Raw genomic sequence first — 72,089 nt, forward strand, 5'->3', positions numbered from 1 at the left:
AAGCTGATATTACCATCAGTTTTTGGACTGGTCCATCTCTCCATAGAGGATTCTCAGCATGGCCTTCATTTTTTATAAAGACTCCCTGAAAAACATTTATACAAAGATGTTGGTCAGGCTCCCTGTTCACCGTATACTTTTTGGGCAGTTGGACAGAGCAACTGCTATCCACTAAGTACTTTTGAAAATAAAGAAATCTCTGAGAATCTCCCATGAGGAGATGGGCTAGTCCAAAACCTGCCAGTTCTGTCAGATTTCTGCTGCTTACTGTAAGTGACAGCAAAGAAGGAGAAAATTAATGCATGGCTCATTTTACTCTGAGAGAAATGCACTTCTTATTTGTACATTTACATATATTTTACATTTTAAGATTTTCATGACAGAGGTCCTCTACTAAAGACAGGAGGAAAGCTTTGTGAGCTGATGCCAAGGATAGAAGAAAGCAGTAATGTTCCCCATGTTCCTCTCATTTCAGCTTGTAAAGTGACCAGTGGAAAAAAAAACATAATTCAGGTTCAAAAATAACTTTTTGTGCTGCTGCCACAAACACCATATCTCCATGCACAGCCAGAAACTTCTGTGCTGGAAGAGAAGGACGTGTCCAAATACTAAATTGCCAAGTCACTGAATTGAAGTCTGAAGAAGGCTGCACAGCCGAAAGCTTACTTTTTTTCTTTTAAGTTAGCAAATAAATGGTATCATCCTGATTCAAAACAGGAGACTGAGTCCTCTCACAGCTGCAGACAGGCCTGTTTATGTGAGCTGAGCTGTGCCAGTTCCTGTCTCCACCCTCCTCTACGTGACATTCCAGAGGACTTTCACTTTCAGTTACGTCTCTTGTTCCATGTATGGTGATCGCTTACTGCAACATGGCTGGTGAGTGCAGCTACAAACAAAAATTCCTGTGTTCTATCGTGGTATTGTGTGTGCCTGTGCAAGTTATTTATGTTTTGTGTGTATGTGCAAGTTATGTACAGTAGGTCCTGTGCATGTGTGCATTCTACGTATGTTGTTTGTGTTTGTTCTTGCATGTTCTGTGTATATTAGGGATGTTGAATGAGATGCAAAACATTCAGAGTTTAATGCAAAAGTTTATGCATCGAAAAAAGCACTAATAATTTAATAGCGTAGCACTACGCCTGCAGGAGCTGCTGTTATATGTAGGGTTCAGCCCAGGGGTGTAACTAGAGCAGTGCCAGCGATTGTAGGGGGGGGGGGGGGGGGCTCAGAGCTGTGAGGGGCTCCAACTACTAACCTTCCCTTCAGAGCTGGATCATTCACAAGGTAAACCTAGGCAGTTGCCTAGGGCCTGAAGAGATTCTAGGGACCTGGTCAGTGGCGTAGCTAAGGAGCTGTGGGCCCCGATGCAACTTTTACAATGGGACCCCTAAGCATTCTATACAGAACAATTGATACAGTGCACCAAAACCTGCCAATGGCAACTACAGTGTCAGAGGTGCAAGAAGGGGATGGGGAGCAGTTCCACTATTCAAAGTGTCTATAGAAGTGATTATTATGAGCACAGGACCAATAGAGAGCTTATACTGCAGTTGAGGGAGGGCCCCTCTGACCCAAGGGCCCTGATGCAGTCGCAACCTCTGCACCTTCTATTGCTACGCAACTGGACCTGGTGGATGCTAGCCCCACCAATTCTTTCTACAAAAGCCAAGTGACCACCAGCGTTGGGCAAAAACTGCTGCTGTGCATAGAGCCCCATTTCATCTTAATCAATTTCTTCCTCCCTTACTCTGATGCAGGGGATCATCAGGTGTTTTTATGGGTGTGAAGATCATGAGGGACATACTTATTTGATGATTAATGAGAGGCTAATAATTCTAGTTTGGATGCAAAGTTTAAAGGATCACTATCATAAAAAATTGCAAAATTTAAAATACATAAACACATAAAGTAGTCTTAAACCAGTGTTTGGGCCTGTACCAGTATATGAAAAAAAAACAACAAAAAAACAAAACCCCTCGTACCCGCACTATTGCCGCTGTTCCTCCTGGGCACTGGAGCTGAGGATGTTTTGCCACTAAGTATCATTTTATGAATTCCTGATGTACCATTTCAAGTCAATCATATTTTCATAAATCAATGATCAAACTATTTTCCTGATCATGGAACATCACCATCTAGAGTGACAATACCAAACCACCTTCAAAGAATAGCAATGAGCAAAAAATGTGACTAAGGCCTAGTTCGCATTATAAATCGCCAGCGCAGTCGGAAGTGCTGAGTGCTTTGCTTTTTCCTGCGTTTTTAGAGCGATTTTTGATTTAGTAAAGTGCTTTTGTAAGCACTTTTATGTGGCGATGATAATTTTTTTATGCAGTCAGGAAGTGAACTCTTTGACCTGGAACTGAATCTCTTTAATGTTGCTTTTTTCCCCAGGGAATCGCTTTTCCCAGGGCTTTTTCAAGCGCTTAGCGATTTTCCTATACCTTGCATTAAAGCACAAACGCTCAGGAAATGGTGCAGGACCCATGTTTGCTATTGGAAAGGAAGCTCACCGTTCATGTGAGAACACTCACATGTAAAATCATTGCTCAGTCGCTTTTAAATCGCTTTTTAAAATCACCAACGCTTTTAAAAAGCTCCAAGGGCTCATAGGGCTTGATTCACTAAGACAAATAGCATGCCTTATCCGAGTTAACACGTCTTATGAGAGATAACACGACTTATAAAAGTTAACACACCTTTTCAGAGTAGCATAATGAGCGCTATGAACCCGCAGGGGCTCAGAGTAGGACGAGTGGAGCTCTTGTCATTGCCAATTAGCAGATATAAGTTTGTATCACTCGCTATGCTACTCTGATAAGGCATTTTAACTTTGATAAGGTGTGTTCACTCGGATAAGGCATATTATCTCTGATAAGGTGTGTTAACTCGGATAAGGCATGCTATTTGTCTTAGTGAATCAAGCCCATAGTGTGAACAAGCCCTGAATGTTTATTTTGACATAACAGGAACCACAGTTAGTAGAGGAAGAAGCTGAATTTGGGATGGAGTAGTCAGATTTGGGGACTGATGGAGTGAGGATCATTGCAGTGCTAGCTCCAGTGAGTCCAGTCATTGTGCATTTCTCCTTTTCGTGCATCTCCAATCACTCCTTTATGTAAGGTGTACCTCTGACTGTGTCTCTCCTCATCTTTACTTTGCAGGGAGAATTCTGTTTGGCACAAACCCCGCTGACCTACTTAAAGCCCTGGAAAGGGATGCAGAGAGCAGTAAGTATCACCGACCCTGCTGTAAAGTCCTAAATTAAGATGGGCGTCCGGATATGTGAGTGACGGGTGGAGCCACCAGTAGAATATCAGCACTATTAGTGGTTTGCTACTATTGGGTGGTGGATATTACCGATTGTAAAATATCTGAAATTTTACAGATATTCTACCATGACTTTTTCTGGCTTTGCTCTGACACTAACCCTCCACTACCTACTCCTAACTTACCTCTACCTACTCCTAACACTAAACTACCCCTACCTACTCCTAAATCTAACCTACAGCTCCCTGCTCCTAACGCTAACCTACCCCTACCTACAACTAACAATAACCTCCTCCACCTACTCATAATACTAACCTACCCCTACCTACTCCTGACACTAAACTACCCCTACCTACTCCTAATATTAACGTACTCCTAATACTATCCTACCCCTACCTACTCCTAAATCTAACCTACACCTCCTGACTGCTAACACTAACCTATTCCTAATAATAACTTACTCATACCTACTCCTAAATCTAACCTACACCTCCCGACTGCTAACACTAACCTATTCCTAATAATAACCTACCCCTACCTACTCCTAAATCTAACCTACACCTCCCTGCTCGTAACACTAACCTACCCCTATCTACTCCTAACAATAACCTCCTCCACATAAAACAGAGAAACCGAGAGCCCAATATAGTGTAGTATGTATTGGATCAGGGAGAATTAGTGTGGAGTAAGTATTATACTTACAAACATGGGTTACCGTTTAGGCAACCATTATATAGGCAGGTGGGGAGTTTAGACCTGTCCCCACTCAGGATTAAGATGTCGCTCTCTGAAGAAGGAAAGGAGGATTTGTCACCCTTCCAACCACCAAGGGTGGATATCTTGACATGTAGATGTACAGAGGCGCCAAAAGGATAAAATATGCTAAAATGTTTAAAATATTCGGGTGGCGGCGGTGGACCGGCCACTCAGAAATAGACTCGATGCTGTCGCTTAAGATAAAGACAATTTATTCACATACTCCATGAACAGAACCGCAACGCGTTTCACGGGTATATTCCCGCTTCCTCAGGCAATAAACAGATAGGAGTACACTGTACAGTCTCAAGGTCACGAATAGCGCCTCTGAGGCGCTATTCGTGACCTTGAGACTGTACTGTGTACTCCTATCTGTTTATTGCCTGAGGAAGCGGGAATATACCCGTGAACGCGTTGCGGTTCTGTTCATGGAGTATGTGAATAAATTGTCTTTATCTTAAGCGACAGCATCGAGTCTATTTCTGAGTGGCCGGTCCACCGCCGCCACCCGAATATTTTAAACATTTTAGCATATTTTATCCTTTTGGCGCCTCTGTACATCTACTCCTCCACATACTCATAATACTAACCTACCCCTACCTACTCCTAAATCTAACCTACACCTCCCTACTCCTAACGCTAAGCTACCCCTACCTACTCCTAAAAATAAACTCCTCCTCATACTCATAATACTAACCTACCCCTACCTACTCCTAAATCTAACCTATTCCTATCACTAACCTACTCAATGCTAATCTACTTCTAATACTAACCTGCCACCTACCTACACCTAACAGTAACCTCCCCCACATATTTGGAATAGTAACCTACCTCTACCTACTTCTTACACTAACCTACTCCTATCTACTCCTAACACTAACCTACAACTACCTACTCTTAACACTAACCTACTCCTAATGCTAACTTACCCCTACCTACTCCTAACACTAGCCTATCCCTACCTACTTTTCACACTAATCTACTCCTAATACTAAACTACCACCTACCTACACCTAGAAGTGACATCCGGCACATACTCATAATACTAACCTACCTCTACCTACTCCTAATACTAACCTACACCTACCTACTCCTAAACCTAACCTACACCTACCTACTCTTAACACTAACCTACCCCCTTCCTACTCCTAATACTAACCTACTCCGTCCTACCAACTCTAATTTTTCCATTACACACTTTCTGCTACAACCCTATTACTTTTCCGGTACTGAGTGTGCTGCAGCTGCTGTTAACTGATTGTAGCCGCTATAATCGTTGTGCTGTAGCAGCTAATTTGACACTATCCACTAAAACTGCTTTGCTCTTTCGGTACCAAATGTGCTGTAGCTGCTCTTTATTGCTGTAGCTTTCACTATATTATCACCGAATGTGCTGTATCTATTTATTGCTATAAAGCTTGCTGTAGCTGCACATTTTTCAGTGCGCCCCAAATTATGTAATGGTTGCTGCTAAGTAGCCAAAACTGTCTGCTTCCCCCAGTCAGAGGTGGTCTCAGACTTCAGTCTATGGATCCCTGGTTGCAGCCTCACTCATCCTAGCTTGTACGAGGGATGAGAGGCGGCCAATGTGTGTAGACCATTAAAATCAATATTAAAAGAAATGAGGTAAAGTTGGCCTACCCACACATGGAGGTCTGGGGAGCTTTTGGCACCAGTGCAAGTTTTACAAGCATTCTATGCATAACAAAACATAAAGCGGTACAAAATTTGGCAAGGCCAACTGTCACACGCTCCCTAGTGACTAGACCGCTCAATGCCTTCCAAGCTATTTGTAATGATCTGCTCTGCTGTCTGCACAGGCAGGCAGCTTTTTGACCATTTTTCAGGTCTGTATGCTGCAGGTCCCTGGAAAGGAGACCTGTTTTCACTCTGCAAGTTTCAGACTTGCTGTTCTGGTGAGGGATTTGCATTCACTTATCTGGTTATTGATAGCTCTGCCTCTCTTGAAGGCTTGCAGTATAAATGCCATGTCCTCCCAGAATTCCCTGCTGGTCATAAAGGTTTGATTCTGCTGGACTTACCTTGAGTTTCAGCCCCTCTGCTAATTGTTTGCTAAATATTGTCTTAGAGTAGTTTTTCCTTGTGAGTGCACTTAGCATTCTTTCTAGTGCAGTCAGGTTGTTTATTATCTGTATTGCCTAGTTCTGTCTTTTCTTATCTGTTGCACTTTCTCCAAAGGCGGCTGATAGTGAATCGTTCTGTCTGTTTGGATCGCATTCGCCCTAGCGGTAGAGGCGGTGGATCCTTCTGTACTCTGTCTTGGAGTGTAAGCCAGAGCAGCGGTTGCTACTGGTTGCTCCATCTGTCTGTCTGTTTGGATCGCATTCGCCCTAGCGGTAGAGGCGGTGGATCCTTCGATACTCTGTCTTGGAGTGTAAGCCAGAGCAGCGGTTGCTACTGGTTGCTCCATCTGTCTGTCTGTCTGGATCGCATTTGCCCTAGCGGTAGAGGCGGTGGATCCTTCTGACCTATGTTCCTGGAGTGTGGGCCAGAGCTTTTTGTCTGGTGTGAACGCTTGCTGTTGTCTGGTGTTAGGCAACTGATTAGCAAGCGTTCTCGCCATCTGTTTGTCTTTTTGTTCTGTGTTCAATAGTTAGTTATGGTTGGTACGCTTTGTCGCTGTTGCGCTTAATGCGCGGTGACCGTGCCTAGAACGCGCTTTGTCGCTATTGCTCACTCTCACTCTGTCTCTGTGCTCACTCTCTTTCGAGTGGCTATCTTGCCCTGTATTGCTTCACTTCGTGCAATCTCCATCTGGCATCTGTGGTTGTACAGAGACAGCGTTCCTCTGTACTCCACAGCTCCATCTGCCGGTTGGAATTCCTCTCTACCGGTGCATTTGCACCAAAGCTAGGTTCCCTTATCCAAGCGCTTGGGGAGGGTTTCCGCAGTGTCAACGCACATGTTGTGCACTGACCATGGAGATAATTCCACAACTGTTACACTATTTCAACACCTAGACTATCCAACCTTTAGGATGCAATCAATGCACTGAAACCACTGGAATTTGGCAGCAGACAGGTTAGGAGGAAGCGTGTGAGCTACAGTAATACAAAACTACACAATATTTGAGATATCTGCCACCACTCTCATGTACCGACTGAGAGAAACCATCTGACTATCTAGACCTGCAAATAAAAATTGTTAAAGCACTTTACTCTGGCTATAACAATACAATACTTCGGGGTAGTGAATTTTCAGAAAGGCTCGGATTCTTTCTGGTTGGCTGAAAAGCAGGTTGCAGCTGAGTCAAAAAATGACTTAAAGAGAAACAGTGACCAAGAATTGAACTTCATCCCAATCAGTAGCCGATACCCCCTTGTACATGAGAAATCTATTCCTTTTCACAAATGTTCATCAGGGGGCTCTGTATGGCTGATATTGTGGTGAAACCCCTCCCACAAGAAACTCTGAGGACCATGGGACTAGAGATGTCCTGAACGGTTGGCCGGTGAATGGTTCCCGGCGAACTTCGGTGGTTCGCGTTCGCCTGCCAGAGTCGAACTTTTCCGGAAGTTCGATTCGCCCCATAATGCTCTATTGAGCAAAACTTTGTCCCTCTACATCACAGTCAGCAGGCACATTGTTGCCAATCAGACTGCACTCACTGCTGCAGGCCCCCCCCCCCCCCTCTTATACAAGGCAAGGTCCTTGTGCCATTTGTCTCACTCGTCTGCCTACACTAATTAGTTAAGGGACAGCTGCTACACACACTCTGCTAGGGAGAGTTTAATTAGCCCCCTCCACCCTATTCCCTCCTCCCTCCTACCAGAGGGAGGAGGGTCTCATCTGCCAGGGAATTACAGTATTTCAAAAGCCAGCTTACATGTGGCTGGGAATTGAACCCAGGTCTCAGTGTATGGTAGGTAACTAACATATCCATTATACCACCAACACTACTAGCTGAAGCTAGCCTAGCATGTACCATTTCTGCTCAATCCAAAAGAAAAAATAGACAAGACAAATAACATTTATATCCCACTTTTCTCCTGGCAGACTCAAAGCGCCAGAGCTGCAGCCACTAGGGCACGCTCTATAGGCAGTAGCAGTGTTAGGAAGACTTGCCTAAGGCCTTCTACTGAATAGGTTCTGGCTTACTGAACAGACAGAGCCGAGTTTCGAACCCTGGTCTCCTGTGTCAGAGGCAGAGCCCTTAACCATTACACCATCCAGCCACTGCTTAAGGACATGTAGTCAGGCATGGCCATGCCTTTTGTGTTCAACAGTTGTCCAAAGAGAACCCCAGATAGCCAGGCACTGTACCACCAACACTACATGCTGAAGCCAGCCTAGCATGTACCATTTATGCTCAATCCATTTATGCTCAAAAATACAAGAGAGAGAGAGAGAGAGAGATTAATCTACCTGGCTATCTAGGGTTCTCTTTGGACAACTGTTGAACACAAAAGGCAAGGCCATGCCTGGCTACATGTCCTTAAGCAGTGGCTGGAAGGTGTAATGGTTAAGGGCTCTGCCTCTGACACAGGAGACCAGGGTTCGAATCTCGGCTCTGTCTGTTCAGTAAGCCAGCACCTATTCAGTAGAAGGCCTTAGGCAAGTCTTCCTAACACTGCTTCTGCCTATAGAGTGTGCCCTAGTGGCTGCAGCTCTGGTGCTTTGAGTCTGTCAGGAGAAAAGTGGGATATAAATGTTATTTGTCAGATGAGACCCTCCTCCCTCCGGTAGGAGGGAATAGGGAGGAGGAGGAGGGTGGTCCTCCAGGTGTTAGAACCCTTGAAACATGTTTTCTATCATTTTTCCAGCCAGTAGAATTTTTTCTAAATTTTGAAGTTCGCCTCCCCATTGAAGTCTATTGCGGTTTGCGAACATTTTCGCGAACCGAACTTTCCGCAGGGGGTTCGCAAACAGAGCTTGCGAACCAAAAGTCGAAGGTTCGCGACATCACTACATGGGACTCCTGCCAGTTTCCTGTCTGTGAACCTTGATGCATTGTGGCAGCTACATCATCTGCCAGCAGTAAAAATGTCACCATGTGATAAATGTCAGAATGTAAATCAGGGATTTAAAAGATTTTACAATGGGCAAACACTGACTAAATCATTTATACATAATTATTGTAAAAATGGAGCACTTTTTTTATTACATTATTTTCACTGGAGTTCCTCTTTAAGGTCTTCTTTTTATTATAAATGAAATATAAATAATTAATATATACAAAAAAACTATTAAAAGTAACAATTATAGAGAAGAGTAGGCCAGTGTAAACAAAAAAAAAAGGGAAAAAATAAACAAACGGATACTTAAAGTTCGGAAGAAATATGTCCTGTGTGGAAACTCCAAGTACATTGAGTGTTCCGGCCCACGTTTTCCGCACACAAATAAAAATAACAAATTCATAACCCCCTGTCACAGACCGCGAGCCGGTCTGCGGGTGGGGTAAATCGATCAGCGTCAGAAATCCTCTTACACGGTCATTTGTTCATCACGAAGGGTAACCCGCATTCGCAATTTGATGAACTGACTCGCGAAGGGAGCGTTCTGATACCAACCGAATCACTCCACACACATATACAATTCAAAGATCTGCCACCAAGCGAGTTACACAGCCCGCTACTGTAATTTTACTAGGACTTCGAGAACGCTATATTAACCCTTAGCAGTATGCAAGAATCTGGGGCAGATCGTTATGTCTGGGCCGGGTTCTCGCATACGGGTTATAAATGTATACTTCTATTAAACACAGGGTAGCGAGTTCAGGAGAATAGGTACGATTGTGTATGTTCAGCAACAGGTCATAACCGCTAAACGATTTTTAAACGTTTAATAACACAAATGCATTACATACAGTTATATACACCTATTAACATATAAAACACAGAGCTTAAAAATAAAAGGAATAAAACAGAAAGTTCTTACTTAGTTAGCTGAGCAGTCCATTGAAGCATGAAGAAAATAGTCCAGTTTAAACGTAGGCATTCAGCTTAAAAGTCCTTTGTACACAACATGCGCCCGGTTCTTCCGTGAGCACATGTCTGGACTTCCCTAGTCGATGTAAATTGAAGAACTGGGTGGAGTTCCTTGCAAACGCTTTTTACTGACCAGAGTTTTGGGGCGGTCACTACCTGGAAAGTAGGTGTGTTGGAGGCAGGGTTACCTCCTGGCAAGTCAGGTTACCACCCACAGACTTGGAGCAAGGAATGTACCAATTATTAATAATTTGTGTAATTCCGCCCCAGATGGGTGCATCGCAGCTCCGAGACCATATTCATAAGCAGCATGCGACTCTGTATTAAATGGGACTATACACGCCTAGTCTAACGAATTTGCTCTACGCATGCCGGATAAAGCGGTTTCTCAATTGATTCCTGATAGCTAGAGAATGATAATTCATGTGAATTATAGACCTGTTTCCTAGGTATCAGGAAATGTAATTTTGGTCTTGCTGTGACAAACCTATTTTGAATTATTAATAAGTTAACGTTCCCTTTGTGTGAAGCTATACGCTTGGAGGGAAATTTGAAGTTCAACCAGTTTGAGCTGGTTTGGTGGAACATGAGCTATGTGACCAAATGCTGCTCCCCAGGTGGTCTGGCTACTTGTGAAATTCTTTCCTGACACAGGATGTGGGGGGAAGGTTACTGTTCTCAGTAAGAGAGAGGGAAATTGACATCTATTGTGCATTCACCCGGGACTGACAGGGACTGCGCACGACTATGCGAAAATCGATGGCGACTACGCGCACGACTTCCGTAATGTTCGTCACATCTCCCTCCTACCAGCCGGACGCACAGAGTGGGTCTGCATGACCCGCTCTACGCGGCGCTTAGCTACTGACCGGGTTCTCGACTTCTTATCTGACTGCCCGTTAGACAACTCACCAGAAGCGTAAGGCCTCATGGTCCGGTGTGTCCCAGTGTCCGCTTTGCGGACGGTGCGATGCACACCAACAGGCTTACCTCTAAAGGCCTGGCTGGGTTTGCATAGCGCTTCCTGTAAGGGAGAGAGTCGTTGGCTGACATCCGGGTCACTTCCTGACTCTCGGGTGTCAGCCTGCGAATCTGGAAGCAGCGTAGCATACCCCTGCTCTAACTGACTACACCTTGGCACAACATTTTGGTCAGCACAACCTAGGTGAACATTAGAGCACAATTTTAAAAACGAATTTGCCTTCACCTGGGTGGCGAGGCTTGCCCCTTCTCCAGGAAGGATAGAGGGTGGACCTGTGGGCAGTTTTGCACTGGGTTGCTTCTGCAAGGGGAAGACATGCAAGGGTGAGACAGGGAAGGAACGGCCTGTCTCCACCAGCTGTTTGTTAACAGCAGACAATGGTGGAGCACTCTGGCTGTCATAGCAGGAGGGGAGGTCTAGGCCCCCAGCTGCCTGCTCTGACACCTGGCCTGCTTCCACTGCCCTGGACGGATATGACCCAGGCAAAACAAGACTGTTACCTCTTAGATTAGAGACTGTCACATTTAAACATACATCATTTTTAGCACTGTGAGATTCAGCATGAAAGCTATTAGCAACATCTGGTACAACATTAAAATCACAGTTACGTTCATTTTTCACATGTACACAGGTATCTGGAACAACAGTGACAGGTTTAGAGTCAGACAAACCGTGACTAGACAGCTGTCCATTAGAAACAGGTACCGCTTCCTTCCCTCCTTCCCTAGGAGGGCTAGGTACCATTACCCTGGCTGCCTCCCTCTGTCCCACCCCAAGCTTGTACAGTACCTGAGTGGGTCCAGACTGGCAATCCGGGGTGTTGATCACAGGTTCATAAAAGGATCGTAGGGTGCCAAGATCGGTGCCCAACAGCACAGGCACTGGGATGTCATCTGTCACCCCCACAACTTTTGACTGGCGGCCCCTTCCCCAATCGAGAACAACACGAGCTTTGGCGATGCGTGCGTGTGTGCCACCAACTCCCAAAAGTGTGACACGCTCATTAGGCAGGAAATTCTCCCTGGCTACAAGATGAGAGCGAACCAAGGTAAGCTCTGCGCCTGTGTCGCGGAAACCAACAGCGATCTGGTCGTTAACTTCCACGACTTGATGATTTCCGGAAAGTCGAGGATTTGCTGCTCCCATGACGAGGTAGGCGTGTGCAGTAGAGGATGCGCTAGCCACTTCTGCGCTAGGCTCTGGAGACGGCGTCCTCACCTCGGGGCAGGCAGACTTGAGGTGTCCTCGCTGTCCACAGTGGTAACACTTCGGAACATATGTGGCATCAGGCGGATGAGTAGCAGGTGCAGCATCCGGCCTCTGTGGCTGTGGGACCCGATTCCCACGGTTAGCAGGGGGAGGAGAGCTGGGTTGTATAGGTCTCCCCCCTCTCCAGCTCTGGGCTGGAGGTTTGCGGCTGTCCGGCACACGGGTGGCCACAAAAGTGTCTGCAAGTTCTGCGGCAGCTTTGGCGGATTCAGGCTTCCGCTCCAAGACAAACTGCCGGACATCTGGAGTGCAGCAGTTCAGCAACTGCTCCTGCACGATGAGGTCCTCCAGACCTTGGTGAGAGTCTTTTTTGAGGCCCCGTGACCACTGCCTGAACACAGTCAGCAGGCGACTCTCCAGGTCGGTGTAAGAGTCGGTGGGGCCTTTCTGCAGGGAGCGAAACTTTTTGCGATAGACCTCTGGGGTCAACTGGTATTTGGCGATAATTGCAGCTTTTATCGCCTCATAGTCATTGTCCTTGTCAGCGGGTAAGTCCACAAACGCCTCAAGCGCTTTGTCCCGCAAGTTGGGTGTCAGATATCTCGCCCACTGCTCCTGGGGCAGATGATGCTGACGACAAGTCTTTTCAAATGAGTGTAAATAAGTGTCCGGGTCGGTTCCCTTCTCCATTTCTGGGAATTTAAACTTTGGAGTCCCAAACGGGCCTGCTGTGGGCCAGGGTTCCGGAGCACTTTGTGAGGGATTTTGGCCTTGCGTTCGCAGGTTGGCCATTTCAAGGTCATGTCTGCGTGCGGCTGCTCTCTCCTCTCTTTCCGCTTCTCTCTCAGCAAGCCACCGGCGCTCTGCACGGTCCGCTTCCCGTTCCGCCTGGCGTTCTGCGCGGTCAGCATTCTCTCTGACAATCTGCATGTACAGCTCAGGATTTGTCTCCAACAGCCTTTGTAATCCAGGTTGCATTCCAGCATCAGGAACACAGAAAGGGTTTGCATGGACGGGCTCCTGCCGGCCACCATGCTCCTCAGCAGTTACAGCGACCGGTTCAGACGCGGTACCATTTTCCTCTGGGTCTGGAAGTGGGTTGCTTTGCTCCAACCGCTCACTTTCCTCTGCCCCAGTTACAGCACCGTCTGAACCAGGAGTGTGCTCTCCCAGCATCTGCTCCGGCTGGGTATTCAGTCGCAACAAGTCCTCAATCAATTGCGCTTTCTTTTTTCTATAAGTCACAATGCCTTTTTCTTCACACAAGTTCACTAGGTCTGCCACTGCCATTTTCTTGTATCTTGCTGCAGCCATTTTTGCCAAATAAAAGATAGGATAGGAAAAGAGATTGGGGGGAACTCTGTGCTACACGTTTAGTCTATATAAATGGTAATGCACCGGTTATCAACCACAGATTTTTGATCTGTTCTGGCAGGTTAATCAAATAACGTTGCCGTTGATGTTCTGAACATACACAAATCCCAAAAAGCTGCCACCAAATGTCACAGACCGCGAGCCGGTCTGCGGGTGGGGTAAATCGATCAGCGTCAGAAATCCTCTTACACGGTCATTTGTTCATCACGAAGGGTAACCCGCATTCGCAATTTGATGAACTGACTCGCGAAGGGAGCGTTCTGATACCAACCGAATCACTCCACACACATATACAATTCAAAGATCTGCCACCAAGCGAGTTACACAGCCCGCTACTGTAATTTTACTAGGACTTCGAGAACGCTATATTAACCCTTAGCAGTATGCAAGAATCTGGGGCAGATCGTTATGTCTGGGCCGGGTTCTCGCATACGGGTTATAAATGTATACTTCTATTAAACACAGGGTAGCGAGTTCAGGAGAATAGGTACGATTGTGTATGTTCAGCAACAGGTCATAACCGCTAAACGATTTTTAAACGTTTAATAACACAAATGCATTACATACAGTTATATACACCTATTAACATATAAAACACAGAGCTTAAAAATAAAAGGAATAAAACAGAAAGTTCTTACTTAGTTAGCTGAGCAGTCCATTGAAGCATGAAGAAAATAGTCCAGTTTAAACGTAGGCATTCAGCTTAAAAGTCCTTTGTACACAACATGCGCCCGGTTCTTCCGTGAGCACATGTCTGGACTTCCCTAGTCGATGTAAATTGAAGAACTGGGTGGAGTTCCTTGCAAACGCTTTTTACTGACCAGAGTTTTGGGGCGGTCACTACCTGGAAAGTAGGTGTGTTGGAGGCAGGGTTACCTCCTGGCAAGTCAGGTTACCACCCACAGACTTGGAGCAAGGAATGTACCAATTATTAATAATTTGTGTAATTCCGCCCCAGATGGGTGCATCGCAGCTCCGAGACCATATTCATAAGCAGCATGCGACTCTGTATTAAATGGGACTATACACGCCTAGTCTAACGAATTTGCTCTACGCATGCTGGATAAAGCGGTTTCTCAATTGATTCCTGATAGCTAGAGAATGATAATTCATGTGAATTATAGACCTGTTTCCTAGGTATCAGGAAATGTAATTTTGGTCTTGCTGTGACAAACCTATTTTGAATTATTAATAAGTTAACGTTCCCTTTGTGTGAAGCTATACGCTTGGAGGGAAATTTGAAGTTCAACCAGTTTGAGCTGGTTTGGTGGAACATGAGCTATGTGACCAAATGCTGCTCCCCAGGTGGTCTGGCTACTTGTGAAATTCTTTCCTGACACAGGATGTGGGGGGAAGGTTACTGTTCTCAGTAAGAGAGAGGGAAATTGACATCTATTGTGCATTTACCCGGGACTGACAGGGACTGCGCACGACTATGCGAAAATCGATGGCGACTACGCGCACGACTTCCGTAATGTTCGTCACACCCCCCAAAAATATACATCGAATATGGTACCGAAAGAGCACATGGGTACTGTAAGATGTTCTGGTACTGAGAAGTGGAATAACGTGGTTTCTGGGTATGTCAGTGGCATACATTTGATATTAGAATACTCAGCGGATCCTGACCAACAACATTATATCATTTCCATGCCTTACATATGTACGGTATCTTTGAAACAGGCAATAATGATACAATACATTTATTCCGAATACACTTCGAGTGGCTCCAGTAAGCCTGCTGTCCTGCTGTGAAGAACTTGCTTTTGGCCCTGTTACCAATGGTGATGGCATTTTCACACCCAACTGTTATCTGCCAATGAAGGGAAACCCTTTGTACCCATTAATTAAACACACACATTGGCTTCCCTGGAAAACAAATGTAATCACGTGAATAGGGTCTTTTACCTGCTAGAATAGCCAGGTTTTCAGAGACACAGATGTCAGCAAAACACAAGCAAACTCAAGTGATTAGCATTCTGCTATAACTACACATACATTTGGAATTGTACCATTAATCATAATCGGTGCAGAAAACCAATTGCGATTGCGGTTTCTTCACGGCTCATCCATGACACCTACCACAGTATGAGAGGAAAAAGCAGATGGGGGAACAGCTTGTTATTGATTACCGCTATTCAAAGCATTTGTAGAAGTGATCCTAACCAGCACAGCACCATTGAAGAGCTGATGCTATGGTAAAAGAAGAGCCCCTACTGGGCCCCTCTGGTCCAAGGGCCCCACTGTGGTAACAACCTCTGCATCCCCTATTGCTAGGCCACTGGGTCTAGGCCTGTATAAGCTGGAAACGTTTATTGCATATTTTTGTGCAATAAACTTTTCCTGCTTATACAGGCGTGTTTTGGCAATACTGTGACACTGGGGCTAATGCACAAAACTTTCCTGTTGAATGATTTCACCTTACTTATTAACTCACAATTTATCTCTCCGTAAATGACTTAACTCATGACGTATCTCTCCTTACCTAACTTAACTCATGGTTTATCTCTCCTTTACTAACTTAACTCACAATTTATCTCTCCTTGGGCTTGATTCACAAAAGGGTGCCAACTTAGTTAGCACGCCTAAAAGCCCCTTAGCACGCCTAAAGCCCCTTAGGGCGCCTTAAGTTTTGCACGCTAAGTTTGCGCACGCAAAGTTTAGCGCTGCGCAGTGCGCGCGAAACGTCACACCCGATGCAAACAAAACGTTGCACCGGGTGCGCCTAAAAAGTCGCACCCGGTGCGCCAGAAACATATTGGTCGCACCCTGTGCAACATTTTGCGCTAAATGCTTAGCACCTTAGTTAGCACGCCCAAAGCTTTTAGGCGTGCTAACATGGCTACAATTACTAGGTAATGCCTAATGATGTTGATCCAGGGATTTTATCTGATTGCCGTCTGGAGTCGGGAAGGAATTTTTTCCCTTTTGGGGCTAATTGGACCATGCCTTGTAAGGGTTTTCACCGTCCTCTGGATCAACAGGGATATGTGAGGGAGCAGGCTGGTGCTGTACTTTGTACTGTTTAAACTCGATGGACGTATGTCTTTTTTCAACCCAAATAACTATGTAACTATGAGTTAGCACCCTTTTGTGAATCGAGCCTCTTATCTGTTTATATCATGAATTATCTCTCCTTATTTATTTGCATTTGCTCTCCTTACAGTTAAGGTAAAAAATTAAGTACGCTTTGTGAATCAACCCTAATGTCCTCTTTTGTTTCGCCCACTCATCCACTCACTGCCTGTTGTCCCTCCTCCTCTTTTCATAAAACAGCACAGGTGACTATAAAGTGGTCATATCCAGACCTGCCAACCTAATGATTGGTTAACCTCCCTGGCGGTAAGCCCGTGCTGAGCACGGGCTATGCCGCCGGGAGCCACCGCTTAGGCCCCGCTGGGCCGATTTGCATAATTTTTTTTTGCTGCATGCAGCTAGCACTTTGCCAGCTGCGTGCAGTGCCCGATCGCCGCCGCTACCCGCCGATCCGCCGCTATACGCGTCGTTGCAGCCGCCCCCCCCCCCCCCAGACCCCGTGCGCTGCCTGGCCAATCAGTGCCAGGCAGCGCCGTGGGGTGGATCGGAGTCCCCTTTGACGTCACGACGTTGGTGACGTCATCCCACCCCGTCGCCATGGCGACGGGGGAAGCCCTCCAAGAGATCCCGTTCTTTGAACGGGATCTCTTGATCTCCGATCGCCGGTGGCGATCGGTGGGGCTGAGGGGATGCCGCAGAGCAGCGGCTATCATGTAGCGAGACCTCGTCTCGCTACATGAAAAAAAAATTATTTTTAAAAAAAAACGTATTTTCTGCCCCCTGGCGGATTTTGACAAACCGCCAGGAGGGTTAAAGTGTACCAGAGATGAAAGACATCTCAGGTACCATACTTACCTGGGACTTCCTTAAGCCTCCTTGAGGTTGTTTAGTCCTTCGCTGTGACTCCTGTTCCCCACAACCCGAAAGCCTTGCTGAGTCGTGCTTCGTTACGCATGTGTGACTTGGACCTGCGCGCATCTCGGAGCATTCTGTGATTGCACAGTACTACTGCATAGGCACAGAACGCTCAAAGGGTTGGGAGCGCGTTAGGAGACAGTGCTTGCCCGCAAATGCATGATAAAGCATGACTCAGCCAGGCTACCTGGTCATGCTGCGGGGGACAGGAGCCACCTGGAGAGATGGCAAGGGACTAAACAGCCTCAAGGGTGCTTAAAGGACACCCTAATACAATAAATGATTGTATCTATCTTCCTTTATATGACTTCCTTTATTCCTTTATATGACTTTTTAAGATATTTCACTGTTTTATTTTATGTTTAAATCTACATTTTAAGTTTTAACTGTTTTATTGTTTTTGCTCAATGAGGCATTCGTTGAAGTATGCCAGAGCTAAAATCTATGAATTACTGACCCTTTTTATCTCTTTCCTGCTCTCAGAAGCCACTTTCTTCTAGGAAAGTGTTTTATAGTTGGAATTTCTTAACAGCGCGGGTCACACTGTAGTCACTTCCTGTCTGAGTCAGGACTGAGTCAGCCACTTACAAACCTGATATTTAACTCTTTCAGGCAGGGAAAGAAAAAAAAAGGAACACAACCTAATTATTTGTGTGCTAGGCACTGTACATACCCCTATCTATCTCATCATGTCACATGTCACCTTGGGTACCCTTTAAGGAAACCCCAGGTAAGTACAGAACCGGAGATGTCTTTCATCTCAGGTTCACTTGAACAAATACAGAAATAGAGTATAAAGCTTAAAACAGTGAGCACATGTGACACACTCACATCAAGTAGCTGAATGAATAGACCAAATGAAGAGGCAAGAGAAAGTAAAAGTGAAAGAAAGTTAGTCAACATTTACAGGAAAGCATAAGAAACTTATCAGTTGAAAATACAGCATTATCCATTAACTTACAGCAGATTAAATTGCTGATACGGACTGAGGAATTTTAAAGTAAACCTGTCATGTGATGAATATGAACATCTTTATTCCCTTTTAAAATACTGCAGTTGCCTGGCTGCTCACATTTTGGCTTCACTAATGAGTCACGCCTTGAACAAACAGGCAGCCAATGGAGTCAGATCTAAGTTAGGTCACCTGATCTGCACACTGGTTATGGGTCTGTGACTCAGACAGTATTAGAAAAGGATCAGCAGCATGACGCAGTAGCGTCACTAGGGGGGTGCGGTGGGTGCGGACCGCACCAGGTGTCACTAGCAGAGGGGGGGGGAGGGGGTGACAGCAAGCTCCAGGCTAAGGGAGAGTGGAGTGAGCTATGTCAATATAGACCAGGCTAGTGCCTGCTGTACTTCTCCCTCCCGCTCTTCTCCCTTCTGGCTGCTCCTTGTTGAGCTGATAACAGAGTTCAGAGGCCACCAGGACCACATGGTGATCATTTTAACACCCCCCCCCCCCTATAACAAGCAACGTTACTACATAGTGAAGTTGGAGATTCATGGCGTAAGAGGGGGTGACACCATGAGTTTCCGCACCGGGTGACACCAAACCTAGTGACGCCTCTGGCATGACGGTCAGGCAATTTTTTTTAAGCGAATAAAGATGGCGGCCTCCATATTCTTCTCAGTTCAGTTTGGTTTAAGTTAGCATAGCAAAAATAAAAGGACTCATGAATCCAGCAAATACACATTAACACCTAGAGTAAAGATCAGAGGCATATCTGGGTAATATAGAGCTTATGGCAAACACTGAAATTGCGCCCCACCGCCCAGTCAGAGCCCCCTTCTTCTCTAAAAAACCTTTCCTGCATACATGTGTTAGAGTTGCCTGTGTTTTTTGGCTCGGGATATTGCTGAAGTTACATTTTTGGAAATATCTCTTCTTATTCCCTCTCTGTCCTCTTTTCTAACACTAAGCAAAGTGCGCTCTACATACATAAATTAAGTAGCCATGTTTCCCAAATAACAGAATTCATCTGATCTGAATGATGGGGAGACACGGGAGCAGGCATGGCGCCCATGTTGCTGTGGCGCCCATGGCATGAGCCATGCCTGTACCCCTCTAGATACGCCTCTGGTAAAGATAGACTGACAGTTCTACATATGCATAGAAATGAATATGAGCACTCACAGACAAAAGTTCAATCTCTTCCTGCGCTCCCTGTATGTCCAAAGAGGGACACAAATCTGGATGGTAAAAAAGATGGCAAATGAACCTAATACTTGGCAAGAGGCCCTTAAAGAGGAACTTTAGTGAAAAGAAATAAATCAATACATTGCAAAATGAGAAGTTAGAAAATAGAAAAGAGATCAAGAAATGATTGATATTCGGCATGTAATTCCAGCAGGATGCAGTAAGTATATTCCAGCGGTAGGAATGCTGTATATATTTGAGATATAAGATGCACCCATCTTTTCCTCACACTTTTGGGGAAGAAAAGGTATGTCTTACATTCTGAAAAATACAGTAGATTATAGATCGTGCCATTAACTTCCTCTGTTGATTAATTAACTAATTCTCTTAACACAAAATCCTTGTCCTGTTACCTCCTCCTAACATTTCCTTCCCCACTGTTAACCAGTAATGCCTAACCCCACCCTTGCTATAACCCTTTACTAAATTCCTAACCTCAACCTGCATCCCAGAGCTGGAATTATAGGAGCGCTGGAATCAGCTAGGCTGCAACCGTCACAATGAAATGCTTCAAGATATTTCATGACATACATGTTGTCAATTGACACCATTTGTAATGTTTTTCAACTGGTTACAAGTTTGCGAGAGATTTCAGGATACTTAGGAATGGACAAATATATAATTAGTGAGTAGCTGTGTATAATTACTGTATACATTGGTGTTTCTGAATTTTTTAGGCAGGAGGCACTTTGTGGATGAACATTCAGATACTCTGATGGATGAGATAGAAGAGGTGGAACCCATCCTGAAGGATCTTCTGGAAGAGGATCTCCTGTCAGATGAGGAATACAATAAAATACAGAAGAAGCGGTCACCCCAGGAGAAGATGAGACAGCTCTACTTCTGTGCTCTAATGTGGGATAATGAGGACAAGGATGTTCTCCTCGACATTCTGAAAAAACATAACGGATCGCTCATCGCAAGACTGCAGGGTGGAGTTTATAATCCAGAAGCACCATGTAAGTCTCTCCATCCCTTTACTTCTAACAACTTTAGCTTCTGCCCACGTCGGTCATGTGCAGATTAGGGATGCTAATCCGGATTCCGCGGAATTTAAGTTTCGGCATTTCCCATTGTGACATGGAATGTCCGCAGAAATCCGATTTATCGCTACTCTGTAATTTTAGCCCAATCACAGAACTCCGAAGCATTGGACCAATCAGAGAATGCAGAATTTAGCAAAAATTGAATTACCGTGGTAACTTTAGACCAATCACAAGACCGATTTTCTGTTTTTCTGATTTTTTTTTTTTGTAATTTTTTGCATTCTCTGATGCAAAAAATGACAAACAAAATACTTCTCAGACATCAGAAATCAGAATTCCGATGAAATCCAATTTACAACACAGCATAAGAAGAGGAAGCCTCTACCGCCGGCTGCTACAAAAGATTAGGTATGCAGTTGCTGGCGAAATTGAGTGAAAATGGATCCGATCAATCATTGACCAGATCCGTTTTCACTTTACATTTTTAATGTGAACCGGGCCACAGACAGAGCCATCCGGGTCCGATAAAGCGGAGACCGGATCCGCTCACTGGATTTTTTTGATCTTCCATTTTTTCGATTTTTCCAGGAGTAAGCGTAACTGGTAACCGTAATTATGCATGTTAGCGCAATTAACACGTAATTGTGAATGTGACCGGTTTTATGCATGCGAATGCATTTTTTGCATTGAATATTTAAATAATAGCCACGCATCCACAGTATACTGGTGAATTGATATAATTTTTTATTTAAACTGAATGTAAATTATGCGTAATTGCGTAATTACAGGCGTAATTAAAATTCACAAACGTAGTATGCTGTACATAATGTAATGGCAATTACGCATTTGAAAAATTACACAAAATATTGTGTAGCTGAAATTGACCCATTACGAGCCCCGCTATAGGTAGCGCCTGAGTTATATAGCTACAATGCTATAGTCCGTAGCAAGGGTAATTCTCGGTAAATTACTTCTCCTTCTGAGTTCTGAGTTGCTATGACTTGGAGGGGGAATAGTATTTAATGCCACCGGGGAGTTTAGAAGCAGCAGAGAGAGCCATCATTAGACTCGCCCTGCACCCAACTCACCGGGGGCATATTTATATGTATGTTATTTCCCCAACAAGATGTACATGGTACAGTCATCAGCAATGTGTGCGCATAAAACAAATGGTGATGTACACAGAACAAAGGGGACTTGATCATCCAGAGATAAAGTAAAGTGTTGGAACATAAGACTTTGGCTTTGAAGCAGATGGCTGGATTTTTATACTCCTGGCTCCCCCCCTACCCCACACTAAAATGCAACATACTTTTAAAGTTGTCTTTAAAACTTCCAGGATGAAGTCTTTGATAGGGATGGCCCAGCCTAGGAGAATTCATGGAGAAGCATGTGATCAGTCTGATCAGCTGATAGATTTTTAAGCCTCAGCTGATCAAACTGATCACATGCTTCTCCATGAGTTCTCCTAGGCTTGACCATTCCTAGTCTTTGAGTCCCTTCTTGCCCAGGTCATCAGGAGGTAGGCCATAGCATCTCTGCACCTGCTGCCACTAACTACTTGTCTCGGTCTTCTCTGGAGAAGGGACACCTGATATATTACACCCCCTTTTCTTTATTGTTTGCTTTGGTGGCTGTCCATTATCTACCACTACAAAGTTGCATAAGCTACTGCATAATATGTAGAGAAGTAGCAAAGAATGCATTCACCAACGCAAAATACAGCCCATACTGAGCTGTGAAACATTGTTCTGTTGTAGTGCTAGTCGATGAAGGTCTCCCGCTTGGGCCAAGAACATTGGACAGACCTTTTTCTTCGAACTCAGATGAGAAGGACTGTGACCTCTGCGGGAAGGTAACACTTATTTCTGTTTTGTCCAGCTTTTATAACTGTATTTTTTGCCTTAGTTGAATTCTTCATCCTGCTCTTATTCTGCGACTCAAAGAGACAGAACAAGCTGAAGTCAAACTACTAGAAGTTCTGACCTAATTGCAGGAGAGAAGGTCAAGGCCTAATAAAATTTTACAATGACTTACTCTGACATGTTCCATAAAGCTGTAAAAGTTGGCAGGTAGTAATGGGTGTTTCATTTTGAGGAAACATGTAAATGAAAACTCATTTAGACTGATAAAGCCTCTAGTAGCTAGTTAAATAATTAAGCTACTGAACTTGCCCAGTTTCTCAGGGGACTTTCTATAGGATCAGTGCAAGGACCACATGACCCGACTGAGGATTAACATGGTCCTTGTGCTGATCCTATAGCCAGTCCCCTGAGGGTGGTCTATCCTGGCCTGGTTTTGTTGAGATGTGTCAGATATCCCGATTACTTGTATACTCATTTACAATAATACTGAGATTTATTTTGTATTATTAAGGCTTTCACAACCCAAAACAAGCCAGCTTTTTTGCCTAAAGAAATATACAATTTTTCCTTATTCTTAAGCTTTTGTGGTCCTCATTCACCTATTATTACTGAATGGATGTATTTATCACTATTGAAGACTTTCTGTGAACTTTTTGGTATTTTTGTACATTAAAATTATAAGGACCACTTTTTGGTTTTCGGAGTACTATCTCTCTTGGTTATATATCCTTTTTTCAAGCTTCTACCCAGGTACTACATGACAAATTTAATATGTGAGTTCCATATTACTTCAAACACTTTTTTTAGTCTAATACCCCAATTGAGGAGACCATTTAAAATAAACATGTATGTTTTAAAAAAGCAAAAGTTAGAAACTTACCTTTGTAGAAGGAAGTCTCTGGATCCTCCTCCCACATCCTACCCACGACCACCGATCCTGCACCAATCCAGCTCATGCTCCTGTCCATGAATGAGCGTGGCCACACTGCGCAGGCCTAGGACTTGGCTTAGCAAAAAAATAAGACAAGCCCGTTGGCTCCATGCTACTGCACAGTGCAGCAGGGCTCAGATGGAAGCTTGACCAAGCACACTCTTCGAGAAGGGCTTGTTGAAGAGGCTCCAGGGGATCCCAGTGCTGGATGAGTGGAGACGAGCGAGGTCAGGGATGCTGATAGAATATCCAGAGGCCTCCCTCTACTGATGTAATTACCCATCTGGGGCACCTTTTCCCTTCACAATCATTTTACCTATGATTGAATTTAAAATAAATAGGTGTATAACTTTTATATTGAACTAATACATATGTTTGGAATTCACACATCCGGTCTTTGGTTTGTATCATATTCTGACACCTTTACATTTTTTTAAGAACTATGATCCTGCCGACGTCCTGGTGGTTCCATATATGACTGGAAACATGTTCAGGTAAAAGCAGCAGTGTATCATGTGGGGATGCTGTTTATTTTTACGTGTTGTTAAGTTATGTGTCACGTTATATTTTATTCTATAATACTTAGTATAGTAATCCCACTTTGTGTAATGGTTACCACTGATAAGCCAGAGAGTACAAAATGTAGTTTCACCTATGGCAAAACTCAACCACAGCATTGGTGGAAGTGAGCCACAGCAAAGAGTGTTTAACCACCCTGGCGTTCTATTAAGATCGCCAGGGCGGCTGCGGGAGGGTTTTTTTTAAATTAAAAAAAACTATTTCATGCAGCCAACTGAAAGTTGGCTGCATGAAAGCCCACTAGAGGGCGCTCCGGAGGCGTTCTTCCGATCGCCTCCGGCGCCCAAAATAAACAAGGAAGGCCGCAATGAGCGGCCTTCCTTGTTTTGCTTACATCGTCGCCATAGCGACGAGCGGAGTGACGTCATGGACGTCAGGCGACGTCCTGACGTCAGCCGCCTCCGATCCAGCCCTTAGCGCTGGCCAGAACTTTTTGTTCCGGCTACGCTGGGCTCAGGCGGCTGGGGGGACCCTCTTTCGCCGCTGCTCGCGGCGGATCGCCGCAGAGCGGCAGCGATCAGGCAGCACACGCCGGCTGGCAAAGTGCCGGCTGCGTGTTCTGCTCTTTATTTGATGAAAATCGGCCCAGCAGGGCCTGAGCGGCAGCCTCCGGCGGTGATGGACGAGCTGAGCTCGTCCATACCGCCCGGCTGGTTAAGGGACTCCGAGCAGTAACTATGATCAAAATCTGAACTTACCTGGGGCTTTCTCCAGCCCACCGTAGGTCGGGAGGTCCCTCGGCGTCCTTCTGGCTCTTCTCCCAGGCCCTACTCAGAAATGGCTCCCGGCAACACTGGGCCTGAGTGTCAGGCTCCTTCTTCATCAAAGATGACGTCAGTCATCACCACGCCCGCCGCCTCGCGTCATCACGGCGGCTGGCGTGACAGGACGGGGTATGCGCGATTAAACTGAGACCAGTGACGCCGGGAGCCATTTCTGAGCAGGGCCTGGGAGAAGAGCCAGAAGGACGACGAGGGACCTCCCGACATACGGTGGGCTGGAGAAAGCCCCAGGTAAGGTCAGATTTTGATTGTAGTTACTGCTCAGAGTCCCTTTAACTGATGAATACATCCGTATGAAATGCGTTGGACGGAGCTATGGGATGTAAGTGGTTGGCAGTGGCATGGTTGGCATGCTGGAGGTCTGCTCTCTGACATGCTTTTTATGTTACATTTTAACATTTTATTTATTTTTTAATAAAAAAAGATTGTACACTATGGACAGCTCTTTAGTTTATTAGAATACCTTGAGCTGAAAAGGATAAGAAGAAGGATTGGTCACGTCAGATCCTGATGAGGTGTGGGAAAATCCATAAGCGCTGCTGCTGTCATATAACCTGGACAGCAGAGGAGAAGGGAGGGTGAGAAGCCATTTTTTTAATGTGTGAAGCGAAGACAAAGTAGAAGACCTTACTAGTAATGGTGGTATATAACACACATTGAACTGTCTGTGGCAGCATAGCAAGAGGGGGAGCAGATGGAGGCTTGCCGTTTGGAGGTGGTGATGGTCCTTGGATAAACAACACATCTGAATATTTTTGAGCACATGGTGCATATTTATAATTATCATACAGTATCAAACTATTTTTTTTTCTTTTAGTTTCTTTCTTCATTGATTTGAGGTCCTGAGGATAAACTGCATGGGAAGGACATTTGGATCCTAATTTAGGAACACCTGTGAGGGTGCAAGCTCTAATTGTTGAACTTTGGAGAATGTTAACTCACCTATGTTGCCACTTGGCAATGCACTACACACTGCTATCCATCTTCCTGACACTTCCTGTTTTTATATTGGAGCTTCCAGTTGTGAAGGTAGAAGGGATGTTCCAGAAAGATGGAGAGCAGCGTGCAGCGAATCAGCGAGAGGTGGTGACACAGGTGAGTTAACACGCTCTGCTGCTCTCTGGCTCATCTGTAATGGTTACAGGCACAAAACAGTGATACATTTTCAGTAAGGTCAGATGTGGGCCATAGAGGATGGTATTCTCATGGCTTGCCATTTTCATATCTTTTTTTATTCAAATTAAAAGCATAAAAACTTAAAGTAAACCTGCGATGAAGAACACCTCAAGTTTTATACTTACTAGGGGCTTCCTTTAACCCCCTGTAGTCCAACTGGTCGCTCAGATTCTCTTTCTTTTGTTTACTTGCAGTCTGGCCTGATAAATTCTTCAAATGGCCTAGTCACAGGCCACTGTGCATGCCTGGTCTTGGCCACACACTCCCTGCTGATCACAAGATGGCTGGGCGCATTCTGCACATGCGCAGTTCACACAAAGGGCTCGGCTCACTAAACCGTGATAACTCATATCACGGCCGCGCTAGCGTGTTTGTGCGCATTTTAGCATGCAATCGCGAATTTTCGTGTGAAACGGCTGTGGATTTGAACACGAAAATTCACGATTGCGTGCAAACGCAAAAACGCGTGTGAAAACGGCCGTTTAGTGAATCAAGCCCCAAGACTGTAACTGTGTTTGCCCAGAAGACTACTGGCTATGTGTGATCAGAAGGTCGGCACAGCCAGGTTTGTGTATGCACAGTGGCCCTTGGGCCTCACATCGGCGCTACAGAGAGGACCAGACAGAATCCGAGGTAGCAGACACACCACATCTCAGGTTTCCTTTAAATAATTAAAGGATACCCAAAGTGACATGTGACGTGATGAGATAGACATGTGTATGTACAGTGCCTAGCACACAAATAACTAGGCTGTGTTACTTTTTTTTCTTTCTCTGTCTAAAAGAATTGAATATCAGGTATGTAAGTGGCTGACTCAGTCCTGACTCAGACAGGAAGTGACTACAGTGTGACCTGCACTGATAAGAAATTCCAACTGTAAAACACTTTCCTAGCAGAAAATGGCTTCTGAGAGCAAGAACAAGATAAAAGGGAGAATTTCTTATCAGTGAGGGTGACACTGTAGTCACTTCCTGTCTGAGTCAGGACTGAGTCAGCCACTTACATACCTGAACTCTTTAACTCTTTCAGGCAGAAAAAGAAAAAAGGAACACAGCATAGTTATTTGTGTGCCAGGCACTGTACACACGCATGTCTATCTCATCATGTCACATGTCAGTTCATGTATCCTTTAAAGCTAAAATACAAGTCATGACTTTGTACTAACATTTTTCAAACTTGAAATGGCTGTTAAAGTGATATGAAACTCAGCATTTCTTCTTTGCTCTTAAAGATTATTTACACCATAAAACCTGTTACTGTACCAAAAACAAAAAATGGGAGCAGAAAAGCTTTCAAACAGCTTCACACAACGCTTTATTTTTTAGTGGGCAGCTTCTAGCTGCATCCAAAGATGTGATAGCTTATCTTTTGTTAACTAATTGTACTTCACAAAGGAATGTAAACATTAGCAGTGTGCTGGAACTGAGCTGCCTCACATACTGTAGTAATAGAGAGGCAGCTAAGAAATGATCACTAGGTAGATCTTAATATATAACTACAGCAGCTATGCAATACAATGCAATTGCAGCTTTCAGAGCAGATAAACTGCACTTTAGGAACTTGTAATTTGTAAACAGACAATATCACTTGAATGCTATGACAGAGTTACAGACCACTTTAACCATTTATGCAGCCTGGACGTCATCTTCACGTGCACACAGCTGCTGCAGTACTGCTGCGCGCCTCTGCGCGCTCCCGCGCGTGATCGTGCCCGTGCAGCCCCCCGTTTGCCTGGAGATTAATGAATGGGAACATGGTTCCCATTCATCAATCTAAGTCCCCAGCAGAAAAACCGACGGCTTCTAATCAGAGGCCGTGGTCTTTCTGACGGAAAAAAAAGTTTCCCATCCCCCTAGTGCTTCCTGGAAGGGAGCTCTCTTTCCACTACATCCATGGAAATAAATAATTAAAACATCAGATTCATTAGAGAATATATTCCAACAAGTAAACTCATTATTAGTTGTTATTTATATAGCACCGTCATCTTCCGCAGCGCTGTACAGTATATATTGTCACTTGACTGTCCATCAGAGGGGCTCACAATCTAGTCCCTACCAGAGCCATATGTCTATATATGTATTGTGTAGTGTATGTATCACAGTACAGGGCCAATTTAGGGGGAAGCTAATTAAGTTATTTGTATTGTTTTTGGGATATGTGAGGAAAACAGAGTATCCGAAGGAAACCCCACACAGACACAGGGAGAACGCACAAACTCCTTACATATGTTGACCTGTCTGGGATGCAAACCAGGTACCCAGTGCTGCAAGGTGAGAGCGCTCACCACTACACCACCATGCTGCCCGGTATTATAGTACAAATGTGGATGGATGCAAATTGAAGCTTTGATTGTCTCAGGGACAGTGTAAATAAGCTAATAGTGAGGGTTACACTATTACCAGTAGCACAGCAAAGGCCCAGTGCAAAATGTTATACTGGACCTCCTCAAGTCAAATATTTTATAAATAACATTTTTTTATGAAACACGAAGGACCAATTTCCACTGAGCCCAAATCCGGGTCGAATCTGCAGCGTTCCCCCACATACGAACGGGGCTGGGAAATGCTGACTATCTCTTCAATGGAGTGATGTACAGATCACATTGCAGTGCGAATCTGATTTCTGTGGCACAGAGCCGGTTCACTATAGCCATTCATGGCAAAACTTAGTGATTTGGGCTGAAGCTATGCAGCAGAACAGGGCGAATTAGGCTGCAGCTCCCAGTGGAGATAAACCCTAAAACCTGCCAAGCACAGCCACAGTGTCAGAGGGGTGTAAAGAATGGGAGGGGAACCATTTGTTAATGATTACCACTATTTAACGCATATTTAGAGGTGATCATTATCAGCATAGCGCTAATGAAGAGCTTATACAACAGTTGAAGGAGGGCACCTGGTTGACCCCTCTTACCCATAAACCCTGGTGCGTCTGCAAACTCTGCACCCTCTATTGCTATGTCACTGACTGTTACACTGCTGTCCCACTTCCCCATCTGTAGAGCAACTGGTCTTCCTGTATGTCTGGTGAACTCATGTGACATACAGGAAGACTGAGGAGACAGAGAGATACAGAGCAGGAGGATCGGAGGGCTGCAGGTAGAGAAGAGAGTTGTTACACACACGCCACTCTGATGATCTGCTGGTCTACAATGTATACAGCGGCAGCACAGCTCTGGGGGCAGCAGAACGGGAACAGAGCATTGCTATCGCAGCTGGGGCCAATATGGCAGAGCCACTATTTCTGCCCCAGACTGTGCGGTGTTTCGTGAAATCACCCCCGCTCAGCTGACACCCCTCTCATAAAAAATACACATCTGGCTTCATTTAAGTGGCAGAGGTTTTATTTGGAGTTTGGCTAGCTCGAAGCACATGCACTGCCGGTGCTATCTCACAGAGTAGCCAAACTCCAGCACTGCTGCTTCCTAACCCTCGATGTTAGCCTGAGGTTGGCTTTATTATTCAGTCAATCAATGAATCAATCAGGCTACGCACCCAAACTACCTGCTTTGCTCTACTACCGGGTCAAAGTGTGATGCAGGGCTTCTATTTTTAACTTAATAATTGTGTGTGTTTGCATGAAATCACCTGCATATTGACCTTGGCTGGGTTATTTCCAATTTTTCCTAATTTCCCCATTCAGATTGGAGCTGCGATCTGCTGGACTTTTCCGTTGCACAGAGACAGGCATTAAATTCCAGGTGACGCAACCAACGGTTATTGAATACAAAGTCGAACATTGGAATGATTACATAAAGTATATACAGAGTAAAGGACCAGAAGTCTTGGGACCTCTGTTTAGTATTAAGACTCCTAAACCAAATACAGTGTCTGCTGTGTACTTACCTCATTACCTGTGCTTGAAAGGTAAGTCTCAAAGATGAAGGGATCTATATCAATGCCGTCAGTGGCATAAACTAAAGCAGCTGAACATAAAATGAATTAGAAGTAGGTTGTTGACGGGACTAGAGATTATATCCCGAATGAGCAACTGAAAGTAACATTTATGCTGGAAGCTGGATGAAGGAGGGACTAACTCACAAAAAATAGCAGTACAACTATATGGCCCACAAACAGCTCCACACATAATTATATGAATGTATATCACAATATTTATTAGCATATATCAAAAAAGGGACACTATTAATGTTAAAAAGATTTAAAGTACGTCCATTCCAATGGATGATAAATAACCACCTATACCATATATAATATCTGTATCAATATATAGAGGGTATGATAGCACTGAAGATAATTCATCAGAGGTTCTCTTCTCCAGGGCCGGGACGAAGCAGAGGCAGGACAGGCACCAGCCTCTGGGCGCAGTGCCGTGAGGGCGCATTCCTCTCTGCATGCACGCCTGCCCTCCACCTCCCCGCTTTCCTCACATGGCCAGCTGCCCATCTACTCTCTGCTTTTATCACATGCCCGGCTGCCTGCCTCCTTTCCGCTCTCCTCACATGCCCAGCTGCCGAACTCCTCTCCTCACATGCCAGTCTGGAACAGGGCAAGAAACGGCTGCTCGCCTGGCAGTTACATGAGTCCCTCCCTGTACCTTGTAGCACCTCACATTTTTGTCACACGAAAAACTTCCTGTACCCGCCCCCCTCTGTGTCATCATAAGTGGCCAGCGCTGTTTATCAAAGAGATGACAGCTGAAGGGGGTTCCGGGTAAAGGTGCCCTGTAGAGCAGCATGAGTTATGGATGCAGACTGGCTGCATTCAGTAGCAGAGCCCCGCCTGCGTTATGCTAGCAGCACGCTAATTAAATGCTGCCTCCCCCATCCCAGTGCTGGTCGTAATGGAGAAAGCTACGCTTACGGATCATTACGCGTAATTTTACGCTATTACGCATTACGAAATTACGCTTACGGCATAGACATACAATTTCGGTACATGTCTATAATTACGCATAGCACTTACGCAATTACGCGTAAGTATACCGTAATTCAGGTTGTTACGTTATAGGCTTACACGTAAAATCCTACTAGCAATTAATGCGTAAGGTCATGCTGCCAAGCGGAAAAGTTGACGCATGGATCAATGTTAGGTAGCCGCCGACTTTAAGGGTTAATAGCAAAGCCCCCTTAAGTGCTAAGAGCCTCAAATTTGGAGAATATATTAAGGAGATCAGAAGGAATAAGAGGAAAAAATTTTTTTTCAAAAAGACCTTATAGTTTTTGAGAAAATCGATGTTAAAGTTTCAAAGGAAAAATATATACATTTAAAAACCCGCCGACTTTAACGGTTAATAGCAAAGCCTGCTTAAAATTTAGGAACACCAAATTCACAGGGTATATTAAGGGGATCAGTGGGAATAAGAGGAAAATTTTTTTTTTCAAAAAGACCTTATAGTTTTTGAGAAAATCGATTTTTAAGTTTCAAGGGCGAAAATGTCTTTTAAGGGCCCTTTTCCACTAGCAATCGCAATCACAAATCACAAACGCCAGTGATTGCGATTGCGATTTTTCATTAATTCTGTTATGCGATTGCGATTTGCGATTTTCTTTTGCATTGCATTATCATTGTAAAAATCGCTCCAGCAAGCGATTGCGATTTGCGATTAGCGATTTCCAAATCGAATCACTGTAGTGGAAAATACTTCTCATGCTTTCTATGATAAAGTAACAACCCTAGCGATTTAAAAATCACTAGCGATTTGCGATTTTGCGATTCAGCAATCACAATCGCTCTAGTGGAAAAGGGCCCTAAATGCGGAAAATGTCAGTTTTTTTTGCACAGGTAACAATAGTGTTTTATTTTCATAGATTCCCCCAAGTGGGAAGAGTTTTACTTACTTCGTTCTGAGTGTGGGAAATATAAAAAAAAAAACGACGTGGGTCCCCCCTCCCAGACCTCTTTAACCCCTTGTCCCCCATGCAGACTGGGATAGCCAGAATGCGGAGCACCGGCCGCGTGGGGCTCCGCACCCTGACTATACCAGCCCGCATGGTCCATGGATTGGGGGGTCTCGGAAGGGGAGGGGCAGCCAAGCTTTCCCCTCCCCCTCCGAGCCCTTGTCCAATCCAAGGACAAGGGGCTCTTCTCCACCTCCGATGGGCGGTGGAGGTGGAGGCCGCGATTTCCTGGGGAGGGGTTCATGGTGGCATCTGGGAGTCCCCTTTAAAAAGGGGTCCCCCAGATGCCCACCCCCCTCCCAGGAGAAATGAGTATAGAGGTACTTGTAGTACCCCTTACCCATTTCCTTTAAGAGTTAAAAGTAAATAAACACACAAACACATAGAAAAAGTATTTTAATTGAACAAAAAACATAACCACGAAAAAAGTCCTTTAATATTCTTAATTAACCATTAATACTTACCTGTCCCTTTAAAAGCCAGTTCCCACGCAATATCCTCGGAAATATACTAATCAGTTACAATGTAACAAAGTTATTACAATGTAACAACTTTGTTACTTTGTAACACCACCGCACCCGACGTCACTCGCCGCTCACCCGCCGGCCGCCGCATACACGCTAGTCCCCGCCGGCTCCCGCCGTCCACTCCGCCCACACCTGTCACTCATATACATGCTGGCACCCATGGGTGCCAGCATGTATATAGGTGACATGTGGGAGAGGCGGGGAGGGCAGCGGAGCCGGCGGGGACTTAGCGTCCCTTCACCCGACAGAGCTCTGAGCTATATTAGCTCAGAGCTCTCGAAAGCATCTTTGTATTTGGGCTCCAAGGAGCCCCATTGGTCCTTAGCAGACCAATGGGGTTCCTTCAAATCAGAAGGAACCCCATTGGTCTGCTAAAGACCAATGGGGCTCCTTGGAGCCCAAATACAAAGATGCTTAGAGAGCTCTGAGCTATAGCTCAGAGCTCTGTCGGGTCCTGCAGCACAGACGCGGCGGCGGCGGTGAGTGACGTCGGGTGCGGCGTAGTTACAATGTAACAAAGTTGTTACATTGTAATAACTTTGTTACATTGTAACTTATTAGTATATTTCCGAGGATATTGCGTGGGAACTGGCTTTTAAAGGGACAGGTAAGTATTAATGGTTAATTAAGAATATTAAAGGACTTTTTTCGTGGTTATGTTTTTTGTTCAATTAAAATACTTTTTCTGTGTGTTTGTGTGTTTATTTACTTTTAACTCTTAAAGGAAATGGGTAAGGGGTACTACAAGTACCTCTATACTCATTTCTCCTGGGAGGGGGGTGGGCATCTGGGGGACCCCTTTTTAAAGGGGACTCCCAGATGCCACCATGAACCCCTCCCCAGGAAATCGCGGCCTCCACCTCCACCGCCCATCGGAGGTGGAGAAGAGCCCCTTGTCCTTGGATTGGACAAGGGCTCGGAGGGGGAGGGGAAAGCTTGGCTGCCCCTCCCCTTCTGAGACCCCCCAATCCATGGACCATGCGGGCTGGTATAGTCAGGGTGCGGAGCCCCACGCGGCCGGTGCTCCGCATTCTGGCTATCCCAGTCTGCATGGGGGACAAGGGGTTAAAGAGGTCTGGGAGGGGGGACCCACGTCGTTTTTTTTTTATATTTCCCACACTCAGAACGAAGTAAGTAAATCTCTTCCCACTAGTGGAATCTATGAAAATAAAACACTATTGTTACCTGTGCAAAAAAAACTGACATTTTCCGCATTTAAAAGACATTTTCGCCCTTGAAACTTAAAAATCGATTTTCTCAAAAACTATAAGGTCTTTTTGAAAAAAAAATTTTTCCTCTTATTCCCACTGATCCCCTTAATATACCCTGTGAATTTGGTGTTCCTAAATTTTAAGCAGGCTTTGCTATTAACCGTTAAAGTCGGCGGGTTTTTAAATGTATATATTTTTCCTTTGAAACTTTAACATCGATTTTCTCAAAAACTATAAGGTCTTTTTGAAAAAAAAAATTTTTCCTCTTATTCTTTCTGATCTCCTTAATATATTCTCCAAATTTGAGGCTCTTAGCACTTAAGGGGGCTTTGCTATTAACCCTTAAAGTCGGCGGCTTTTTTATATTATACGGGAGCCAGGGCCGGCCCGCCCATGAGGCGGGGTGAGGCGGGTTCCTCAGGCGGCAGAATGTGGAGGGGCGGCACCAGGCATAAAGAGGAAGTGACTGCGCCTGGTTTTTGCCGCCTTTCTGGAGAGACTGGAATGGACTGGAGGAGTGTGCTGGTAACGCCGCCTGGCCCGCCTGCTAGCCTCAATTTGCCTGAGCTGCAGACTCTGCAGTGAGGTCTCCCTGGCTGCACACCGAATCGTGAGTGACCCGGTGCACAGTGACGCCAGCCCTGCCACGTGACTTGCCGCCCACCCACCATGCCGGACTCCGACTCAAGCGGCAGGGGCGGCCCGCACCGGGTGTCTTCATGGTAGGAGTCCTGTGTTGCTGCCGCTGCCCTGTGTGTTGCCACTGCACGTTTGGGGATTTTACACACGCTGCCCGCTACTCCCCGCTCCAACCCCCCCCCCCCCCCGCCGCCGTCCCTGCTCCGCCCCCCCCCCCCCCCCGCGGCCGTCCCCGCTCCGCCCCAAACCCCCCCCCCCCACCCCCGCGGCCGTCCCCGCTCACCCCCCACCCGCAGCCGTCCCCGCTGTCAGGCAGGAGCAGCCCAGCTTCAGACCTCCGACCAGCCGGCGACCACTATGCGGGCGCTAGGACCTAGCGGACACCGCACTGATATGCAGAAGTGACGTCACTTCCGCATATACAGCGTGGTGTTCACCGAGATCGGTGCGCCCGCTCTAACTGGTCGCCGGCTGATACTGAGGTCTGAAGCTGGGCTGCTGGTGAGTGAAGGGCACCTGTCGCTATCTAACCTGGGGGGGGCACTATCTAACCTGGGGGGGTTGCTGTCACTATCTAACCTGGGGGGGGGTCGCTGTCACTATCTAACCTGGGGGGGTCGCTGTCACTATCTAACCTGGGGGGGTCGCTGTCACTATCTAACCTGGGGGGGTCGCTGTCACTATCTAACCTGGGGGTCCCTGTCACTATCTAACCTGGGGGTCCCTGTCACTATCTAACCTGGGGGTCGCTGTCACTATCTAACCTGGGTTGGGGTCACTATCTAACCTGGGAGGGTCGCTGTCACTATCTAACCTGGGGGGGTCGCTGTCACTATCTAACCTGGGGGGGTCGCTGTCACTATCTAACCTGGGAGGGTCGCTGTCACTATCAAACCTGGGGGGGTCGCTGTCACTATCTAACCTGGGGGGGTCGCTGTCACTATCTAACCTGTGGGGTCGCTGTCACTATCTAACCTGGGGGGGTTGCTGTCACTATCTAACCTGGGGGGGTTGCTGTCACTATCTAACCTGGGGGGGTTGCTGTCACTATCTAACCTGGGGGGGTCGCTGTCACTATCTAACCTGGGGGGGTCGCTGTCACTATCTAACCTGGGGGGGTCGCTGTCACTATCTAACCTGGGGGGGGTCGCTGTCACTATCTAACCTGGGGGGGTCGCTGTCACTATCTAACCTGGGGGTCCCTGTCACTATCTAACCTGGGGGTCCCTGTCACTATCTAACCTGGGGGTCGCTGTCACTATCTAACCTGGGGGTCGCTGTCACTATCTAACCTGGGGGTCGCTGTCACTATCTAACCTGGGGGTCGCTGTCACTATCTAACCTGGGGGTCGCTGTCACTATCTAACCTGGGGGTCGCTGTCACTATCTAACCTGGGGGTCGCTGTCACTATCTAACCTGGGGGTCGCTGTCACTATCTAACCTGGGTTGGGGTCACTATCTAACCTGGGAGGGTCGCTGTCACTATCTAACCTGTGGGGTCGCTGTCACTATCTAACCTGGGGGGGTCGCTGTCACTATCTAACCTGGGGGGGTCGCTGTCACTATCTAACCTGGGGGGGTCGCTGTCACTATCAAACCTGGGGGGGTCGCTGTCACTATCTAACCTGGGGGGGTCGCTGTCACTATCTAACCTGTGGGGTCGCTGTCACTATCTAACCTGTGGGGTCGCTGTCACTATCTAACCTGGGGGGGGTCGCTGTCACTATCTAACCTGGGGGGGTCGCTGTCACTATCTAACCTGGGGGGGTCGCTGTCACTATCTAACCTGGGGGGGTCGCTGTCACTATCTAACCTGGGGGGGTCGCTGTCACTATCTAACCTGGGGGGGTCGCTGTCACTATCTAACCTGGGGGTCGCTGTCACTATCTAACCTGGGGGTCGCTGTCACTATCTAACCTGGGGGTCGCTGTCACTATCTAACCTGGGGGTCGCTGTCACTATCTAACCTGGGGGTCGCTGTCACTATCTAACCTGGGGTTCGCTGTCACTATCTAACCTGGGGGTCCCTGTCACTATCTAACCTGGGGGTCGCTGTCACTATCTAACCTGGGGGTCCCTGTCACTATCTAACCTGGGGGTCCCTGTCACTATCTAACCTGGGGGTCCCTGTCACTATCTAACCTGGGGGTCCCTGTCACTATCTAACCGGGGGGTCGCTGTCACTATCTAACCTGGGGGCACCTGTCACTACCTAAACTGGGGGGCTCCTGTCACTACCTAAACTGGGGGGCTCCTGTCACTACCTAAACTGGGGGGCTCCTGGCACTACCTAAACTAGGGGGCACCTCTCACTACCTAAACTATCTTGGCCAGCCAGCCCAACATAACCACCAGCCAACCAGCCCAGAATCACTGGCAAAAAGGCCACAGCATCACCACCAGTCAGGCCAGCATTTACTTCAACCAGCCAGCCCAGCCACAGCATCACCGCCAGCCAGCCCAGCCACAGCATCACCACCAGTCAGGCCACAGCATCACTGCCAGGCCTTTCAGCCCACACATCCCCAATCCAGACAAAAATAGTATTGCCAGCCAGGTACAGCAGCCAGCAGAGAATTCAGAAGCCAGGTGAGAGGTGTGTCTACCATATTAAGGGGGCATTCTGCCCATTTATGTGAAATGCTGTCTATTTATGTGCCTCATGACTGCTGAATTTGTCTTGTTGGGGGACTCATGGTTACTGGATTTGTCTTGTTGGTGGCCTCATGATTGCTGAATTTGTCTTGCTGGGGGCCTCAAGATTGCTGAATTTGTCTTGTTGGGGGCCTCGTGATTTGTTGGGGGCCTCAAGATTGCTGAATTTGTCTTGCTGGGGGCCTCAAGATTGCTGAATTTGTCTTGTTGGGGGCCTCATAATTTGTTGGGGGCCTCAAGATTGCTGAATTTGTCTTGTTGGGGCCCTCATGATTGCTAACTGTGAGACTATGGGAAAAGCTGAATCATCATCATGAGACAATAGCATTAAACCTACTTTTTTTTAGCTTTTTAAAACAGAAAATATAACTGGGGGGTTCTAAAAAAAATATATATTTTTCAGGAGTAGGATGGATGAAACTATTTATCTTCAGTTTATTTTCAACTTGGATTTTCCATAATGTTCATGTATGAGTTAAAATGTTTGTATTTAGTTTAAATTGCTGTAGGCACTTTGCAATAGATAAGTGACTTTTCGCCACCACTGTCCTAATCTAATGTCCCACCATTGCTAAGTTCATGTAAACTTGTCTCCACCCGTGACCACACCCACATTTTGGTCTATGACCACACACATTTTTTGCGCAACGTAGCCCCAATTACGGGGGAGAGAGGGGGGGGGTGACTGTGGATAATCAGCACCGGGTGCCAAATACCCTAGGTACGCCACTGCTGCCGACTACTAGGCCTCTGAGACTGCAACTGTACGCTGCCTCTGCCTGCTTGATGGTGGGCGGCAGGCGTAATCCGGGACCGGAAGTGACTGGAGTCACGCTGCCTGCCGCCCGCTGCTCGCCATGATAGTAGTCACGGTCACTGAGTGCCGCCGTGACCGTGACAATGATGAGCCCGCTGTTGCCCCCCGGCATTGACCTCCAGCGCGAGATGGAGGAGCAAGCTCGCCGCCTGCAGCTGCCCTCTGCCCGCCAGCGTAAGATGGATGCTGGATCGTGCCTGACGCCTGCCCTCCGCCATCGTCGCCGCCGGACCCCGCCATCCTCAGTGGGTCACTTTGCTGCCCCAGGCTCTGGCTCTGCTCTCTGCGGTCGGGTCAAATTCCTTTTTTGTATTCTCTGTCATGTCATAAAGTATGTATGTATGTATGTATGTATGTAGCAGACTGACTGGTATGTATGTATGTATGTGGCAGACTGACTGGTATGTATGTATGTATGTGGCAGACTGACTGGTATGTATGTATGTAGCAGACTGACTGGTATGTATGTATGTGGCAGACTGACTGGTATGTATGTATGTAGCAGACTGACTGGTATGTATGTATGTATGTGGCAGACTGACTGGTATGTATGTATGTATGTGGCAGACTGACTGGTATGTATGTATGTATGTATGTATGTGGCAGACTGACTGGTATGTATGTATGTATGTGGCAGACTGACATGTATGTATGTATGTGGCAGACTGACTGGTATGTATGTATGTATGTGGCAGACTGACTGGTATGTATGTGTATGTGGCAGACTGAATGGTATGTATGTATATATGTATGTGGCAGACTGACTGGTATGTATGTATATATTTATGTGGCAGACTGGCTGGTATGTATGTATGTGGCAGACTGACTGGTATGTATGTATGTATGTATGTGGCAGACGGACTGGTATGTATGTGGCAGACTGACTGGTATGTATGTATGTATGTATGTGGCAGACTGACTGGTATGTATGTATGTATGTGGCAGACTGACTGGTATGTATGTATGTATGTATGTATGTATGTGGCAGACTGACAAGTATGTATGTGGCAGACTGACTGGTATGTATGTATGTATGTGGCAGACTGACTGGTATGTATGTATGTATGTATGTATGTGGCAGACTGACTGGTATGTATGTATGTGGCAGACTGACTGGTATGTATGTATGTATGTATGTATGTATGTATGTGGCAGACTGACTGGTATGTATGTATGTATGTATGTATGTGGCAGACTGACTGGTATGTATGTATGTATGTATGTGGCAGACTGACTGGTATGTATGTATGTATGTATGTATGTATGTATGTATGTGGCAGACTGACTGGTATGTATGTATGTGGCAGACTGACTGGTATGTATGTATGTATGTGGCAGACTGACTGGTATGTATGTATGTATGTATGTATGTATGTATGTATGTATGTAGCAGACTGACTTGTATTTATGTATGTATGTGGCAGACTGACTGGTATGTATGTATGTATGTATGTATGTAGCAGACTGACTGGTATGTATGTATGTAGCAGACTGACTGGTATGTATGTATGTGGCAGACTGACTGGTATGTATGTATGTATGTATGTATGTATGTGGCAGACTGACTGGTATGTATGTATGTATATATGTGGCAGACTGACTGGTATGTATGTATATATTTGGCAGACTGACTGGTATGTATGTATGTGGCAGACTGACTGGTATGTATGTATGTATGTATGTATGTATGTATGTATGTATGTGGCAGACTGACTGGTATGTATGTATGTAGCAGACTGACTGGTATGTATGTATGTAGCAGACTGACTGGTATGTATGTATGTATGTATGTGGCAGACTAACTGGTATGTATGTATGTATGTATGTATGTGGCAAACTGACTGGTATGTATGTATGTATGTGGCAGACTGACTGGTATGTATGTATGTATGGTATGTATGTATTTAGGTGGCAGACTGACTGGTATGTAAGTATGGTATGTATGTATGTATTTAGGTGGCAGACTGACTGGTATATATGTTTGTATGTATGTATTTAGGTGGCAGACTGACTGGTATGTATGTATGTATGTATTTAGGTCGCAGACTGACTGGTATGTATGTATGTAGGTGGCAGACTGACTGGTATGTATGTATTTAGGTGGCAGACTGACTGGCATGTATGTATGTATGTATTTAGGTGGCAGACTGACTGGTATGTATGTATTTAGGAAGGTGGCAGACTGACTGGTATGTATGTATGTATTTAGGAAGGTGGCAGACTGGTAGTGTCTAGTGTGGTATTGGTATATGCAGGCCTTATCATCCTGTTGCTGTTATTTATTTTCGCTTTGTCTTACTGACTCATTGATTGACTGTCTGTGTGCTATAAGGGGGTTGGGTCTGGGACATGCAGGAGGGTGTCAGCCACTTTGCAGACTTCATAAGTTCACAACAGCACCATACAACCTAGGCCTAGTTATATTGCCAGTGCAGTGACTGACTGAAGCCCTAGTGGTTTGGGCCTAAGGTAAGGAGGTAGAAATCATGGGCTGTGTCTTCTTTAATCTTGTTTTAAGGGGCGTGGGTCGGGGGGGGGGGGGGGGCGCCTTCACGATCTTTGCCTCAGGCAGCAGAAAGTCCAGGACCGGCCCTGACGGGAGCGTAATATTACGCGATTACGGCAGACTGTGTAATTTCAATGGGAGTTTACTGTCTTACGCGTAATTTGTTACGCGTAAAACGTAACCCTACGGTCTACGCGTAATTAATTACGCGTAATACCGTAACCTTACACGTAACGCTTACGGTGCATTTGTAGTGAATTACGATGCGTAATTACGCTAATGCGTAATTTCGGCCCAGCACTGCCCCATCCGAAGTGAAAGTTCTTTTGGCCAGCGACATGATGATGAATAACCAGGGAATGGAGATGCTAATCCTCACTTCTCAGCTTCTTGGAGTTACTGGACCGTGACAGGCAGCTGTGTGAAGAGCAGAGAAAGACAGACTCAGGCAGGTTATGATGGGGCTGGGTCATCACTGGGAATGCAGTTCTAGAAATGTTTGCTGGCAGCAAGGAGAGGGTGCTGGACAAGATGGCAATTGTCTGCACCAAGTGTGGCATGCACTGGGCAGACTGGGCTAGTTCGGTCCTCAATACTGCTGGCAAGAATACTGTTGTAGTTGCCCAGAGCAACTAGTCAGATTTTACCACAGGTCTTCCTGTATCTTCTGGTCAACTTTGCTCCAGTTGTCTCAAAATCTGAGACCTTATAAATAGATGAATTTATACTTACCCGGGGCTTCCTGTAGCCCTATGTACTCCATAGGCTCCCTCGCCGTCCTCTCCGGCCATTATTCTACATTCTTCTCCGGTAATATGTCCAGTCACCATGAGTTACAGGAGCGCAATGGCAATGTGAGCGCACAGCAACATTAGCACAGTTCAGTGCAACTGGCGGCGATTGTACATATTCCCTGAGAAGACTGATGAATAACGGATTTTTCTGATCAACTTTACAAAACTGATCAGAAAAAAACGGAAATCAGATCGGACCTGTTAGAAATTATCAATTTACCTGTCTATGTGACAGGAAATTGCATGGTGTATACCAGCCATTAGAAAGGCCCTAAAGACTTACTGCTAGGGTACGCCGAGTTCTGTCGAGGCTGCAGTTCCACTTGCTATCTGTCTTATGTCTGGTACACACTATGCATTTTTTCTGTCAGTTGGATGGGAAATTTTACATCTTTCGATAATTTCTAGCATGTCCAAGCTGCTCATGATTGAGGAAGGGATTGATTTTGTGCAGTACTCATGTCAAAATCGATCCCTTGCTCTCTTCGGGAAGCAGATTAGACATGCAAGAAATTATAGATTGATGGGAAATTTCCTATTAATCTGATGAGAAAATTGCATGGTGTGTATAAGCCCTGCTGATTTAATAAGTCTGGTGCCAAGAAAGTTGTTACCTGGAGCAGCAATTGTCTCTCTTGTTCACAGTGCAGCTTGTCTGCCCACATGTTGGGAAGGATTTGTCGTAACCAGAGCAAGGTGAATCGGAGTAAATGTAGAGCGAAGCAGGTGGAGACATGGAGCAATTGCTCCGGGCATCTAATTAGGAAGTCTTCTCCTCTTTTGCACTAGGTCTGTTCCTGTATACATGCATTCCATAACTCTGCCTTGTATCCTTTCATAATCTTGTTCATGCTACGGAATTTAATCCAGGTTTCCTTGAGGACAGGGCTGGGCAGAAGCAGAGGCTGGAGCGGCGCTACACACGGCAGATAAGGTGACTAGCTGTCTCCTCAATACTCTACTACGGTACTGAGGAGACATCTAGTCACCCTAATGTAATGGGGACGACGACTCTGAATAGTAGGAATACTGAGCTTTTTTACTTATTGGGGGGGGGGGGCACTTTGGAACCTCTGCCTCTGTTGCTGGAGAAGCTTGTCCCGGCACTGCTCTTCTCACATAGAGCTAACCTCAGATGTAGAACGCGGGTTTCATAGTATTATGCCATAAAGTGCAATAGGGAAAGGGAATATATATGATACAGGTGGTTATTTATCATCCATTGGAGTGGACGTATTTTAAATGTTTTTAACATGAATAGTGTCCCTTTTTTTGCTATATGCTAATAAATATTGTGATATACATTCACATAATTATCTGTGGTGCTGTTTGTGGGCTATATAGTTGTGCTGAAATTTTTTGTGAATTATTTCTCTAGGCCTGAGCACACACTTATTGCTAAATGCTGAGATCTCTTAAAGGATACCTGAAGTGACATGTGACATAATGAGATAGACATAGGTATGTACAGTGCCTAGCACACAAATAGCTATGCTGTGTTCCTTTTTTTCTTTCTCTGCCTGAAAGAGTTAAATATCAGGTATGCAAGTGGCTGACTCAGTCCTAACTCAGTGTGACCCTCACTGTTAAGAAATTCCCCTTTTTATCTCTTTTTTGCTCTTAGAAGCCATTTTCTGCTAGGAAATTGTTTTATAGTTGAAATTTCTTATCAGTGAGGGTCACACTGTAGTCACTTCCTGTCTGAGTCAGGACTGAGTCAGCCACTTACAGTTACAGTTTATATACTGAGTGATGGGTAGTGGTGGTGGTGGGGCTAGCGATTATGTACTGAGCACCTGAAGATAGAACTGTTCTGGGAGAGGTGGTGGTGGGCGGGGGGAGGTGCGGAGGGGGAGGGGCTGGTAGAGATTATATTCTGTGCATCTGAAGATACTCTATCTTCAGAACTTTTTCTCAGAGAGTGTAGGTGGGTTTCTATTCAGCAGCTGTATTGGGAGATGGTTGGTATGATATGTGTATAATATTGCTTTGTCGCTATGTAATTTAGTGATAAGATATTACTTACTGTTTATATATTGACTTTCCTTAATGATGATCTGTTTTATCATTTGACTTCTCTTCTCCCAGTGCAAAAATATATATTTAAATTAGGAGTGTAAAAATATGTGTATAACGTACGTATTTGTGTAAATTGCTTTATAGAACTGGGCGGAGACACATCTTGGATTAAATGCGCTCATTTCAAAGATGGAGATGTGAGGGTAGAAACACCAGCGAAAATTCTTCCTTTCCACGTCGTTCTAGAAAATCCGTCCTTCTCTGCCCTCGGAGTCTTCTGCTGGAACTTACTACCTGGAGCTGTGGCCCGGTACATCCCACTACACGGCAAAGTCCTCCTGTACTTCCGCATAGCTGGGATGAAAAATATGGAATATAAAATTCACCTCTACCTGATCCCTGGCTTTGCACCCATAAATAAGGTAATTGAAATGCAAAAGATTGTAATTACAGGTGTAGATTTAATGGTGAAATTGTTAAAAGGTTAGAATGCACATTTAAAGCTCAACTGCCTTGAGGCAAAGCTACCTAAGGTGAGTGCACAGGTAGGTTCATGTTGGATCCACGTACCTCTGAGAATTGGCTGTTCCTATCCTCATTTTCTCTGATCCCAGTAATCACTCCTTCAAAAATGTTGCTTTCAGCAAAATTTGAGAAGGGTAGTTAATGGGATGGGAAGAGGAGGGAATGGAGGGGTGATAGGAGGTAACATAGCTGCAAGTCTGCCTCTTCCTGTCTGCAAATATTTTAGCTGAAATTCAAATTTTTCAAACAGTGATAGCAGAGATGGGGGATGGGGCAAGGAAAGGAACAAACAACACACAGAGATATGTGGTTCTAGCACGAACATACCTCTGTGCTTACCGTGGGTAGCGTTGCCTCAGGTCAGGTATGCTTTAAATGTGCTCAAAGCAGGTCCTTGGTTTAAAGAACAACTGCAACTAGAGGGATATGTATTTCCTTTTAAACAATACCAGTTGCTTGGCTATCCAACTAACACACTGCTTTTACTTACTTTTAGCCAAGACCCTGAACAAGCATGCAGCAGATCAGGTGTTTCTGCCATTATTGTCAGTCAGATCTGACAGGATTAGCTGCACGGTTGTTTCTGGTGTGATTCAGACACAACTGCAGCCAAATAGATAAGCAGGATAGCCAGGCAACTGGTATTGTTTGAAAAGAAATAAATATGGCAGCCTCCATCTTGTTGCTGCTAAAGATTATCTAGCATTTGCAGGCAGTTTTTTGGTGCACTGACATCTGTTGAGGGGCGGAGATTCAAGTGGAGTTTAAAGGGAGCCTGAACTGAGTAAAATTATTTAAAATAAGAACATGAGGTAACTTCAAATGAACATTACATAGTTACCTTGCCATCAGTTCCTCTCAGAAGCTCACCATTTTCTTCTGACAATGATCCCTTCCAGTTCTGACAACATTTTGTCAGAACTAAAATGTATCAGTTGCTGTCAGTTATATATCAGTTGCTGTCAGTTATAGCTGAGAGGACAACAGATGTGCCAGGCAGGCCTGCATTTACATCACAGGAGCCTATAGGCACAGATGTCCTGGCACCCTAAACTCTGCCATCCAGGGACCCACAAACCCCCTCTGAACCGCACCGTGTGCCACCAAGTGTGCTGGCTCACCCAGCTGTCACTTCTCCCTTACTTCCCTTGCACATCATAGGTAGCTACAGGTGAACCTTAGCATTAGGAAGTCAGAGGAACCCACAGTATTAAGTAGCTAGTGGTCCCCCGACTGAAGGGGAATCTTTTCAATGGAATGGCAAGAGCCATATGACTAAATTCTCATTTACCCTCCACTCGGGACTTAGCATAGGGAAGGAGGGAGGCACTAGAGAAGTGGAGTGAGCCGCCCCTCTATCATCAGGCGCCTGTAGGCACGTGCCTACAGTGCCTTATGGTAAATCCGGCCCTGGTGCCAGGTAATGTCCATGTTTCCCTATGGCTCCAGTGGGCAATGTTACAGTTTAACAATGTGCTGACCAAAAAGCTGTTATGGGGTAATGGTAATTTTCAAAATGGAGGATGGAGAATTCCACTGATCACAGTGGACAAACAGGAAGCAGGAGTGTAGAAAGAGATTGAGGAGTAGACTACATGGAACGTAAGTATGACTTGTGTATGGTTATGTTGACATTTCATTTTCAGTTCACGTTTTATTTAAATCAAATTTCAGAGTTGTAGGTTTGATTTCTTTTTGGTTGTGTTTTTGCATTGTTGTATAAATTGCACGTTACTATTACCGATGAGCACAAATTTCGCATAATGGTAATTTTGCATTGTAATTTGCAATTACGATGCAAAATTGTAATGCAAAATTTCGGGTAAAATCGTAATTAATTTTGTTAACATAATCAGGAACCGTAATTTCGTGTAAAGTTCTTTACATAATTTTGTGGCAACTTTAGAGGTTAATAGCAAAGCCCTCATACACGCAACCATCACCAACATTACGTTTGTTAAGCTGTAATAGTGGGAATAAGGCACAGAGAAAATTGCTCAAAAATACCTTTTACCTTAGTTTTTGAAAAATATGCAATAAAAAATGGGTTTTAAACTGTAATTTTTGTGATTTTAAAAATCATTTTTCCTGTGCACTTTGAAAATCCTTTAGGATCAAGTTAATCATACCCTTCCGGGCGTTTCCTCCGCTTACCAACCAATCCCATCCCGGAGGTGGAGCATCAGAAGAGGGTGGGAGTGGGAGTGAACAGAGGAAACAAACTCCCCTTACATGCATATGCTGATTTTGAGGATTAGTCAAATGCATGTGATCAGCATATACAGGAGGGAAATGTGTATTATCACATGAGGATACAACGACAGTTCATACACAATCCATTTCTTTTCCTACATTGTTTTACTTATCTTTTTCAGGAGTTTGACCATGAAAAGAATAAGTATGGATTTAAAAGGATTGATAAACCACCAAGAACCAAAGCTGTTTATACAAAGAAAGACTACACTGTGACATCATCTGTTAAAGCCAGTATAAACCCTGAGGTAAAATGAAAAACTTTATACACTGTGTACCATTTTTTTTTATTACGGTAATTCCATTTTTTCCAGTACAAAAGTTTTTCTGGGGTAGCACACCTTACCCGTAGAGATGGGTGCTTATCCTTGGGTGCTAAGCCACGTCACCCTGGTTCTCTGTATTGAAATTCTAGCTCTCTGTGGCCTTAACTCAAATAGCACCAGCAAAAGTGCCATGTGCACCAAGTGCATGTCAATATTAGCAGAATTAACACCAGCAGAGCACTATGCATTGCGCAATTAGTGCAACTCGTGGTACCTGGATAATGCAAGTGTTGCTATGGCGATGCATGTTATGCAAGTAACGTAATGCATGTTACCATAGCAGTGCTCGCGTATTACCCGTGCACATCCTGTGCAATGTGCAGTAGTCTGCTGGCGTTAGGACTGGTGGTAATATTGTCTTGCACTACAGTAGTTTTACCAACGTTACGTGAATCAAGGCCTTTGACCAAAAGCCAATCATAATTCTCCAAAACACCACAGCCAGAACTGGAAGCAGCCATTTTGCATAATAATTTAATTTCCAGCGTATTCTGTAAGACCCATGTCACATCTGCGTTTTTTTGCGGAGCCGGCCATACGGAGCCGGCATCAGAATCTGGTAAAAACAGTCAGTTTTTACAGCCAGTGTGCTGTAAACTGTCAATTTTCTATTTGTTCCTATGCAGCTGCAAAACCTTCCGTTCCGCTGAGTGAAACAGTCCGGAAAATTGGGACCTGTTGCATTTGTATTCAGCGGAACGGACAACGGAACCGTATTGCCGGCTCCATTGGCAAAAGCTAATGTGAACCAAGTATTAGGTCCACACTGCTGTTTTTTTGTTTTTGTTTTTTAAAGCATGGCTATCAGTTTAGTTGCACAAAGAAAACCTTTATTAAAATTTCACCATTTCTAGTACTGATATAAAACAACAATCTGGCCTCTGAGTGCTGTTGTCTTAATTTGGCTCATTATTAGTAACAGCCCATTGATTTTTAGAACTCCCATCATGCTGTGCAAGTTTGCAACAAGTCTGCCACCACTGTAATAAATTCTGCAGTCATCAATTACAGGGCACAGAAGTTTTAATGTGACACTAAAGTGAAAAAAAAACATTAAGATGTAATGAATTGTATGTGTAGTACAGATAATTAATGGAACATTAGTGTCAAAGAAAAGAGTCTCATATATTTATGTTCAGTTGTATAGCTTTTTTTTTTTTTATAACATTGCATCATTCTGTCATATTTGCAATTACAACCCACTCTCTGTATTGTAAACTCACAAAGAGCTAATGGTCCTCCCCTGCAGTAAAATTTCAAGCTGTGTCTCACAGTTTCTTTGATGTATAAGTACTTCAGAAAATAAGCTCAGGTAAGCTCTTTTGCACAGATAACAAGTGAAGTTTCTTAACTCTTCCTGTACTGGAAACAATACGAGACTCATATCTGTGCTACTAATGTTCTATTTCTTAGCTGTACTACACATACAAATCATTGTATCATATTCCCATTAAAGAGTAACTGTCAGGCTGCAAAAGCTAATTTAAACCTCTATTCTCCTGTGTTAAACAGTTTAGAAGGAAGCCAAAAAGACAATACTGAAGTTAAAAATCTCTCTTACTTTTAATGTGTGCTTATCAGCAAAGCTGTTACACCCAGGCTCCTAAGGAGGACGCAAGCTGCATACCATACTGCAAAGCATTCTGGGGCTGCTTGGGTCCTCCCCTCGCCTCGGCTGCTAGGGAGAAAGTACAGGCTCATGTTACAACAGCGTAGCAGTGAAAAATCTCCAGGCAGAGTACACTGCAGGAGCCCGCTATTGTTCCTAGCCACATGGCTAATCAATATTCACTGCACTGTAGTGTTTATCATTACGGATCTTTTGTGTGAGTGAATCATCAGGAAGCAGGCAGGACATGACGACACAATTGGCTTCATAGGAGACAGACAAACATGGAGCCTGCCATGAGCTGTCAGGAGCATCATTCTCTGCAAATACTATATAACAATTCTGTGAAGTACAAACGTGGACAGTGAAATGCATATGTAATGTAAGTACAGCCAATATTTAGCTACTGATATATGTGTTTTTTTTCTCTGAGACCTCATACCTAACAGCTCCTCTTTAAGCCCTGTACACACCTACGAGACATGTTGCTTGGTGCGCATTGGGATCCGATCCCTTGGGCGGCATTACAGGGGTGAGGCTGTACTGATGCATTACAAGCCTACAGGCTAGTGATGTGTTCTTTTGCTATGCGGGAGAGAAGGGAGGGGGGAGGGTTGTTAGAGGGTCAGCAAAGTAGCACGGAACTGATATCACACTGCAAGGAATGCAGCTGCAGGGGGGACCAGAAGCCACAGGGGGCCCCATCCTGAGAAACTGACAACTAAGGGCAATGAGAGAAAACACTTTCTGGTCTCTGCACAATAGTTCTAATGATTGCATCTGCTCAGCCACTGATAAGGAACCATGCAAAGTTTTGCAGACAAAGATTTGTAGACAGTCCCTATTAAGTCTTCAGCGCGACCTTGTGTACAGTGCTGTTCTATCCCCAGCCTCTCTACCCCTTCCCTAGTCACACACACAGCAACGGAATGCGTCTTTAGCTACACAGCTGATTTCAAGTCAGAGTTCAGGTACAGCCCTGCCCAGTGATGCCACCCAAGAAGATTGGGCAACATCAGTCAAAGGTGTGTGCACACATTTAACTGTGTTCCTGCCTGGACTTGGATCTGTCTGACTATTGTTATTACCAGCATTTACCTTTTAGACTGTATATGACAGTTGCATACAAATACTGATTTTATTACAATCATTGCAGGAGCTGGAGGTGCAGAGTGTGTCTCCATTAGATAACTACACAGAGATCACTATAAATGCTAAAGAGAAAATCATTGACTTATCTCTATCACAAGAAGACAGCGAGGGCAAAGTCTGGGGCTGCCGACTATCGAAAGGTAAGATAATGGACATCTGGCTGCCAACGTTAATTTTTTGAGAATGCAATTTCTCTTCTGTGGTGCTGATCTTCTGTCACTACTAGTTCTGAGTTACACCTGGAGCCAGGGACGGATCTACCATGAAGACACCGGAATCATGTGATTTGGGTGGCAAAATCCAGGGGGTGGTGTTTGGACAAACAGTTTGGGCCACCTGGCACCTGCCTCCTCTCCACTCTCCCGCCTGCCTTCCTGACACACACACTACCCTCCTCATCCACACATCCCCAAATCCCTGTCCGCATTCAGCTGGCGACACCTGCTGCCATGCTGTATGACATCATAAGGAGGTGAGGTGTCAATATAAGGCTCTTATAGAGGCATGCTACAGTAAAACCCCATCATCAGCAAGAGGTCACCATGGTCAGTCAGAGGGGGAGCTTTGGTATGCGACCAATAAGGTGGGGTGCCGGCACCAGACCAGCCAATCACTGCCGCCCGCTGCTGCATTTGCTAATTGGTACCAATGGTCTCACGGGCGGGACCACGGCACCATCATTGAGTCAATCACTGAACTCGATTTGTAGAATTGACATGATCGGTCCTTCAAAGTTAGGAATTTGCTTTTGTAAATTGTTTACTGACAGAGAGTTGTAGCACCCCATGATGAGTGGATTAGTTTCACTGCTGTAAAATCTAATTTCTCTTTTGGATTTGGATGATCTGATCACATGCAGATACAGGTTGTCCTAGACGACTTACAAATGTCCTACTTATGAGCTGATACTAGCAGTATGAAAATGGGTAAAAGTAAAAAAAAAATCTGAAAGACCTTTTAGTTTTTGAGAAAAGCAATCGAGTGTTGAAGTCCTTCTTGATGTTGTAATTAAGGCATCCAGTGGCTTTTATTGCAGAACAATGTATCACCTGTTTAATGTCCAGTGTATAAAAGTTGTATTCTAAGTTTTTGTCAGTATACAGGAATCAGTCTGACGAAGGCTTTATTGCCGAAAGCTTACCGCTTTTCTTCTAAGTTAGTGAATAAATGATATTATCCTGATTCAAAACTTCTTGTTTTTGAGAAAGCAAATAAAAAAAAATCTAAGAGATATAGCAAGTTTTGCGTACACATTTTATACAAGCTAAAGCCATAGCTCCCAACTGTCCCTGTTTTGGAGGGACAGTCCCTCTTTGGGAACCCTGTCCCTCTGTCCCTCTTTCTTTCTCATTTATCCCTCTTTCAGGACTGATGTACATATCCATGTTAAAATATATGTATTTTTCTAACTGAAAAATGTGTTTAGTTGACTCTTTATTCTGTGTTTAGTTGAAAACTTTATTCGAATCCTTTAAATTGATATACCGTATTTGTTATTTCCATGTGCTAATATGAATGAAAATTAACCAGAATAAAAAAGACCAGTGTGGTTTCAATTATAAAACACAATTTTTTTCTTATGACGTCTTCATGGTAAGCATGAGAAAAAGAGAGAACACCACGAGCCCAATATAGTGTAGTATGTACTGGTAATGTATAATTGGAAGAGTAACAATATTAATTTAATACTCACAAACCAGGGTTACCAAGTAGGCAACCACTATCAAAGCAGGTGGGGAGATTGTCCTGATCCCACTCAGGATTAAAAAGTTGCTCTCTGTAGTAGAAGAAGGAAGGGTACAACCCTCCACCCAGGGTGGACTTTATTTAGATAATAGGATAACAGAGGCGCCAACAGGATAAAAAACACTAAAATCACTTAAAACCCATCTTGGTAATAGAGGAGGTAGTGGTGGACTTACCTCCTCCAAGCAGAACATACGACTGTGGATTTTCAGTCAAAACTATTTTATTGGATACTATGGGGGGGGGGGGGGGAGGTGGCACAGAGGGGGACCCTGGAGGCACAGGAGGGCACAAAGAATGTACAGGGGACAGAGATGGCTCAATGTTTTGACTTAAAGTAACACTATCAATTACCATGTATTTTTTCAATGGAGATAGGAAATGTTTGGGAAGGGCTGCTAAGTACTGGTGTATACATTTGAATCCTTATCTCTTTGTTTACTGTTATCTAATCCCTTTCACACTTCTGATGGCAGTCTGCTGTAAACTGTTCACAGAATAAGCCATGGAGCCGGGAATTTCCTCACAGTGCATCTGTTAATCCTTTGTATGCAGAAAGCTCAGTCAGAGACTGACAGAGCTTACTGTCACAGAGAGCAGAGGACATGTATCTTATGTGCAACATAAACATTTGTAATTCTCTGTGTGTGAAACCTAACAGGCTTTTGTTTTCATATAACTCTGCTTTAATATTACACTGTTCTTAGCATGTCAGACTGCAGAGATTCATACCAAATGAGACATTCCAAATGCAGCTAAAATCTACACACAATGAATTACAGCTTTTGCCTCTAATATCAACATGAACAGTAGGAAAATATTTACACAGCTACATAGACATTATTTGTACATTGTCATTTTAGAACACTTGGTTTGATAGTGTTCCTTTAAGAACAAATTCAAGCTAAGAACTATCCTGCAATCTCTTTCACATTCCTTAACTGAGGACTACCTGTATAGACTTTTTATAGACTTGCTAGCCCAGTGTTAGTGGCTCATGCTTTTTGCTTTAAATTAAGCAGGTGAGCCGCCATACTGTTCTTCTTCTGAAGTCCCTGATGAAGTAGGACCTTGACCACAAAATGTGTCATGATATTTGTTCTACTATTTTGCAACTTCTCTGTTTCCACACAACATACAAGTTGTTAGATAATTGTTTTGCTGTTGTGCTAATAATGAAATATTTAATTTTGAGTGCAAAAACACAACAGATAAATTAATGAAACAAAAGTGCTAAGCCACTATAACTCCACTTCACTACTCTTCACTTTATAGGGGAAATTGAAGAGCTGCAGTCAAATGTTTTAAGAAGTACAAAATTCAGAGGTATGATACATACACTGACCTTTACCTAATATTGGCCTTCTTCCCTCACCTCTGCCTAACACTAACCTTAACCTTATGCTGCCTACTCCTAGCTGTGCAATCCCAATAGCCTCAACTATGACAGTTCTGTTTCTTTTGTTTACTTTGTATCCTTTCCTCTCCCATGCCTTTACTTTTTCACACTCCCTTCCCCTCTCTCTCTCTCCCCTCATTTTTCCTCCCCCATTCTTCCTTCTCCCCTCCTCTTCCTCTCTTCCCTTTGTCTCTTGCTTCTATTTCCTTTCTGTGGACTCCACCTTCTTACTCTGCCTCGTCTTCTTTTCCCCTGATTTTCCTTTCTCCCTCTGTTTTAATTGGTTTACTCCTTTTCAGCCCATTTTCTTTCTTCCCCTTCTGTCCTCTTTTTCTTCTTCTCTTTGTTCTTCACTTCATCCATTCTTATTTCAGCATTATTCTATCCAATCTTACATTCTTATTCCTCCTCTTCTTACGTCTCTTCTACCTTCATTTTACCTGACCTCCTCCTATTCATTTATTTTCTCTTTCTTTCTGAATCAGGAGAACACTATGATAATTTGTGTTTTTGTTATGGCAGATGTTCCTGCTATAACCCGCAAAGGAGAAAAGCACTTTGTGGACAGACATCGAGAGGCTCTGATAAGCCGGGTGTCTCTGGTGTCCCCTATCCTGGACAGTCTCCTGTCTGACCTTCTGCTGACGCACGAGCAGTATGACACCGTAAGGAAGCAGATGACCCCTCAAGACCAGATGAGGGTGTTGTATAGCTACAGTAGAGGATGGGGGGACCGTGACAAGGACATCTTCTATAAAGCTCTACAGAAAAACAACGCTCCACTTATGCAGGACCTCAGTACCATTTAAAACCACTTCAGGACCAAGCCAATTTTCACAATTATGCGATGCCTCTGCTTAAGTTGATAGATCTTCAGCAATTTTTTAGTCTACCCAAACATATTTAGTCTTGTGTTTTTACAGGACAAATAAGGCTTTATTTTGAAATCATTTCATTATAGTGAATCTGGAATTTACTTGTGTTTTTAAGAGATAAAGGGCTCTATTCACAAAACTTTTCAAAATGACTTATTTATCACTTAATTGATAAAAATAACCTTTCAGCACAATTACAAGCAAAATAATCACTCAACGTAAGTTGTTCCTGATTAGCTGCATTTCAATATTACTTTTCTTACCGTAATTATATTATATTTTTGCTCTTTGGGAACTTAAACAAGTAACATAGATAAGGTGAAAAAGCTTTGAGAATCATGAAAAAAATATATAATTTTCTGATTTCTTTCCAACCAGAAATATGTAAATATCTTACATTGCAGCAGTAAAACTTTCAGAAAAAGATTGATCCATATGTTTTTTATGCAGAGATTTCAAAATTATGTAGATTGTTTATTTTTAGGTACACTGCAGGGGCACTAAATAGAGATGGAAAATAGGATTTTAAGACCAAGAAAGTGATAATTATGCAATCCTAGTGATCAGATGATCAGGATCCAATCAAAATTGTTCCTCATTCATTCCAGAAGGTTTCAGCTGTCAAAGTACACAAGAATGCTGGAGTAAAAATCTACAATGTCTCAGAAATTAGGATGCAGATTTTAATATTCATGGTCCAGACTCCAGAAACAGATATAATGTAGTCTTACTTCCTTACTGCTATTCATGTATGTGTTTGGTTGTGTATATACATTTACATACATTTATACACATTTATATTTTCATGGCATGTATTTTGACTGTCTTTCTTATTCTGTTGTATTTCACAATAAAAATTTTGTATAATGAAAAAAAAAATATGCATGGTCCTTAAAGGGAACCTGAACTGAGTAAAATTATTTAAAATAAACACATGATGTAGCTGGAAATGAATATTACATGCTTACCTCGCCGTCAGTTCCTCTCAGAAGCTCACCATTTACTTCTTACAGTGATCCCTTCCAGTTCTGACACGATTTTGTCAGAACTGAAATATACCAGTTGCTGTCAGTTATATATCAGCAGGTGTCAGTTGCAAGTGAATGAGCAAGGTAATGTCCATGTTTCCCTATGGCTCAAGTGGGCGATATAACAATTTAACAGTGTGCTGACCAGGAAGCTGTTATGGGGTAATGGCCATTTTCAAAATGGAGGGCCGAGAAGTCCATTGATCACAGTGGACAAATGGGACGCAGGAGAGGAAAAAGAGACTAAGGAGCAGACTACATGGAAAGTAAGTATGACCTGTGTATGCTTATTTTGACTTTTTATTTTCAGTTCAGGTTCTCTTTAAGTGGTTAAAGGGCTGTGTTATTTGATATCTCTTGAAGAGAATTTTGGTTTAAAATATAACAATGGCTTTCCAGGATGTTTAGATAACTAATGCATATTGAAAAAAAAAGAACTTAAGTGCTTTTGGTGAAATTACATTGATATGCAAACTTGCAACATCATGTGCAGAGCCAAGTCACCACATCTCTCATCAGTGTCACCAGGGCTGAAACAAACAGTTAAAAAAAAATTGTATGTAAAATGTATATGCATGACATCCATTCCAGACCTGTTAGCACTCAATCTCGCTGTCCTTCCTGTAGCATGTCCTGTGGGTTGCAGTGGAACTGCAAACAGGCAGTTCTGATTTCTCTGCATGCATTCAGTTGTTGAGTTTTGATTGCATTTGCAATAAGTGTCTTTGCCATCTGCAATCACTCTGCAGTTCAGAGCAGCTCAGGATGCTGTCATGAATTCACCTATGGCTTGCTGCAGTTGAACTGCAGCCAGACAGCTCTGAATTCCCTACACACATGTTGCTGCATAATATTACATGTATTTGTATTGAGAGTCCATTCCATCCGCAGTCAGACTTTAATCTTCAATCAGACTAGCTCAGGAGTCAGGACTGAGTGATTACCATTCAGCTGTTTGGGCATTTGCATGTAATCTATCATTGGGTGATGTTCATAGAAAAGTCTCCTCCTCCTCTTACACCTTGCATGTCATAGCATTCAGCTCTACCTTAGCTGGTTGCTGGGTCCCACGTGTGAAGTGTGAATTGTTTTGCCTTGCCTTACCTTGCTTGTTGTAGATATTTGCTGTACCTGCGTGGGTACAGCAAATTCCTTTCCAGTCCTGCTAGCCTGGATGCTGCCATCACTATGGCGGTGATTGGTTAGTGTTCCTGCTGGTTCAGTTTCTGTGGACATGACTATAGCTACTGTTTAGTATTAGTTACGCTCCTTCCTGTTTGTCTGGTCTTTGACAATGTGGATGTTTGCTATCCCTGCGGTAGCAAGCATTCCTTCCTGTCTGTTTGTTTGTCTGTCCCTGTTTACTCAGTGTGGTGAACATCAGATGCTCAGCGCTGCAGTCACACTGAGCAACCATTGTGTCTCGTTTATAGTGTTGGTTATCGGAAGCTCAGAGCTGCGGTCGCTCTGAGCACTCTTGCTCTCTAGTCTTGCTCTCTAGTCTATAGCTCCTGCTGTGATCTGTGTTACCTCCTCCACTAGGGCATTCTGCACTATTACCTGATTTTACCCAGCCACATTGGGCCTGATTCACAAAGCGGTGATAACTCAGTTATCACGCCTAAAAGACTTTAGGCGTGATAACCTTTGCACTAGCAAAGTTATCACCGCTTTGTGCTGTAACTCGCACGAAGCTCCCAACGCGCAGGCGCGCACACAAAGTCCCATAGACCTTAATGGGCACTGCATGCGCGCCTGCGTGATTGCGAGCGCAAAACTTTGCGCGTGGGAGCTTCGCGCAAGTTACTTCAGATCACGCCTAAACTAAGTTTAGGCGTGATAAAGGGCTTTTCACAGGCGTGCAAAGTGTTTGCACCGCTTTGTGAATCAGGCCCATTGTCTTGCTTAGTGGGCTCTGGTGAGTTATTGGTTTACTCTACGTTTAGCTCCTATGCCTTGCACCTGTAAGACCTCGGTGTAACCAAAGTCGGGCACGTGTTGCTTCCTTACCTCCCGTTCAAGCGGGTACGCACCACACTGGGTGAAGAAGGTGAAGTTAGATTGGGGCATAGTAGCTGAGCTGTGGACTGATAGCTTGTCAAGCCTGACACTAGCGTGGCTGCATGGTCGCATAACTAGTTAGCATGGAGGAGTTCACAAATAAGCCAGAATATAAAAATAATTAGGTTGTACACTGATGCTGGTCTGTTTGTTTCCATCGTAAAGTTCCACCAATAACTTCCCATTTCAAAATATGGCATCTGCTACACGCCCACGCTGCTCCATTCAGTTGAGCACACATGCAGCACACCTAAGGGCCTTACAGACCTGTTAGCCCCCGATCTCGGTAAACGCGGTGTTTGGTCTGTCAGTGTGAAGCGGGCATAACCTTTACACTACCTGATCCATGTGTACACACTCCAGACATTTCAAAGCAGCATTTTTTTTCCCACAAATGTAGGGATGTAATGTGATTTCTGCCCTTTAGCTATTAAAACATGACTCTGCATCAACTACATAGTTTTTGGTGGGACTTTTGTCATGGATCCCCCTCCGGCATGCCACAGTCAAGGTGTTGGGCCCCTTGAAACAACTTTTCCATCTCTTTTGTGGCCAGAAACAGTCGCTGTAGGTTTTAGAATTCGCCTGCCCATTGAAGTCTATGGATATTTTCACGATTCGCCTGTTTACAAACTTTTACAGAATTTGAGTTCGAAGTTCATGAACTGAAAATTTGATGTTCGGGCTATGTCTAGTGCTATATAGAAAAGAGTCTCATATTTTTATTTTCAGTTTTATAGCTTTATTTTTTTAAGATTACATCAGACTGTCACAGTTGCAGTTTAGAATACACATTGTGCCTTTCAAGCCAAAAGAGAATCAGGGCTAATAACCCTTTTAACTTTTAACTCTCCTGCAGTAAACCCAGAACTACTGCGCCTGCGCAGTACAGCCCGGCAGACGTCCGATGACGTCAGCGCGCCGGCGTGGGACGCAGAAGTGCCAGGAAATGGACCGCAGAAGAGCCCGACCTGGCAGCCGGCCTGGCCAGGTCGGGTCGGGCACCGGAGACCACCGGGAGCCTGCGGAGCGGCGGCGAGGGCACCTCCTGCCTGCCACGGGCTGGAGGAAGCCCCAGGTAAGTGGAAATTTATTTTTATTTTTTTAATCCCCTCCCTGAACCTTCCCTTTAAGGTGGTCAAAATGAAAGAACTATCGATTTTTAAATGTAGGTTGATTTGGAGTGGGGTGCAAGCATTGGTAGATCAATAGTGCCCATAGTGTTGCACTGCATAGAACAATGCAATACTGCGGTTTGATCGATTTACAATAGTTAGTTTGCTGTTGGAAATTGACGTGCAGTGTATGGTAGGATTCAACTCCTTCTGAATAAATTATTTTCTGAAAGGGATTGATCATTTTGAAATATTAGGTGGAAAGTATATGACCAGCTTTATTTTACTGTTTTTCAGCTGTTTTTGCTTCTATTTACTTTTTAGGAAACTGGACTGAGTTCAACAAGTTGTCAACAAACTCTTTTGCATAGATAACAACTCAAATTTTGTAACTCTTGCTGTCCGGAAAACAGAAAGAGACTTCACTTAATTTCTTAGTAGCGCTGGAATTGTATGTATATATGTTTATCTCATCATGTCATATGCCACTACAGATATGCTTTGATGTTGAAAAGAGGAGAAATATGCAAAACAAATACCAAACTTTTATACTTTTTATAAAGTGTAATAATTAACCACTTGAGGACCTAGGGCTTTCTACCCCTTAAGGACCGGCCACTTTTTTTCCATTCAGACCACTGCAGCTTTCACGGTTTATTGCTCGCTCATACAACCTACCACCTAAATGAATTTTGGCTCCTTTTCCTGTCACTAATAAAGCTTTCTTTTGGTGCTATTTGATTGCTCCTGCAATTTTTACTTTTTATTATATTCATCAAAAAAGACATGAATTTTGGCAAAAAAATGATTTTTTTAACTTTCTGTGCTGACATTTTTCAAATAAAGTAAAATTTCTGTATACATGCAGCGCGAAAAATGTGGACAAACATGTTTTTGATAAAAAAAAACCCATTCAGTGTATATTTATTGGTTTGGGTAAAAGTTATAGCGTTTACAAACTATGGTGCAAAAAGTGAATTTTCTCATTTTCAAGCATCTATGACTTTTCTGACCCCCTGTCATGTTTCATGAGGGGCTAGAATTCCAGGATAGTATAAATACCCCCCAAATTACCCCATTTTGGAAAGAAGACATCCCAAAGTATTCACTGAGAGGCATAGTGAGTTCATAGAAGATATTATTTTTTGTCACAAGTAAGCGGAAAATGACACTTTGTGAGAAAAAAAAAAAAGAAAAAAAGTTTCCATTTCTTCTAACTTGCGACAAAAAAAAATGAAATCTGCCACGGACTCACCATGCCCCTCTCTGAATACCTTGAAGGGTCTACTTTCCAAAATGGGGTCATTTGTGGGGTGTGTTTACTGTTCTGACATTTTGTGGGGTGCTAAATTGTAAGCACCCCTGTAAAGCCTAAAGGGGCTCATTGGACTTTGGACCCCTTAGCACAGTTAGGCTGCAAAAAAGTGCCACACATGTGGTATTGCCGTACTCAGGAGAAGTAGTATAATGTGTTTTGGGGTGTATTTTTACACATACCCATGCTGGGTGGGAGAAATATCTCTGTAAATGACAATTTGTTATTTTTTTTTACACACAATTGTCCATTTACAGAGATCTTTCTCCCACTCAGCATGAGTATGTGTAAAAATACACCACAAAACACATTATACTACTTCTCCTGAGTACGGCAATACCACATGTGTGGCACTTTTTTGCACCCTAACTGCGCTAAAGGGCCCAAAGTCCAATGAGTACCTTTAGGATTTCACAGGTCATTTTGAGAAATTTCGTTTCAAGACTACTCCTCACGATTTAGGGCCCCTAAAATGCCAGGGCAGTATAGGAACCCCACAAATGACCCCATTTTAGAAAGAAGACACCCCAAGGTATTCCGTTAGGAGTATGGTGAGTTCATAGAAGATTTTATTTTTTGTCAAAAGTTAGCGGAAAATGACACTTTGTGAAAAAACACAATTAAAATCAATTTCCGCTAACTTGTGACAAAAAATAAAATCTTCTATGAACTCGCCATACTACTAACGAAATACCTTGGGGTGTCTTCTTTCTAAAATGGGGTCATTTGTGGGGTTCCTATACTGCCCTGGCATTTTAGGGGCCCTAAACCGTGAGGAGTAGTCTTGAAACGAAATTTCTCAAAATGACCTGTGAAATCCTAAAGGTACTCATTGGACTTTGGGCCCTTTAGCGCAGTTAGGGTGCAAAAAAGTGCCACACATGTTGTATCGCCATACTCGGGAGAAGTAGTACAATGTGTTTTGGGGTGTATTTTTACACATACCCATGCTGGGGGGGAGAAATACCTCTGTAAATGGACAATTGTGTGTAAAAAAATCAAAAGATTGTCATTTACAGAAGTATTTCTCCCACCCAGCATGGGTATGTGTAAAAATACACCCCAAAACACATTATACTACTTCTCCCGAGTACGGCGATACCACATGTGTGGCACTTTTTTGCACCCTAACTGCACTAAGGGGCCCAAAGTCCAATGAGTACCTTTAGGATTTCACAGGTCATTTTTGTTTCAAGACTACTCCTCACGGTTTAGGGCCCCTAAAATTCCAGGGCAGTATAGGAACCCCACAAATGACCCCATTTTAGAAAGAAGACACCCCAAGGTATTCCGTTAGGAGTATGGTGAGTTCATAGAAGTTTTTATTTTTTTGTCACAAGTTAGCGGAAATTGATTTTAATTGTTTTTTTTCACAAAGTGTCATTTTCCGCTAACTTGTGACAAAAAATAAAATCTTCTATGAACTCACCATACTCCGTACGGAATACCTTTGGGTGTCTTCTTTCTAGAATGGGGTCATTTGTGGGGTTCCTATACTGCCCTGGCATTTTAGGGGCCCTAAACCGTGAGGAGTAGTCTTGAAACCAAATGTAGCAAAATGACCTGCGAAATCCTAAAGGTACTCATTGGACTTTGGGCCCCTTAGCGTACTTAGGGTGTAAAAAAAAGTGCCACACATGTGGTACCGCCGTACTCAGGAGAAGTAGTATAATGTGTTTTGGGGTGTATTTTTACACATACCCATGCTAAGTGGGAGAAATATCTCTGTAAATGACAATTGTTTGATTTTTTTACACACAATTGTCCATTTACATAGAAATTTCTCCTACCCAGCATGGGTATGTGTAAAAATACACCCCAAAACACATTATACTACTTTTCCTGAGTACGGCGGTACCACATGTGTGACACTTTTTTGCAGCCTAGGTGCGCTAAGGGGCCCAACGTCCTATTCACAGGTCATTTTGAGGCATTTGTTTTCTAGACTACTCCTCGCGGTTTAGGGCCCCTAAAATGCAAGGGCAGTATAGGAACCCCACAAGTGACCCCATTTTAGAAAGAAGACACCCCAAGGTATTCCGTTAGGTGTATGGCGAGTTCATAGAAGATTTTATTTTTTGTCACAAGTTAGTGAAAAATGACACTTTGTGAAAAAAAACCAATAAAAATCAATTTCCGCTAACTTTTGACAAAAAATAAAATCTTCTATGAACTCGTCATACACCTAACAGAATACCTTGGGGTGTCTTTTTTTCTAAAATGGGGTCACTTGTGGGGTTCCTATTAGTGTTGGGCGAACATCTAGATGTTCGGGTTCGGGCCGAACAGGCCGAACATGGCCGCGATGTTCGGGTGTTCGACCCGAACTCCGAACATAATGGAAGTCAATGGGGACCCGAACTTTTGTGGTTTGTAAAGCCTCCTTACATGCTACATACCCCAAATTTGCAGGGTATGTGCACCTTGGGAGTGGGTACAAGAGGAAAAAAAAATTAGCAAAAAGAGCTTATAGTTTTTGAGAAAATCGATTTTAAAGTTTCAAAGGGAAAACTGTCTTTTAAATGCGGGAAATGTCTGTTTTCTTTGCACAGGTAACATGTTTTTTGTCGGCATGCAGTCATAAATGTAATACATATAAGAGGTTCCAGGAAAAGGGACCGGTAACGCTAACCCAGCAGCAGCACACGTGATGGAACAGGAGGAGGGTGGCGCAGGAGGAGAAGAAGGCCACGCTTTGTGAGACACAACAACCCCGGCCTTGCATGAGGGCAAGAAGCGTGCGGATAGCAGGCTTTGTACCGCCATGCAGTCATAAATGTAATAAAGATAAGTGGTTCAATAAACAGGGACCACGCGGCAACGCTAACCCAGCAGCAGCAGACGTGATGGAACAGGAGCAGGCGCAGGAGGAGAAGGCCACGCTTTGTGAGACACAACAACCCAGGCCTTGCATGAGGGCAAGAAGCGTGCGGATAGCAGGCTTTGTACCGCCATGCAGTCATAAATGTAATAAAGATAAGTGGTTCAATAAACAGGGACCACGCGGCAACGCTAACCCAGCAGCAGCAGACGTGATGGAACAGGAGCAGGCGCAGGAGGAGAAGGCCACGCTTTGTGAGACACAACAACCCAGGCCTTGCATGAGGGCAAGAAGCGTGCGGATAGCAGGCTTTGTACGGCCATGCAGTCATAAATGTAATAAAGATAAGTGGTTCAATAAACAGGGACCACGCGGCAACGCTAACCCAGCAGCAGCAGACGTGATGGAACAGGAGGAGGCGCAGGAGGAGAAGGCCACGCTTTGTGAGACACAACAACCCAGGCCTTGCATGAGGGCAAGAAGCGTGCGGATAGCATGCTTTGTACCGCCATGCAGTCATAAATGTAATAAAGATAAGTGGTTCAATAAACAGGGACCACGCGGCAACGCTAACCCAGCAGCAGCAGACGTGATGGAACAGGAGCAGGCGCAGGAGGAGAAGGCCACGCTTTGTGAGACACAACAACCCAGGCCTTGCATGTGGACAAAAAGCGTGCGGATATAGCAGCAATGCTTTTTGCCGCCATGCAGTCATAAATGTAATACAGATGAGAGGTTCAATAAACAGGGCCCGGAAACGCAACACCATCCCAGATGTTCATTGGTCATGTTACTTGGTTGGGGTCCTGGAGTGTTGCGTAGTCATTTCCAATCCAGGATTGATTCATTTTAATTTGAGTCAGACGGTCTGCATTGTCTGTAGAGAGGCGGATACGCCGATCTGTGACGATGCCTCCGGCAGCACTGAAACAGCGTTCCGACATAACGCTGGCTGCCGGGCAAGCCAGCACCTCTATTGCGTACATTGCCAGTTCGTGCCAGGTGTCTAGCTTCGATACCCAATAGTTGAAGGGTGCAGATGGATGGTTCGACACAGCTACGCCATCTGACATGTAGTCCTTGACCATCTTCTCCAGGCGATCGGTGTTGGAGGTGGATCTGCACGCTTGCTGTTCAGTGGGCTGCGGCTGCATGGGTGTCAGAAAATTTTCCCACTCCAAGGACACTGCCGATACCATTCCCTTTTGGGTACTAGCTGCGGCTTGCGTTGTTTGCTGCCCTCCTGGTCGTCCTGGGTTTGCGGAAGTCAGTCTGTCTGCGTACAACTGGCTAGAGGAGGGGGAGGATGTCAATCTCCTCTCTAAAGTCTCCACAAGGGCCTGCTGGTATTCTTCCATTTTGACCTGTCTGACTCTTTCTTCAAGCAGTTTTGGAACATTGTGTTTGTACCGTGGATCCAGAAGGGTATAAACCCAGTAATTGGTGTTGTCCAGAATGCGCACAATGCGTGGGTCACGTTCAATGCAGTCTAGCATGAATTGAGCCATGTGTGCCAGAGTCCTACCAGAATCCTCATCATCCTCTTGTGAGCGTTGTGATAGTTGTTGTGATGCATCATAGTCGTCACCTTCCTCCTGGTCTGCTTCTGCTGACCATTCGCGTTGAATTGTGGAAGTCCAACGTGCACCGCTCTGGCCCTCGTCAGTGGTGGCATGAAATTCCTGCTCCAACTCCAGCTGTTCCTCCTCCTCTTCTTCGTCATAGCTGCTGGGGCCAGCGTTCCCTGAGGCGGATGGCCTGATGTTGGTACCATCACGCTGATCGTTTTCTCCTTCAGATTCCCCCAGTTGCATCATGACAGCTGTTTCCTTGATTTTTAACATCGACCTCTTCAGTAAACACAGCAGTGGTATGGTAATGCTGACTGAAGAGTTGTCACTGCTCACAAGCAACGTGGATTGCTCAAAATTTTGGAGGACTTGGCAGAGGTCCAACATGTTGGCCCAATCGGATCCACAGAAGCTTGGCAGCTGGCCGGATGCGCCTCGGTACTGCGCCGTCATGTACTGGACCACTGCACTCTTCTGCTCGCAAAAGCGGGCTAGCATGTGCAGCGTAGAATTCCAGCGCGTAGGGACATCACACAGCAAGCGATGGTGGGGGAGATTGAAGCGCTCCTGCATCTTGGCGAGTGCCCCCGAAGCAGTACTGGAATTTCTACAATGTTTGGACACTCGACGCACCTTCAACAGCAGATCGGGCACGCCTGGGTATGTCCTCAGGAACCGCTGAACTACTAGGTTCATCACGTGCGCCAGGCAAGGGATGTGTGTCAGCTTAGCCAACCTTAAAGCGCGAATGAGATTACTCCCATTATCACACACAACCATGCCCGGTTTCAGGTCCAGCGGTGCCAGCCACAAATCCGTCTGTTCCTTTATTCCCCTCCAAATTTCCTCCCCTGTGTGCTGCTTATCCCCAAGGCAGATTAGCTTCAGCAACGCTTGCTGACGCATGCCAACAGCTGTGCTGCACTGCTTCCACGATCCTACTGCTGCTGGGTTAGCGTTTCCGGATGAGGTACAGCTTTGAGATGCGTTGGAGGAGAAGGAGTCAGAGAGGTAGGTGCTGCTGTTATCCAGTGGGAGGGACGGCGGTGCAGCTGTTTGTGGCGTGGGCAACACCCGTGCCGTAGCAGGTGAGGAATCGCTGCCAGGCTCCACAAGGTTCACCCAGTGCGCGGTAAGGGAGATGTATCGACCCTGGCCGAACGCACTCGTCCAGGTGTCAGTGGTGAGGTGAACCTTGCAGGCAACGGCATTCTTCAAGCTTCGGGTTATTTTGCTGACCACGTGCTCATGCAACTCAGGCACTGCAGAGCGTGCAAAGTGGTAGCGGCTGGGAACCACGTAACGTGGGATGGCCACTGACATCATGCCCTTGAAGCTGTTTGTCTCCACCAATCGATATGGCAGCATTTCGCAGGCCAGAAGCTTGGCTATGCTGGCTGTTACTGCCACGGCCCGGGGGTCATTTGCTGGCAATTTCCTCTTGCGCTCAAACATCTCCGACACAGACAACTGAACCGTAGCGCTGCACACGGAAGGGCTGTTGGTTGTTGTGTTTGATGAACACTGGGAGACCTCAAGAGCACTACTCCGGAAAGTGACAGTGTCAGCGTCGTCTGATGTTTGTGAATGTTGTGAACCACGCAATGGCTGGGCTACTGCTGCTGCTGAGGCGGGTCTGGTGAACCCAAGGGAGGCAGTGTTGTTTCTGGTACCCTGTCCTGACGCGTTTGCCCAAAGAGTGGGATGTTTGGATAGCATGTGACGGCTCATGCTGGTGGTGGAGAGGTTGTTAATATTTTTCCCCCTGCTCAGGCGGGTCTTGCACACCTTGCAAATCGCCATGGTAACATCCTCAGTGCAGTCTTCAAAGAAAGCCCAGACTTTGGAGCACCTGCCTCCTTGCTGGCGATTTCTGTTTGCTCCTCTTTTGCCTCTCACTTGAACTTCCACGCTTGTGGTGCCTGAAATTGCGCGCCGCCTACCTTGTGGCACAAGGCGAACTCGTGCAGCAGTGTGTTCTTCAACAGACTCATCTGTGCTGCTGCTACGACGGCGATGTTCTCGTTCACAAACAAAATCTGGGTCTCTGTCCACATTGTCCATACCCTCCTCTTCCATCTCCTCAAACTCGTCATATGTCATTGTGGGCCACCGCCGTGGAGTAGAGCTCCCCACAACAACCTCTGCGCAGCACACTCCAACGTCGTCTTCCAGATCTTGTCGGCCGACCTCCTGCAATTGCAACCCCTCCTGCCCAAATTGCTCTGGGATTTGGGTTTCCGAGTCCTCTTCGGACTCGCCTCGTATTTCAGTGCGCGGTACATTTCCCACAGTTAACGGTTGTGAATCCAGGCACAACATTTCTGGCTGTTCCTCCATTGACCTTTGAAAGGTGGAAGTTTGTTGGGCTGGGAATAGCTCCTGCGAATACCCCATTGTGTCCTGAGGTAATTCATCGGACTGGTTATCTGGCAGTTGTGTGCGTGGTGTCGCTGCCGGTTGTGTCAGCTTTGTGCCCACTGGCTCCTTGTAACTGGCTGAGGACTCGGACCTCGTGCGTGATGTGCTGGTGCTGCTTAACCCACTGCTGGACGCTTGAGAGGTCATCCAAGTAATTATCTGGTCCTGTTCTTTTGGATTTGTGAGGGTTGTTGTCCTGGACAACATGGGTGGTATTGAGTGGGTTTTCTTGGGTGCTCCCCTGTGGCCTGTACGTGAACCGTCAGGGGAAACACCTCTTCCCTTGCCCCTCCCTCTTTCACCGGATTTCTTCCTCATTTCACTTATCCTTACAGTACACGCTGACTGGCAGCAGTACAGTGGCAGTACAGAAATGCTATACAGTACCACTATTCCCAGCAGCGACACAGAGCACAATGCTATACAGTGACGGGTGAGCGGTGTACCACTATTCCCAGCAGACACAGAACAGTGAACAGAATGCTATATAGTGTGGCTGAGCGAGCGGTGTACCACTATTCCCAGCAGACACAGAACAGTGAACAGAATGCTATATAGTGTGGCTGAACGAGCGGTGTACTACTGTTCCCAGCAGACACAGAACAGTACACAGAATGCTATATAGTGTGGCTGAACGAGCGGTGTACTACTGTTCCCAGCAGACACAGAACAGTACACAGAATGCTATATAGTGTGGCTGAACGAGCGGTGTACTACTGTTCCCAGCAGACACAGAACAGTGAACAGAATGCTATATAGTGTGGCTGAGCGAGCGGTGTACCACTATTCCCAGCAGACACAGAACAGTGAACAGAATGCTATATAGTGTGGCTGAGCGAGCGGTGTACCACTATTCCCAGCAGACACAGAACAGTGAACAGAATGCTATATAGTGTGGCTGAGCGAGCGGTGTACCACTATTCCCAGCAGACACAGAACAGTGAACAGAATGCTATATAGTGTGGCTGAGCGAGCGGTGTACTACTGTTCCCAGCAGACACAGAACAGTACACAGAATGCTATATAGTGTGGCTGAACGAGCGGTGTACTACTGTTCCCAGCAGACACAGAACAGTACACAGAATGCTATATAGTGTGGCTGAACGAGCGGTGTACCACTATTCCAAGCAGACACAGAACAGTGAACAGAATGCTATATAGTGTGGCTGAGCGAGCGGTGTACCACTATTCCCAGCAGACACAGAGTGGCAGTAAACAGAATGCTATATAGTGTGGCTGAGCGAGGTACACAGAGTGGCAGTAAACAGAATGCTATATAGTGTGGCTGTGCAAGCGGTGTACTACTATTCCCAGCAGACACAGAGTGGCAGTAAACAGAATGCTATATAGTGTGGCTGAGCGAGGTACACAGAGTGGCAGTAAACAGAATGCTGAGCGAGCGGTGTACTACTATTCCCAGCAGCGACACACAATGACTGGGGGGGACCCTGGCTAGCGTGGCTGGAGCGCGAACTACCCTGCCTGCCTACCCAAAGCTAAACCCACAGACAAATGGCGGAGATATGACGTGGTTCGGGTATTTATTTACCCGAACCACGTGACAGTTCGGCCAATCAGAGCGCGTTCGGGTCCGAACCACGTGACCCGTTCGGCCAATCACAGCGCTAGCCGAACGTTCGGGGAACGTTCGGCCATGCGCTCTTAGTTCGGCCATATGGCCGAACGGTTTGGCCGAGCACCGTCAGGTGTTCGGCCGAACTCGAACATCACCCGAACAGGGTGATGTTCTGCAGAACCCGAACAGTGGCGAACACTGTTCGCCCAACACTAGTTCCTATACCGCCCTGGCATTTTACAGGCCCAAAACCGTGAGTAGTCTGGAAACCAAATGTCTCAAAATGACTGTTCAGGGGTATAAGCATCTGCAAATTTTGATGACAGGTGGTCTATGAGGGGGCGAATTTTGTGGAACCGGTCATAAGCAGGGTGGCCTTTTAGATGACAGGTTGTATTGGGCCTGATCTGATGGATAGGAGTGCTAGGGGGGTGACAGGAGGTGATTGATGGGTGTCTCAGGGGGTGGTTAGAGGGGAAAATAGATGCAATCAATGCACTGGGGAGGTGATCGGAAGGGGGTCTGAGTCGGATCTGAGGGTTTGGCCGAGTGATCAGGAGCCCACACGGGGCAAATTGGGGCCTGATCTGATGGGTAGGTGTGCTAGGGGGTGACAGGAGGTGATTGATGGGTGTCTCAAGGTGTGATTAGAGGGGGGAATAGATGCAAGCAATGCACTGGCGAGGTGATCAGGGCTGGGGTCTGAGGGCATTCTGAGGGTGTGGGCGGGTGATTGAGTGCCCTAGGGGCAGATAGGGGTCTAATCTGATAGGTAGCAGTGACAGGGGGTGATTGATGGGTAATTAGTGGGTGTTTAGGGTAGAGAACAGATGTAAACACTGCACTTGGGAGGTGATCGGACGTCGGATCTGCGGGCGATCTATTGGTGTGGGTGGGTGATCAGATTGCCCGCAAGGGGCAGGTTAGAGGCTTATTGATGGGTGGCAGTGACAGCGGGTGATTGATGGGCGGCAGTGACAGGGGGTGATTGATGGGTGGCAGTGACAGGGGGTGATTGATGGGTGATTGATAGGTGATTGACAGGTAATCAGTGGGTTATTACAGGGGAGAACAGATGTAAATATTGCACTGGCGAATTGATAAGGGGGGGTCTGAGGGCAATCTGAGCGTGTAGGCGGGCGATTGGGTGCCCGCAAGGGGCAGATTAGGGTCTGATCTGATGGGTAACAGTGACAGGTGGTGATAGGGGGTGATTGATGGGTAATTAGTGGGTGTTTAGAGGAGAGAATAGATGGAAACACTGCGCTTGGGTGGTGATCTGATGTCGGATCTGCGGGCGATCTATTGGTGTGGGTGGGTGATCAGTTTGCCCGCAAGGGGCAGGTTAGGGGCTGATTGTTGGGTGGCAGTGACAGGGGGTGATTGATGGGTGATAGGTGATTGGCAGGTGATTGACAGGTGATCAGTGGGTTATTACAGGGAAGGCCAGATGTAATTAATGCACTGGCGAATTTATAAAGGGGGGGGGGGGGGTCTGAGGGCAATCTGAGCGTGTGGGCGGGTGATTGGGTGCCCGCAAGGGGCAGATTAGGGTCTGATCTGATAGGTAACAGTGACGGTTGGTGATAGGGGGTGATTGATGGGTAATTAGTGGGTGTTTAGAGAAGATAACAGATGTAAACAATACATTTGGGAGGTAATCTGACGGCGGGTTTGCGGGCGATCTAATGGTGTGGGTGGGTGATCAGATTGCCCGCAAGGGGCAGGTTAGGGGCTGATTGATGGGTGGCAGTGACAGGGGGTGACAGGTGGTGATTGATGGGTGATAGGTGATTGGCAGGTGATTGACAGGTGATCAGTGGGTTATTACAGGGAAGAACAGATGTAATTAATGCACTGGTGAATTGATAAGGGGGGGTCAGAGGGCAATCTGAGCGTGTGGGCGGGTGATTGGGTGCCCGCAAGGGGCAGATTAGGGTCTGATCTGATAGGTAAAAGTGACAGGTGGTGATAGGGGGTGATTGATGGGTGATTGATGGGTAATTAGTGGGTGTTTAGAGGAGAGAATAGATGTAAACAATGGATTTTGGAGGTGATCTGATGTCGGATCTGCGGGCGATCTATTGGTGTGGGGGGGTGATCAGATTGCCCGCAAGGGGCAGGTTAGGGGCTGATTGATGGGTGGCAGTGACAGGGGGTGATTGACGGGTGATTGACAGGTGATGGACAGGTGATTGACAGGTGATTGACAGGTGATCAGGGGGGATAGATGCATACAGTACATGGGGGGGGGTCTGGGGGGGGGTCTGGGGAGAATCTGAGGGGTGGGGGGTGATCAGGAGGGAGCGGGGGGCAGGGGGGGGGATACAAAAAAAAATAGCGTTGACAGATAGTGACAGGGAGTGATTGATGGGTGATTAGGGGGGTGATAGGGTGCAAACAGGGGTCTGGGGGGTGGGCAGGGGGGGGTCTGATGGGTGCTGTGGGCGATCTGGGGCAGGGGGGGGGGAAATCAGTGTGCTTAGTGCAGACTAGGGTGGCTGCAGCCTGCCCTGGTGGTCCCTCGGACATTGGGACCACCAGGGCAGGAGGCAGCTTGTATAATACACTTTGTAAACATTACAAAGTGTATTATACACTTTGTATGCGGCGATCGTCGGGTTAACATCCCGCCGGCGCTTCCGTATGGCCGGCGGGATGTTGCGGCGGGTGAGCGGCGCCAGGCGGAGGCGGAGGATCGCGTCACTGATGACGCGATCGCTCCGCCCATGCCCCTACAAGGACCGCCGCCAATTGTCAATACGGCGGTCCTTGCGGGGTGCACTTCCCGGCCGCCAATTGTACATACGGCGGTCGGGAAGTGGTTAATCAATTGCACCAAACCTCAATTCAGGAGCATAATACTATCAAATTAATGCTTTGAAAAAATAAATATATAATTATACAACTTAACTCAGACTACATTAATGCATAACAAAGTATTTATTTTCATTAAACGTTGATTAAAACATTATTGAGGTACATAGGTACAGAAATATGTGATATCAGAGCACAGCAAGGGTTGATGAATAGTTTTATGGCCCAGTGCACACCAAAACCTCTAGCAGATCCACAAAACGCTAGAGGTTTTTGAAGCAGATTTCAGAGCGATTCTAGGCATGTTTAGAGAGATTTTCTAAACATGCCTAGCGTTTTTTGGAGCGTTTTTGTGTACCAGATTTCAAATATTGTTACAGTAAAGCTGTTACTGAACAGCTTCTGAAACAAAAACGCCTGGAAAACCGCTCTGATTTAGCATTTTTCAGAGCTGTTTTCCACTTTCCTACACTTTAACATTGAGGCAGAAATGCCTCAGAAATCTAAAAAATGCTGCAGCCCCCAAGTTTGCGTTTGTGGAAAAAACGAACTGCTCTGGTGTGCACCAGCCCATTCACTTTCATCAGCCAAACGGTTTTCCCCCTGCAAGCGTGCACCAGCCCTGTGAGTGTGCAGTTGCATATGAATGCACATCTGTAGAGATGTTTTATAATTATTGAGAAGCATAGTTTTGAATTAACACCCCATAAATGCCTTAGAAAATCAGTTAAGGCTCATTCACATTGCATTCCGTTCACGTTAGCATTCGCGTTTGGCTATTTTTGATGCAATTTTTTTTCCGATTCCCGGCGCTTGGGTAGGCAGTGCGTTTTTGAGAAAAGCGGTTTTATAAGCGCTTTTCCCGAGTGTTTTTTTACTTCACTCCCTGACGCAAGTCAGGAAGTGAACTCCTTAATCCAGAAAAGAATAAATACAATGTATTTATTCTAAAAACGCGAACGCAATCGCTGCACAAAGCAATTTTGTGAGCTTTATGCGTTTTTCCTATACCTTCCATTGAGGCGGAATCGCCTTTGCCGAGCGTAAAGCGGGAGCAATGCGCTAATATTATGCTTCTCATAGATATTCATTGCACAAGCGTTTTGGGGGCAATTTTAGAAAAAAGGCCAAAAATGCCTCTAATGTGTACAAGCCCTCAAGGTGCTCACACACACACACACACACACACACACACATCAATTGATCAAATGAAAATCTATTCCTTTAAATGTTTGATCGATCTAATTTGATTTGATCAAATTCTAACCAATAATTAATCAAAAGTTTTGTTCAGACAGGATGAAAAATCTAGGGTGCTTGGGGGCGGGACAGCAGTGTTGGGGCAGAAGTGGCGGTAGATTGGCAGCACATAGCATTGCATCGAACAGTGCAACGCTGCAGTTTGATAAATTTTCAATAGATTCCCTGCTGGAAACTATTCAAAATCAATGTGCTTTGTGTAGTAGGAATGAATTGCTTTTGAATCAACTCCTTTCAGAAAGGAATGAATCGTATTGGAACATTGTGTGGAAATCTATATGTGTATGACCAGCTTATCTTTGCATTTTACATACCAGATCTTATTTTTCTGTAATATAACTTCAATAATAGTTAAAAAACGACCAACATTACAGCAGCTGTCTTATTCTAGAAATATTTTATGCAATCTGATTGCAGCTCCACAGAATATGTTGGCGCTTTATAAATCAATAATAATAATTGTACAATCTCACTATATAGATGGAACATAACAAGCTACCAACAGCCAGTGTGTTGGACCTCATAACACATGGAGGTTGGTAAGATTGTACAAAGATTGTACAGTTACAGTGCATAATATTATGTCCATTTTAAAGCGGTATAAAACCCTGACATAATATTCAATAAAAACATGTTTTCCTACTTTTTTATATGCCATACGGTTATCATATTTGCATTTGTGCATAAGTATCATTATTCATTTAGAAAAAGTACATTTTTTGCTTTGTGAGCTGACTTTGCATTTTATTAATAACTGGTTGTATTCATTATGTATTGATGGCAGAAATGCTTTGAGTCTCTGTCTGTATCCAGCAGCTTCTGCACAGTCAGAGAATGTGTCACATTCCTCACTTGATACAGTTAAGTAAAAACAAGATAACAATTTACACTTGGGATGCATCAACATTTCTCTGCACTGAGGCTTCCAGGCCCGTGTATAATGCTGGGCATACACGGTGCGTTTTTTTTTTATCAAACGAGCCGGTGATGGCTCAATTGATAACTTCCGACGTGTCCGATACCCCGCCGGATCGATTCCGCGCTCGATACCGGCGGGCAGGACAATAGAAGAAACGAGCGGAAGATAAGAAGCCGCCCGCGGGTACGAGCGGGAATCGATCGAGCGGGGACGCGCCACAATCTATCGTGCGGCTCGATACATAGTACAAAACATACCGTGTATCCCCAGC

General features: G+C 45.2%; 1 protein-coding gene across 1 annotated transcript; it reads left to right on the top strand.

The window, feature by feature from the left end:
• The first annotated feature begins 826 nt into the window (after positions 1–826).
• On the top strand, positions 827–53,735 carry LOC137525472 (NACHT, LRR and PYD domains-containing protein 1a allele 5-like). Its single transcript, XM_068246572.1, has 11 exons — positions 827–876; positions 3,165–3,230; positions 20,365–20,646; positions 22,434–22,528; positions 23,908–23,963; positions 29,646–29,869; positions 43,174–43,451; positions 45,930–46,055; positions 48,899–49,034; positions 51,916–51,966; positions 52,562–53,735. Exons 1-11 carry the CDS (start codon positions 849–851, stop codon positions 52,846–52,848), a joined length of 1,629 nt encoding a protein of 542 aa, XP_068102673.1. The 5' UTR covers positions 827–848; the 3' UTR covers positions 52,849–53,735.
• Positions 53,736–72,089: the final 18,354 nt, after the last annotated feature.

Source organism: Hyperolius riggenbachi, chromosome 7 (genome assembly GCF_040937935.1).
Source record: "Hyperolius riggenbachi isolate aHypRig1 chromosome 7, aHypRig1.pri, whole genome shotgun sequence".
NCBI classification, from domain to species: Eukaryota; Metazoa; Chordata; class Amphibia; order Anura; family Hyperoliidae; genus Hyperolius; species Hyperolius riggenbachi.

Bases quoted from the DNA above. Each gene is read 5' to 3' on its own strand.
- LOC137525472 (XM_068246572.1), top strand. From the start codon at position 849: ATGGTGATCGCTTACTGCAACATGGCTG. The intron at 20,647-22,433 runs GTAAGTCTCTCC...GTTCTGTTGTAG, and splicing joins TTATAATCCAGAAGCACCAT to TGCTAGTCGATGAAGGTCTC. The intron at 43,452-45,929 runs GTAATTGAAATG...TATCTTTTTCAG, and splicing joins GCTTTGCACCCATAAATAAG to GAGTTTGACCATGAAAAGAA.